A 56,259-nucleotide genomic window follows, 5' to 3' on the forward strand; every position below is an offset into this window, starting at 1 on the left:
GTGTATAAGAGACAGTCCCACAAGTCTGAGGAAAACTGCGTGCGTGCACTAGTGCACATACACACGCTCAGTTATATATATATATATATACACACGCACACGCGTACACAAAGAGCTCAGTAGCGGCAGAGTTTGCTTGGGATTCGCTACAGTGCCTTAGGAAGGGATTTGTCATCTTCACCGCCCTCCTCTTCCCCAGCAGCGCTGGCGGTGCCCGGCTCGGTGACAAGGGCTGATCCCCAAACAAAGGCAGAAGCAGCGCCCCAACTCTTCCCAGACGGCCGGGCGGCAAGTCTCTGAGGCGAGAGAAGGAGTAAAGGGCAGGCCAGGATGATTTTCTGGAGTCATGCCCCCTGACGGTCCCAGGTGCCCTCCTAGTCAGGGTATTGCTAAGCGCTGTACAGAGCCAGGCTCAAAAAATACACCCTTTTACTCCAGTTTCAGCTAGCAGGTTTAGCAGATTGAGAGGACAGCAGTGTGGTTTGGTATGTTTTACTTAATTCATTAGTGGTGGTCCCGTGTTGACAGAACCATTGCCTGGTGAGGAAACAAGGTGGTGACTCTGCAGCTGTTGTGATTTTTCGTCTCTGTGGCCACCCAAAGGCCAGGCTGTGGCAGTGTCCTCTGCCTCATCGGTTTGTGTGAGTAAATGTAGACCAGAAGAGCAGTCAGCCCCCAGACTAGCTGGAGACACCTCCAAGTGGCCTGTCCAGTCGAGCCCTGTGTGTTGCGGGAAGTTGGCTTACTTTCTGCAGTCCTTAGTTCAGAAGTGGGTAAAAGAGCTGTGGACTTTGAAGCCTTCAGGCCGAGGTGATCATCAGCTGCTTTAAGACCATCCTGACTGTGTTCTCTCCATACCTTCACAGCAGAACAGACCGCTTGCTGCATGGCAGGGTCTGGCAAAGGTCTTGCAGGGTCCCCACGGGTTGTGACCTCCAGCGTTATTCCAGCTGGAGGTCAGCAGAGGGCTCTAGCAGTGTGGGCCCAGATTGGCTTTTTTTTTTTTTGCCGCACTCCATTTCAATTTCGGTAACTCTGTTGGTGTGACAGACTGCATGTGCGTTGCCAGAGGGTTGTGGCAGGCTGTATTTGGGATAGATGTCCATCTTGCATGGGCAAAATTTCTGATTTGCTGGTGGGCTGCTGCCTGTTGTGCTTGACCCTTGCTCCTGTCAACAGAAGTCAACAGAAGAAGGTTCAGTAACTCCAGAGGGATCAAGATGGAGCCTGCTGTGAGGCTTATTTTGGTAACCAGTCCTCTGCTATTGGTAGAAAAGAGCTAGTGTCCTCATCTGTGCCATTTGTTGTGTCCGACTGCCTTCCTGGGGAGGGGAAGAATCAAACAGAATTTAATTCCCTGTCACAAGAGGGCTGATGGGATTGCTGGAGAAGTTGGTCTGCCAGCATGAGCAGTGAGACTTTGGTGCTGTTGCCTTGGTGCTATTTCTGGTTCTGTGATGCAGGTAGATCTGTGAGTTAGAAATCAGGACTCTTGTCATTACCTTCCTGGCTCTACTTTTGCCCTGCTGTGTGACCTTGGAGGTACTCTCTCTGTACCTCAGTTTCTCCTCTGTGAAGAGGAGATGATGATGTGCCTCTCTTCCACAAGGACAGTCCTGTAGTTCCTTCCACTGAAGCTCTTGGGGGCTTTGGGGTTGGGGTGAAAGGTGATACTGTGTCTATGGCCATTCTTTGCTTGCTCTGAGATGTCAAGCTGTGACAGGTTTTTATTTGGGGTGGATTTACTCTGGTTGGAGACTGTAATTTTAGCTTCAGCCCCTACCCTTTTGTGCTCAAGAGAGCCTTCCACATGTTTTGTGGCACGGGAAGTTGTAGAGGAGTCAGACAAACACTCTTTGTTTGTTCCACGAGAAAAGATTTTCTGGTATAAATAAAGGAAACCACCAGCATTTGTGGCTGCACTTTTATTTTTAAAAGAACAGTGTGTCTGTATTGCTGCTAAGCCATTGACGGGGAGGGAGGCAGAATGATCATAGACTTGCTCCTTTTCTAGTTTAGCATGTTCCCACTCAGCTGCTCCAAATTTGGACTTAATCCTGCCTGCTGTGGCTATGCCTGCCCTGAAGAGTTAATGTGGGCCCTGACTGAGTTTTAACCTTACTTCCCCTTCCATTCACAAAGAAGAATCTCTGACTCAAATCTGGAGGTGTTTTGCAGGGTAGGGGTGTGGGTTAAATGCGGGATTAGCTTTTAACGTGGGCTGAAGCCCAGATTGCAGGAAGGGAGCAAGCCAAGTGGTGTTAGTCCTTCAGTGACCTTCCTATGTTTCCCCATGAAAGACAGACCTTCTTCTGACCCTGACCCAACCAATGGAAAGGAAGCACAGACTGAATCAGCCCGGCAAAGTGTGGAATATGACTCCTGGTACATAGGAGTAAGTGTAGGTATGGTAGCAGGGGCAGGGCTTTGCTGTGAGGATGACTGTGCCTCAGTCATGCACTCCGGTTTGGGTGCTAACTGTGCAGATGAACTATGGAGCATTGCACGGTCTCCGTGTGAATGCTCTGTGTCCAGCAGAATCAAGGCAATGCGCCTTTCATGGCAGGATCTTCTGACTGGCAGCAGGAGAACGATTCTGAGTTTCCTTTTCAGAGGCTGAATCAGACTTTGGAAAATCATTATATGTTAAAGCAAAGGCAAAATCTCACAGATTCTTTATGGGAAGGATTTGGTCCTGTCAAATCTCCCAGATCTCCAGTATAGTCATTAGGGTGCAGCCGTGAAAGTAAAGGCTCTTCAAAAGAAGTTGAATGTGCTGTTCTGTGGCCAATCTGTAGTCCGGATTCTCTGGTGTAATCCAGTTGCTTGTGCAGTGCATTTAGAAAGCGTGGCAGACATGAATCAGTTTCACTTCAGTTTTCTACTCTGTTTCGGTTTCTCCCTCCTTTGTGCCCCAGATTACTGTGGTGAGCAGCATTTGATCTGCAAAGGTAACTGCCATTTTCCCTACCTCTTTTTTTCCCTCCCTCCCCTTGACGTAGGTTTGTAAGCATTTTTATCCAGAACTGTGCCTTTACTGCTAGAGTTCCCAGATCTTTTCTGCTGGCACAGCGTGAATAATCAACAGTGCGGTTCAGCGACTGTCATTGTATCTGCAGAATTTCCCACATATTAAATTGTTCAACTTGTTGGAACATAGGCAGTGACTAAGGTCACTGTGAAGGGGAACGGGAAGAAGGAGGTAGCTGCAGACAAGATAGGAGAACAGACAGGAGGCATACTGCAGTTAAGAGAGGAGAGAAGAGGAAGGAAAGGGACAAGGAACAGAAACATACTGTCTTCAAGACAAGGAATACCAACAAGCAGTCCATGCCTGCCAGGCTACATTTCCCTTTCACGAGCCACTTTCTCTTTTAATAGCTGCTCACGCTCTCTGACACTTCAGACTCCCTGGATGGAAACTCCTCCCCTCTTGTACCCGCTCTCAGCACTGTGGCACTGTCAGCTCTGCATGACCTAGAATTAACTTTCAACAATTAACTGCGGGCTGTGAGCTCCAAGCCCTGCAGCTTTTGCATTTTTGTGGCAAAGTAACCTTTATGCCAGTTTGTCACAAGTTCAGGGCACTTCAGAAACGCTTACTGGAGACCATTTTTTTCCATGATGCAAGCAGTTTGCTCTTATCACTCAGAGTTATCAACCTTGGTGCTGTAGGACTCTGCATACTGTACAGGTGGATCATTATAGTGCATAACAGCATGGGGCAAGTACTATCTCTTTGTGTGTACTCTTATCCTCTGCTCCATTTGAGACATCCTCCTTTGCCTGTGTGCTGGTAGAGCTAGGAGGCCTGGAGGGCTCTAGGTACTCACTGTTTACAGAACTGTACTAGCAGCTGGGTTTTGTGCGTGTGTACTTATCTATCCTATCTCTCATCTCTTTAAACGTCTCCAACCCTTGACCAAGCAGCAAAATGAAGCTTTGGCAAGAGACTGGGAAACATTGAGAAAGGCTTGTGAAATCAGTGCAGATCGCAAGCAGTTAGTGTTTGCTCCATTTGTAGCAAAGGCAGGGGATAATGACAGATCCACCCTGTTCCCCCTCCCACACTGCCTCGTTGTGGTTCTGTAGCCAAGTATATGGTCTAGTTAATCCTGGGGGTGCTATGGGCTTGCTTTGAGTCTTTCAGTGGGTGGCTTGATTTCTTGGTCTGAGGAAAGTGGTCAGTGTGGAGACACGGAGGCTGTGACTTGTAGCAGGTGCTGTCGTAGTTCAGAGGTGGTCTGTTGAGGTGGATGTTTTGCGTGGGAAAAAGAGGTAGCTGACAGGAAGAGTGAAGATACGTGAATTGTTCAGAACCCTCTGCTTGTTCTCCAAAGTGTCTCTGCATCAAGGTCTGTAGAAGGGATGCTTCTGGCTTATCCCCTTGTTTTCTAAAACCCACTGGGGCAGCCACTGGCTGTTTTGAAAGGGGTAAAAGGCAGACTGGTGAAGGACCTTAATCCAGAGTGCAGATCATCTGCAGCAGCCTCAGGTGCTTTTTGGCTGAGCTAATATGGCAGCATATCCGAGAGTATGGGGGATAGTGAGGATGGGGTTTGGGGAGGAGACACCTGTGGGATGCATCGTGGTGCCAGGGAGGCAAATAGTGAGGCTCTCTTATCTATCTTGCCTCTGGCCTGAAGCAGTGGTAGGAAGAGATTGTCTTTCTCTCAGAGACAAAGGACATAGGCCTGCAAGACTGTAAGTGGAGAGTATAGGGCAGATGTGTTGCAACTGTCTGGCTCGTTTTAAGGGGCGAAGCACTAGGTGTTCTGGAGTTAAGTTTGCATTAACTTATTCCCTCCATTCCTCCTTTTAGTTATCAAATTCCTGGAAGTCTACGAGCGCAGCTTCTGCAGGACAATTGAGACCCTGGTGGACATTTTCCAGGAGTACCCTGATGAGGTGGAGTACATATTCAAGCCATCCTGTGTGCCTCTGATGAGATGTGCGGGTTGCTGCGGCGATGAGGGCCTAGAATGTGTCCCTGTGGATGTGTACAACGTCACGATGGAGGTGAGGGCCCTGCTTGCAAGCTGGCATGCTTGGGTGGAAGGAAGCGAGTCAGCCACCCCAAGTCCCAGCTCCTAGCTAATTCAGAGAAAGGGCAGCCTACCCCAGGGCACTGCAGATGATTGGATCAGGAGGGCTCACCTCTCTCCTGACCCTTGTGCCCAGCATTACACCATGGAGGGTTAAAAGATGAGTTGCCCATGTCTGTTCAAGGCTAAGAGGAGAACCCGTTTTTTGGCTCTGACCTTGCTAGTGCCCAAATACAGTAGGTAGGAGCATGCAGAGGAGCATTTCTGCAAAGGAGAATGTGAAGCAGCATTTCTGATGGAGTTATCTCTGAGGCCCCAAAGACGACATTCCTTGGGCTCTTGCTCTTCGTTTGGTCCACACAGCTGCTGCTCTGAAGGCAACTGAGTAGTGCAAAATGGGAAAGCCTGTCAGTACTCTCCTGGAGGGCATGTGAGGTCAGCCTTTACCAACAGATCGGGGGATTTGGGTCATTAGCTACATTGGCACAGCAGGGGTGGAAAGGGGCTCTAAGAAACACACTGCTTCAGTGTCAAGTGGAAAAGCCTTTCTGCCTCTGGGCATTCTCCTTTGTTTGGAGGCTGCTGAATTCATTCCTTGGAAGACAACAGTGATGGTGGAGATAGCAAAGACTGGAGACATGGGGAAGATGCAAACTCTGCTTTAGAGAGCTTTGTCTGCAAGCCTGGATGCCATCTTGGGTCTGCAACGGTGTTGGTGCCCATTATCCTTAACCCATAGCTCCCTCACCTACTTTTGCCCCTCAGCCTCTTGAATGGCCACTGTAAATATTGCCATCGCTTTTTGATACAGATGAGAGACATGCGGGACTAAGTGGTTGACCAGCAAGCTCTTCTTACTTGTCATTTGAGCTGTATTTGAACTCCGGTGGAGAACCTGTCTGTGCCCTTCCATGGTTCCCCATACTGCCTTTCCACTAGCAGGCTCCAGCCTGGGCCAGAGCATACTAGCACGCTGTAGCTGGGAATGGTTTTCTTTCTACCACTCCTTGCTGAATTACAGATTTTGGCCGGTATGCCCCCATTCCTGTAAAGGATCAGAGGCGCTTGAGCAGATCTCTGGTCCAGACGCTAGAGCTAGTGGTCCAGCCAGGTTCTGGGTTGAGAGACTGTGACAATACATGCTTAGCGTCTAGTACGATTTCCTTGGAGGCGTCTGGGGCTGGGGGAAGGGCTCTGCAGGACTGTTTTAAACACAGATCACCAGATTTACTTCGTGTGTCAACTCACTGAGAAAGTGAGACGTCAGCTGGGAAGGAACGGTGGCTTAGGGAAAAGGAGTTGGATATGGAATTTTTGCTTCGGCCCTTCGCATTAGACTGAAGCATGCTTCTATGTGAAAGCAGGCTGGATGCTCTGTTACTGTCTCTCTAGCATCGACCAGGGACAGCTCAGTGAGAACCTTGCTGTGGTGTTATGCCCTCTCCCATGCCTGTCTCCAAGGCAGTCCACCAGGGCTGGCACCTTGCATGCATGAGCAAACAGAGCCTTGGCACAAGTCTGGTGTTGCCGCTTGCTTGTGATCAAAGGCCTTTGCTGCCTGGGAGAATGAGGTCTCAAAGCCAGCTCAGACTCTGCCGTGCTCTTCCCAGGAGCACCTGGGGTGCAAATGCTTTGCTTCGCAGCAGGCTGATTTGGAGCTGTGAATATAAAGAGTGAATGGGCGGTGACCCTCTCTGTTTCTTTCATTCCAGATCATGAGAATTAAACCCCATCAGAGTCAGCACATAGCGCACATGAGCTTCTTACAGCACAGTAAATGTGACTGCAGGTGAGAATGGAGCAGCACTGGTTCCTCTTGCAATAAACTTTTTCTGAGCCTTTCCTTTTTTTCTGCCATTGGGTTGGGACTGTTGTCCAGAGGCTTCTGCAGTCTCCTCAGTTGGTTTGAAGTGGGATGGCTGAGCCTGGGAAAAGAAGTCCTTTGCTGGCGAGGCTCTTCCATCTCTGGATATCACAGGCGGACAATGCTAGCCTGCAACCTGGGGTCTTTTGGCACTGGCTGCCAGTGAGGTGCACCAGGAGAGCAAACACTTTGAGAAGGACCACTTAACCTGTGCCATGGGTATCCTGCAGTGCTAGCTATACATGTCCTTCCCTGGACTTGATGGGAACTGGGGATAGTACTGGAAACATATGTGGTAAGCTCCCTTCTAATGAAGCCTTTGTTCTCTCTTCCCCACAGACCAAAGAAAGATGTCAAAAACAAACAAGAAAAGTAAGTGACAAGCCTTTCCTCCTTTCTCTTTTGGTGGTTGGTTGGCATTTCTTCTCCCCACTGCCCCTTGTCCTTTTCTTTGGTTGGAGATACTTTGAGAAGGTGTTTTTGGAAATGGCATATGGTAGTGCATGGGGCGACACTCTGAATCCGTTCCAGGTGGGCACAGAAACCCAGATCTGACGGTCCTTCCTTCATACCCCAGACCTGGAGCTTGCATGACCCACAGCCATGGCAGTCATTCCTAATGCTTTATCCCGAGTCAGGGAAGTCCCATCGTGTGTGTCCTACCAGAATGGATTCAAGGTGCATCCCCCATCCTCCCTTCCCTCTTCCTGGGGTGTTTCTGGTTACTGCAGATCGCTGACTTTCTTTATTATTAATTTTTTTCTTGCTGCTTGAGTGAGTACTTGCTGGCTTCTTTCACAGCAGCTTGGGTAGGAACTCTGCTGGCTACAGGGAGAGGTGGTAATAGAGGCCTGGTGGAGGCAGGACTGATGCCATGCAGGATGTGTCGCTGGTTTTGGTTGGGTGGGGGCCCAGGAGGGTGTAAAGGGAGGTGGATGACCTAATTGGGTCTCGGTGGAGGCTTTCATGAGAGGTTTTTTCAGTCTGATGGATTTGCTCTGGTGATCTGAAGGAGGTTAAGGTACAACCTTCCCTTTCCTTCCTCCCCAAAGTTAAAAGGTTGTGGAAAGTAGAGAAATAAGTTCTTGTCCTGCAGTAGTTGCAGGGCCAATCACTAAAGGTGGAACAACATCAAAAAGAAAGAGTGAACTCTCTGGGTGAGAGGGTCAACTGGTCTGGGCATGGCTGGGGTAGTGACTCTGCCGTTTAGAGGTGTGGAGTTGAAGCAGAAGGGGGTCAATATTGGAGATGAGGCTGAAACAGAAACAGAGAGAGCAAGTGGGAGAGTGAGAGAACTTCTTTCACCCCTCTCCTGGTGGTTGTATATTTCTAGCTGCCTTCCAGCCTCTCCTCCTTCCCCTGGAAATATGCTCCTGGCTTCATTGGGCTTTGTGCAGCCAACACTCCTCTCTGTGCGGGGCGGTGTTGGGGACGGTCGGTCTGCGTGGCTCTGTGGTTTGAAGGTGTGCGAGAGTTGGGTCTGTGTGAACTCTGGTGAGGATGGGGTGTGGGTGAAGCAGCCAGCCCGGACTGTGTTGCATTCCCTTTCCTCTTCTAACAGCACCTTGCCTGCTCTTTGCTGGTTCTGCACTCCCTGGGGAAGGAAGGGAAGGGATGGGAGAGATTGCTGTGCTTTGATTTGTGCTGGATTGAAAGTCTGTTTATATTGGTGCCCATCTCCTCCCTTCAGGTCGATTTTCCTTCCCTCACCGCCTCCCTGTGACTCCAGACATGTAGGGCAGAGGCTGGGAGCGAGCTGATGCTCTGACACTCATTCCAGTGAGACGACTTGAACAGGGCCTAAGAAACAGCTATGGTGCTGTCCCTTCTGTCCCCCCATGTCCCCTTGACAGCTTCCTCCCAAGGCCAGGGAACAAGGGAGCCTTTGCTGAACTGCCACAGTGCTGGGGCTCACTTGCCCGACAAGCCCTGGTGCTTTGCCTAGGGCCTTCTCCTTGCATGTCTCTCCCTTGGTTCTGTGCTAATGTGGCTCAAGGAGCAGCGCAGGCTCCAGCCTCCCTCCCTCCCTGTGCTCTCACTGGCCTGTAGGGATCCACTGTTAGTGCCCAGGCCTGCATGCCCTAGCCCCTTCCTGTCTCAGCTCCTGCCCAAGAGTTGGGAGCAACTGGTGAATTTTTCAGAATGGAGTCAGTGCCTTGGCTCTGTCTGCTTGTCTGTCTGGCAGATCCATGTGGAAGGGGAGGGGAGGGGAGGGAGGGAGAGGAGGGAAGATCTGAAAGCTGCTTGCTGGTTATCTCCTGGGTGTATAGCTAGGTCAGGCCTCCCTCTTTCCCCTTCCCTACCTATGATGGAGACTGCCAGAGGGGATGTTAGCAGGCATCCAGGGAGGTCTCCTGGAGTCCTCCAAACCACAGGCAGGATCTGGGGTGGGTGAGCAGAGCCTTCGGGCTAGATAGCTCTCCCACACAGCACTGCTTGTAGACCAGGTCTCTCCCTTTGTCTGCGGGGTGCTGAGGCCAGGCCCCCTTTGCTCCCATCCCAAGGCAGAAGATTACCACCAGCCCTGTAGGAGAGCTGTTGGAGCTCAGCTGCCCCCTCCTAGACCCAGTGCTGGGCAGCGTGTCAGGTCAGAGCAGTTTCCTTTTCCCCAGGGAGAACCCCTCCACTCAGGTTACCTCTTGTCAGTCAGTGTGCGCCTGCGCTTGTCGCCTGGAACGGTTGTCTGCACTCACTGCGGTCGCGTGACGCTTTCACGAAGCTTTCTGTTCCTTCCCCCTCACCCTCTGTTCCTTTCCCGCTGCCCCTCTCTGGACGGGGCAGGTACCTCTCTGAAGCTCCTGCAGAACTGCCTCTGCTGGCAGCAGCCCTGCTGGAGGTGGTCTCTGCTGAGTCCCCTGGCGTTGGCTTGGCTGTGGGCAGGCTGGTTGTGGTGCTGACAGGAGCACACGAGGGCTGGTGAACATGTGTGCAAGGTGGAGATCTGTGCTTCGACCCTGGGACTTGCCCTCCAGTCCTGCCTCATGTGCTTCCCCCCTCCCAGCAAGGCACATGGCTGTGTTTTTTTTTTCTCTTCTTCCTTGCGTTTTCTTCCGTTTTCTCTCTCTCCCCGCCTTTCTTTCCTTCTCTCTCTCTCTCTCTTTCTCTGTTTCTTTTGTTTTTCTTCCAGAAAATCAAAGCGAGGAAAGGGGAAGGGTCAAAAGAGAAAGCGCAAGAAAGGCCGGTACAAACCACCCAGCTTGTACGTTTGTGTCCTCTGCTTGTAGACTCTCTTCCCTCCCGCTCCCCAAACCAATCCGCCTGCTTGCTGCTCACGCAAATCTCACCCTCCCCTCCCAGTCACTGGTGGGCTGCAGATCCTGCAGGGGCAGCACTGGTGGTGGCACTGCTCTGGCACTAAGGGTATCTCAGGGAAGGTGGCTTTAGCTTGCTTGGCTCTCTAATCATCAGTGGCGACCATTTTCCCAAAGTGTGAGAGCGCGGGTGGGTGGGCGAACACCCTGCACCTCTTTTCCACGCCTTATGGTTGCAACTCTGTCATCCGCTTTCCCCCACTCGTCTTGTGCCCTCACTGCTACAGTGACTGGTGACAGGCAGGCTGGCATCTGCCATGCATGTGTGTGTGTGTGCGTGCGTGTGTGCGTGCGTGTCTGGTGGAGTCACAGGTGGAGAGGAGAGGTGGGACGGTGGGAAGTCGGAGAGGGGGTGCTGGGGAACTTCAAGGGGGTTCTCTCTCTTTTTTAATCTCTTTCTGCTGGATTTGGTGGCTTATCTATCCCTGTCTCTGTCCCTTTTGCTCTGTCTCTCTCACGGTGGTTCACAGAATTCTGCATTGTAAATTCATGGCCCCTCTGTAGGAGACATCTAGGTGACAAGGTTGGGGTGGGGTTTACAGAAAGGAGGGCAGTGCTGGCTGCAGGGGTAAGCACGTGATGCTGGAGCCCAGCTGCTTTCCAGAGGAGGAGAGACCATGTGTATTTAACTCCTTTAGCTGCTGGCCTCTTTCTACTCAAATAGCCCACTTCAGAGAATGCCTTTCATTGATATGTCAGTAGCTGGTTGGGACCTCTCACCTTCCCATCCTTGCTTTTCCCCTTCTTCCTCCCTCTGGCCTGTGCCGATGGATCCAATGCAGCATTTGTGAATACTGTGCAGAGAGCCTTTTTTCTTTTTCTTTACGCTAATGCAAGGGGGTGCTGTCCTGGGGCTTCCTGGGTGCTGCTGGAAAATCCATCAGCCCGCGACGCTCCAGTGGGCAGCATGGGGGCTGTGGGAGGGGGCAAGGGGATTGCTTTGATGTGTAGGGTGTTGCATGTGTATTTTCTTTCTGCTGAAGCACTGTAGCTTAGACATCTTTCCTTTTGCCTTTTTGCAGTCACTGTGAGCCTTGCTCAGAGAGGAGAAAGCACTTGTTTGTACAAGATCCCCAGACCTGTAAATGTTCCTGCAAATTCACAGACTCACGTTGCAAGTCGAGGCAGCTTGAGTTAAACGAGCGCACTTGCAGGTTTGTGTCCGGAAGGATGAAAGAGAAACACACAAAGAGAAAGAGAGAGAAAGAGAAAGAGGGGGGAGCTTGCTTCCTGCTGACTTCTGGCACCAGTGCTATATGATTACTTCTTTTCTCTGTCCTGTGTGGGCCAGAGGGGCTAACTGAGATGAGGACAGTTTCCCTGTGTCAGAGGGCGGCTGTGCATTTCAGATGTGCTGTCAGGACTTGGACGGGGGCAGCTCCCAGAGACAGGGCGTTTGTATCTGAGGTATCCTTTCCAGTAGAACAAGATAATGGAGTTTATGTTGCTAAGGTAGCAAGGGGGGGAAGTCTGTAGCCCTCTGTACGTTATCTGTATGCAACTCTGAGGGTACTTTTGGACAAAGAAGAATCCTTATTTGACTGGGATTTGACTACCCCTGTCTTCCAAGCCCTTTTTATGCGGCTTGTGGACACTCTGCTGTGTTCAGAGTGAGGAAAGCCAGGCCAGGAGCCTCCCTCAAGGCTGTCCCCACATTCTCCTTTGCCTCTTCTTCTAAAAGCGGGGAAGAGCACCGTGCCCTCTTCCACTGTGCTCACAGTTCCCTGTCCATGTCTCGGCTGGAGCTGTGGTTTGAGGGACTGCACTCAGGGCTGTGACGTGGGATACAGCAGGATTAAGTGTCTCTGGGTGAAGGCAGGCAGAGGTCTGTATTTCAGGTGTGAGGTGGGAGATGTAAAGACACTGTGTGTTAGTATTTGTTCAGAGATCCATGCTGTGCATGTGTCATCGGAGTGCTACCTGTCACACACCGTCTGTGGCATAGACATGCACAGAAACTGATTCCTGGTTCTCACCTGAGCGCTTTGGTGAGCACAGTGGGGTCTCTTAACTAGCACCAGCTGCGTCTACATCTCTAGTGCGGGGTCATCCTACCTATCCAGAGAGAGACATAGAAATGGGGTTGCTAATGAACCCTTGGCTGTGACTGAACTCAGGTCCCTTTCACAGAGATCTAGGAGATTCCTCTTGTTGAGAGTATTGCAGTGGCACTGACTGGATGGGAGAGAGTAAGGGAGAGAGATCCAGGGTCCTCTGTGGCTACATCCTGAAAGAGGAGACATCCATTTGCCTCCATTTGCCTGCCTGGAACTGGCTAGGTGACTAAGATTGCTACAAGTATTGCAAGTGCTTCCTTTAAGTATGAAAATGCTTTGTGCCCAAACCAGAGAGATGTTGACACTGCCAGCGTGGTGGAAACTACTCTGTATGCAGAGGAATTTTCTGGGGTACTGTAATTTCTGTGGAAAAGTAATTGATGGAGGGACCAAAAGTAGTGCAGCTTCTGGAGTTAAACTTCCCCAGTGAGCATAACCCCTGAAATGTGAGACCAGACCTAACTTTGGCCTTTTACCTCTGCTCCTGTTCCCAAACCTGAGAATAACTGGAAATTACCCTACAGAGTTTGAAGGATGAGAAATAGCAACAAATACCAATTAAAAATGAACAATACCCTAAAGAAGTCATGATGGCAGAAGGGGTTTACTAGTTTCTCCTACTAGTCCCTCTCTGTGGTGGGATAATTGGCACTAAGGGAGGTTTCCAGAGTTGGTGTGTTGGCCAGAATGATAGGAAGCAGTCACAGGAAGTGGGTAGCTTATCTGCTTCCAGATAAAAAGCTGGTTAAGCTGAAGTTCCTCATGCTCTGTCTTGTAGAATTAAAATTGGGCCCTACAGGGGAGGGTAAATCCTCATTTTTCCTGCTGCTTCTTTGGGCTGCTGCTGCTGTTTTTAGTGCTAACCTCTGCTCATGGCAGCTAGTGGAATGAGAGGCACTTTTCACCTTCTTGCCTGCATGCAGCCTTGTAATCTGCACTGCTTCCAACCCAAACAACAGGCTAGGTGGAGAGCTGAAGGAGTGTGTTTTTCTGCATGCGTTGCTTAGCCTTGTCCTTCTGTGTGTTTGTGTGTATCTATGTGTGCATGGTGTGAGAGGGTGCAAACAAGACAGTCTGCTCATCTGTGAGGAAGCCTCTGATTCTGCTCCTAAATTTACCCCTGTACCAGTATCCCCCACCCCATCTACGTGAGCCTGGGGACTAGAATTCATCGACCTATTCCTGGGTCAAGATTCTCAGCTGTTTTGCCCCATCTGCACAGCACTTCACCCCACCAGTGACGTCATGCCATGTCTTAACACCATGTGCTCTTAAACGCATTAGCCACCTCCCTTCCTTCCCTCCCATGTCCTGATTGCACCCCCATCACAAACATTAACCCCTCCTCTTTTTTTTCCTTCCCTCTCCTCTCTGACAGATGTGAAAAACCAAGACGGTGAGCAGCGGAAAAGAAGGGGGAACAGCCCTGTTTCTGGAGCCTGATTTCTCGCCTGGACAGAAAAAAACAAAACAAAACACTAATCCAAATGAACCCTAAAAATGAAGGATCGGTAGAGCACAGCACTTTCAGTACGGACGATGGACTCCGGAAGGAACATTCCCCAAGGCACCCGCCGCACAGAATTCACCTTTGGGTTTTGAACTGGTTTATTTTATTTTTCTTTTCATGCTGCTAAATAACAGAGCCAGGAAGACTATAGGGGTGTATTTGATGGGTTTTCCCGTGCATACATATATATGTGTGTATACATGCATATACATATATATATATGTATATATATTTTAACCACATCTATATATACATATATGTATATCTTAACCACACACACACACACACATATATATATAATATATATATATATATACTGATTATTTTTTTTAACATTGCTAATGTTATTGGTGTCTTCACTGGATAATACTCGACTGCTGTGGACACAAGCGGGCTACTTGGGGCATAAGAAACAAGCTAAGACTGGACTTGAGTAGAAGCGCTGGGTGTAAACTTCTTAACTCTAACTGACTTGTGCGGCCTCCGCTGTTTCTCTAGAGTGTGCTGTACCACAAACCACCTTCTCCTTGCCTGGGACAGGGAGGAGAGGTGATGGAGAGGATGGGCAGGGAGTTCCAAAGAGCGGCATCCTAGGGTGCGATGGGTCAAAGGCCAAGGAAATGGCCGTCTGCGTGATCAAGGATTCCTCCTCCCCTCTCTTTCCCCAACCTTCGCCTTTACTCGTCTCGTAACCTGCCTGCCTTGCTGGGACATGGGATGTCAGTGTACATTTTGCGTTGACTTTATTCACTATAGAAACTTTGCCAGAGAGACATGCTGGCTTCTCTTAAGGATGGTGGGCAGCTGATGCACGCTAACTTTCCATTCAAGGAAGTATCACAGGAGTCTAGATTTCCCGCCCTTGGTGGCTGCAAAAGGACACAAGGCCTTCAGTGTGCTGAAGCAAGAATGGGGACCGGTGCATAGCCACACAGTTGTTCAGCACTGTCTGCTTTCTTCATGCACAGAGCTGCCACTCAAGAGCATCCAAGATGCTTATGGAACATTTCTGGAAAGGGATATTAATCAAAAGTATATACACAGTAGGGGTGTGTGTGTGTGTATGTGAATGTGTGCCTTTGTGTCTGTGTGTATGTGTGTTTGTCTTTTTCTCTTTTTTATATATATATATTTATTTTTATACATATATATATATAAAAAAATAATATATATGTATGCCAAGATTGAAGAGGGGAAAAAGAAAGCAACTTTTGCTGCCTTCAGTTTGCGTGCCCAGTGTGAATGACCCTTAAGAACGTCAAGATTTTTTTTTATGACGTACTGTAAATATCAGGTCCCTTTTCCATGTCTTGGGCTGGGGAATCAAACATGAAGGCAGCTGGAATCCCTAAGCCATGTCTGAGAATCTTGGCTATGTGTGTATCTGCAATATACACTGTGGTGTATGTGAAACCCACCTTACACATGCGCGCACGCACACACCCCCCGAAAGCGTGTTTGTACATCTATGTGGATATATATAATCTAGTTCTGTGATTAAAATTATTAATAATAATAATAATAATAATAATCAAAAAGGTACTCGGTCTGTGTCAGAATGCTGCCAAACATCATCTGCAATTGAATTTTCAACGCCTGATAATGTACAACACGGAAAGCTTCCAAAAAGACAAGACAGTCTAAAAACAGACTCACAACAAGTGACTACTAACCACTAGGAACTCCCCATCCGACTGATGGCTTTCAGAAGGAGAAAAAACACGAGGGTGGGTGCTTGCATCTGCAATGTATAATACTCATGCTGCATCGTGCGCAAGACAGAGGCTTCCGATGGGGGGGAGGGAAGAGAAAGTGTTTTATATACTTATTTAATATCCCTTTTTAAATTAGAAATTAAACAGATAATTTAATTAAAGAGTAGGGATTTTTCAGTATTCTTTGTTAATATTTAATTTCAACTATTTATAAGCCGTACCTCCTTTTTTTTTTTTTTTTTTTTTTTTTTTTTTTTTTTTTTTTTTTTTTATTTGTACTGGTTGTGTATAAATTTAACCTTCCTGTTGTCCCGTCCCATCTCTCCCCAATTGTTGGCAGAGTCAGTAGCATGTTATGGGCAGTTATTTAATTAATTTCTCTAACACCTACCCCTACACATTCCTATTGAGACAAGGGTTAGATATACATCTACATACTATATATATATTTGGCTATGTGTTTGTATATATATATATATGTTTATGTATATGTGTGATTCGGATTAAATAGACACTACGATTTTTTTATATATGTAAAAAGAAGAAACAGGAAAAATAGAAAATTCTACATCTTGAATCTCTCTCCTTTTTAATTTTAATATTTGTTATCATTTTATTTATTGGTGCTACTGTTTATCTGTAATAATTGCGGGGAAAAAAGATATTAACACTACATATTGTGTCTAGTGAATTTTTTCAAGATATTCCTTAGTACATATTTATTTTTAAACAAAGAAATTACAGATATATCTTAAAAAAACCACGACGACGACGACAAACAAACTTTTTTTTGTATTAAAGAATTTAATTCTGAGCTTGATTTCCTTTGCCTTCTCCTTCTGCCTTGCATCCTGGTTTTCTTCCATTGTGTAACAGACCCTCCAGCATTGCCTCTGGAGGCTACAGGGCACCAGCAACCTGCCAGTCAGACTCGGATTTGGGCTCAGAGTCTCTGAAAGCATCTAGGTACCTAAAGCCTGTTGAAATGAATGGGAGGTAGGCACCAAAATACTTGCGTGGAGCTCAACCCGAGTTCCTCGCTCAGTGAGAAGAGGGTGGTCTGATGGGCAGGAAGGGGGGGGCAGGGATCCTGGGTTCCTTCCAAGCCTCTGATGCCAAGTGTGGTGATGGTCCCAACCCTGCCTCTGTCTTATCAGGAGCCAAGCCCCATATGCTGGGCACTATACAGGCATGAGTACATGCAATCCTGGTGGAGCTTAAAATCCAAGATGAAAGTAATGGTCTGAGTCTGCCCTTCACTGGTAATGGACTTAGTGTTTGCAACTGCAGCAGCGTGTATATAATCCACTGCCAGTGATGGCTCAACAAGACCTCACCTGGACAACGCTGAACAAAGAACTGTTCAGCTCTGACCGTGCTCATCACTTTGTGAGGGATCTTGATCTGTTGCATCTTTTGTGATGCACTTTGGGGTCTTTGGGAAGAAAAACCTCTTTGGAAGTTATGTTATTTCCTCATCAGCTGTGGAGGTGAGTGTATCACGTGTCTGGCCACGCTGGAAAGGAGCATACAGGATGTTCCTGGATGCCTGGGAGGTGACTCATCCATGTTAATACAGACCACTGAGTTCATGGCTGCCTCCATCCTGCTCTTGTGAAGGCAAAGGATCTGGTTTTTATTTAGCATGGACTTGGGTAGCTCAACAGGTGGATCTGCAGCCACAGCCTCTGCCAAGAGCAGAGTGGAGGAAAGAGGATGAGTACTTGAGGAGGGCCTGATTTGTCTTGTTCAGTATCATCTCATGGAGTGTAGCAGTGAGGTGAGAAGGCGAGTGGGGGCCATCTGTGGATGCTGCTGTGAGAGGAACCCAAGGAATTGCCTTCCTTGCATGTTCTCCACTGGCTTTTGATTTGTGGAGATCTATGGACTGTTTTGCAGATAGCGGTGGAAGGTGACAAAGACAGCAAACCTATCCTCAGTAGACCTGCATTGTCTCTATGTGACTTGGGAGATGTTTACTTGGTCATCAGATTGAGAAGATTGAAACTGGCAGGTTGGGCTGAGCTGGATGTGAAATCTCGGCATGAGGGAACCCAGATCTCGGATGAGGCAACAGGTCCCTACTATCAGTTGCAACATGTCAAACTCTGCCTGCTGATGGTGAGCTGGGCTGGCTGCTCCCAGCACCTGGAGGAGAAGAGCATATCGCACCTCTCTTTTCCTACCTCTGAGGGCTCAGAAGTGGGACATCTGCAGAGCCAGGTGACCTAGTAGCCACCTACTCCATGAGGCAGTGGCAGTGCCTGGCTGGATGGCACATTCAGCTGGGATGACTGCCTGCCCAAACAATTCACTTTTGTGTGGCTGCAGCAGAGCTGAGGCAGCTGCTTCAAACCACTGCAGCAAGAACCTGCCCAAGCCAGCTCTGAGTGAGATGCCTGGGGTCCTGGAAGTAGTCCAGCTCTTCTTCTTCATCCTCCAGGGTGGATATACCTGGGCTGTCACGTCTCATGAGGAGAATGATCACAGCTTGATGTTGGAGGGGAGCTCAGCCTGGCTGGAGAAGCTGCACATAAGTGAGGATCCTGCTCCTGGAGAGGCTGGGATGCAGGAGTGTGGCTGCCCCTCACCCTGCCCAGGGTTTGCACCTGGCTCACCTAAGCCCCATCCCAAAGTGAGGTGAGAACACGTGGAGTGAGGCCAGGTTTGCAGGCTGGTGCTCTGATTCCAGCATGCAGCCTTTCACCCTGAGCATGAGAACTTTCCCTCAAAGGCTTCTGGTCATGTTCACATTTGGAGGCTGGTTAATTAAAATGCTATCTTCAGGCAGCCAGCTGGTGCTTTCCTCATGCCTGCTTCATTTAGTCTGTGGGATTCAAAGAGTACCATGAAAGGCAGAAAAGGGTGCCATGGGCAGACATGACAGAAAACCTCACTGGCAATGGAAAAAAGGGTGCATTTTGTTGGAAACCCCTCTTATATTTCCCATTTGGCACCTGCTAGCTGGTTTGACCCCTTGTAGCTGATGTTTTATGCTGCTGACTGGGTCTGTAAGTCAGCCAGCCTCTGCTTGGGCTCCACCACCATCTACAGCACCTGTGTAGAAATGCCTGTAAAGCTTCTGTCCTTCAGCGTGGTTCCACAAAGGACCTTGGAAACCCAAAGGAAATCTGTTCCACAGGCCACATCCCCCACTGTCCACCCATGGGAACTTCGGTAGTGAGAAATGGATATTTTTATCCCAGACCATGCAGTGAGCATGTGGGCAGCCTCTCTGTGCTTGGGGTGCCTGAAATTTAAGGCTAATCCCAATCGTCCAGCATGAGGTCTGCAGTCGTAGTCCATGCAAGCACCATGCTTGCTCCCAGTGCCTGGTTTGGACATGGGCCAGCATGGCCCCAGCAGCACTGTGCCACCCCAGAGGCAGTTGCTGGCCCCCGCTGTGCCCTGCAGTGTCCCACCCCTGAGTGACCAGGTGCTTGTGCCTGGACCTCCGGCCAAGTACCTCATATCTCACAGGAGGTGGCGAGTTGTCGATAAGAGTGGGGAGGTGATATCCCCTGCACCAACAGCACAGGAGGGTGTGAAAGGAATGCAAAGTGTGTCTGACCACAGCTTTGCAGAAGGCTTTCCCTTCTGTCTGGGGAGCTAGGAGGACCTTGGTGGCTTTGCACCAATAGAGGGGACAAGGGTCAGGTCCCCCCTCAAATGTCAGTGGTTTGCTGGCTTCCCACATCAGGGAGGGCATCCCAAAGTGTCTCCCAGAGGTGCAGCTCACTGTCTGTGTGAGGAAGTTACAGACTTGTACAGGCAAATGGGCTTGTTGGGCAAGTGCCACCCGTTTACCTGCCCAAGGCTGGCATCCTGAGGCCGAAAAAGCTTTCCTATCAGGACTTTTTTCAATGTGCTGCATGAGCCACATCCATACATCAGGCAGGCGATGCTGCATGTTCACAGATGAGGGACATGTTAGGAAATATCTGCACTTCTGGGCTATATCTGTACATTGTGATACGGGGCTAATCTAGCTGGTTCGCACTCTTTATTTTTACCTCACTCTTTCAGATGCCCCAGACACTTCTTTGGGGGTGAAAAAAAAGCCCAATCCCTCCCTAACCTCAGAGTGCCCAAGCATCTCCTTAGGCATTGGGGCTGCCCACTGCAACCTGCAGCTGTAGGCTTCTACGTGCCTTTAGCACCCAGGTACCTCTCTCTGCTGCCCACCCTGCACTGCCCATTTCCTGGCCAAGCCTGGTGCACACAGGAGGGAGAAGGCATGCTGCAAGCCTGATGCCAGCACAGCAGGGGTTTAGCTAGGGGGTTACTTTGACACCTCCTTTGCCAGCTATTCTGGGAGCTGTTGGTGTGCTCCATACTTGGAGCATGTTGCGTGATGGGACCCTGTCTGGGAAAGGTGTTTGGCTCTGCTGAGTGCCCTGCCAGGACCACTGACGAGTGACAACTCCTGCTGAGCACTCCAGGCTTGTGTAATGCTGAAATAATCTGGGATGTCTTGCTCCCAACCTGTGTGGTACCTTGGAGGTGAGAAACTTTGGCTCTGGATGACAGTACCTCTTACTCTTGGTTGAATGGGTCTGTGGCAAAGGAAGGGCATGTCTTACACAAGCCCTTGGGCCTTTCATCTGCAACCCTGTTCAATGGGAGCGTTACCTAAGCAAAAAGGGGAGAGACCTAACCCCTTAGCTGCAACTCCTATGCACAGCTTGGGAGCAGTGGCATGAGTACAATGAACAGCTTAAGCAAATAACTCAGTTCCATCAAGGCCAAAAGCCTGACCTGCCTGAGCCAACCAAAGCCCTTCACCTTTGTCTTGCCCATAACACCTGTCTGAGCCATGGTGTACACTTTGGAAAGGCATCCAAGCTGCCGTTTCACTGCCTGTCCTTCTAACCTACAGAGAACCTGCTGGCACGGGAGGCATCCTGTGCCATGAGCATGTTGATACCTGAGGAGTATGTGTTTGTGTCATTGGCCCCTTCTCCAGAAGCTGCGCTCCCACCAGCACCCCTCCCCACCCTTCCTGCCTGTGCTCTGACTGTATGAGTACAGAAGCAAAAGCCCCAACAGAGCTTTATGATGGACTTTCAAATAAACCCCTCACCTGGCTGCTCAGATGCCAGTGCAGCTACTAACTTTTGGAAATGCAACTTGTTGTCAATCATCTCCACTTTTTATTTTCCAGCTTGAATTGGCTCAGTCCTCTTCCAAGCCCCTTCCTTATCTTGGGCAGTTTGCTGGAATGTTCAACCCTTCTTTTTTTTTTTTTGCATTGCAAGGACCTCACATCTGGGAGAAGCAGTCTGGAGACTCCTGAGCAGATCATGTTTCTTCTAAGGTGGTGTTGCTCCTGGGGAATAAGGAGCCAACTCCTACTTATTTTGATTTATCTCACCACTGGAAGTGTGGCAAATGGGGGGTCAACAGCACTGGATCTGATTGTTTCCAGTCTCCATAGGCACCATAAATTATGAGTCATAGAATCATCCTGAGTTACTCGGTGACTAATCTGAGGTTTAGGGCCAATTTCTTGCTTGCAGTGCTGGCTTGCCAGAGCTCTGTGTTGTGAATGTGAAGTGTAGACCTACTCAATTCACAGCACCTAGGAGAACTGGCTCAGCTGCCAGAGGAGATGTTGATGAGTCAGGGAGTGGCACTGCCCTCTGTACCAGTACCCCACTGGGGTGGCTGGATGTACAGTGCAAGAGGCTATGACATTTGTGAGTCACTTTGTGGGACTGAGTGTGATCCACACCCCTGCTGAATTGTTGGGACCAGTCACGGACTCAGGGACATCCCAAGAGGAACAATTTCTGGGTTTAGGTTGTCCTGTCAACCAGTTGCAAATGTGCTGCTGTTCTGAACGTGTCTAACTTTGTGCAGGTCATATGCCACAGCCTAACCTGCTGCACTGCCTGGACTCTGTCCTGCTCTTTAGTCTCTGTTTTCTCTGTCTTGATTTCATACTGTAGTTTGCATATGTGTTAGTAGATGGGTTTCCTTCCTCTCTGACATAGATGCTTGAGGAGTCTCATCATGTCTCCCCTGTGGATGTCTCTTGGCCAGTGATGTAAAATGGTTCTTCAAAGCCCCTGGCATCATCTCATCAAGCTCTGCCCTTGATCATTCCTGTTTCTTGTCTCCTGACACCTCTCATATATAACAATAATGCGCCTTTTCCCTCAGAAGATGTCTACTGCTGAACACACTCCAGAACCACAGAAGAAGAAATGCGCAGCTGGGTCTGAACATATCCCCTTGTGTCTCTCTCTGGATGCATCTCTCCATGGTTGCTCTTTCTCAAGATCTTCTGGCAGTTCTGCTTTCCAGGCTGTCCCCTCCCTCCACAAAGCAGCTTTGCCCCAGATACATTAGCTTATCTTTTCCCAAGTTAAATCTCATTTTGTTTCCTGCTCATTTCCAATCTCTCTAAATCCTTTTGGAGGATTTCTCAGTTTGCATTGGAATTCACAATCATTTCTGCTGGAGGTGCCAGCTCGGGGAGTTCATGAGGGAACCTTCTCCTCGGTGCTGCTGAGTCAGGAGGGTGCTGTGGCTCCCAGTACCGGGGTGGTGGTGGTGGAGCCCCACAGTGGAGGTGCAGGTGTGGCCCTGCACGTAGCTGTGTTCAATCATCTGGTGAGCTGTATTTCTCCCTCACCATCAGATAGGAATTGCCTAGCGCAGCTGGAGGAACTGTGGGAGTCAGTGGGTCTTAGTCTGTAGAACAGAGCAGAGGTGTGGGAAGAGTTCCCAGCTGGCCCACCAATGCTCTGCTTTCCTTCCCTGCCTTAGACAAATCCCATCCTGCTCTTTTGGGACTCTTGACAGACAATTAAGTGCTATTCACTGCGTATTATTGCCAGTTAGTAGAAGACTTCCTATCTTGCTGAAATTGTTAGTGATCTCTGTGTACTTTCTCCTAAAGCAGGTAAGTCATTGTCCCCTCACCACCCAGTCCCAGCTGCACTCACGACTCTTTGTTCCTCTCCATCATTTGAGAGAGAAACTCATCAGGTATTTTGGTACCTCCTTCCATCTGCTCTTTGAGAAAGGGAAAGGAGCATATGGGGGGTGGAGGGAAGGGGAAACAGCAGGGGACAGCTCAGGAGGGGCTTTGCTGGCTGGGAGAGGTAGGGGACAGTGCAAGAGTGATGAGGGCAGAAGGTAAGGGATGTCCTGTGAGGTGGGAGGATGAGGAGGAATAGGCTGACTGTGTCTCAGGAGTGGGGTGGGGTTGGGCAGGCCTGAGATTATCTGGCAGCCCCGGGCACAGGGAACCCTCCCAGTTACGAAACCTGTGCTCCCATGGACACATCTCTGGCTAGTGTGAATTACTTTGAGTGCTGGAAATTGCAGGAGTGCCTGAGCTGCCAGCTCCATCAGCACCTGGGGAACCTTCCCTGGTCAGCCCCTTGGCCTCCCTGTGCCACAAAGAGCCCTGCTGCAGAAAGGGAGATGAGATGCTGTATGGCTGCCTCCATGGCTGTTGACTCCCTGGAGTGTCCCCTTTCTGTGGGATGACCATGCAGGTGAAGACGAGCTGCTAGAGCCCAAGGTGGCCAACGCTGAGAATCTTGTGCTACTTACATCAGCACAAGAACTGTATGGTGTGAAAGACTACCTGCTTTTAGTCAAACCAAAAAGCTTTCAATCCTTCATACTCGTGAAAGATTAAAATCCAGCACAACCCAAGTATACTTCAAAATCTTGGAAGGCAAACATCCCCAGATTGCGTTAGTTTCAAACTACTGTGAGGTTCAGCTGAGTGGGTGATTTGCCATCAATGACTTTTCTTTCTAGCCTTAAATCTTGCCAGTGAATCCCTTTAGGCATGCTTCAGACTCTGCTCTCCGGGCTCTTGCCATATCCTTTTACATTCTGGTTCCACCCTATTTTAATCTACTCCCCATCTTCTGGTGTTGTCAATCTCAGACCTTTCCTAAGCCTGGAGGAGGATTGTATATAAGTCTGTGTCTCACTGTGAATATTTTTACTGTTTCTCTCCTGGTTTTAAGTCACTTGAGCCCTGTTTGCCTTTTGGGTTGTAGATATGCACAAAACCCAGGCATCCAATCAGAGGTATCCACAGCAACTGCTAAATATTTTTTTTCCAGAGGGGATCTTCAAGGACCGTTGGTGAAGAGGTGAAGTTTTGGCTGTTCTGTGCCAGGCTACGTCACCTTGCACGTATCCAGGGGCTGTTTCAGTGGGCTGTTGTGCTGCTTCACTCCAAAGTATCTTTACATCCCTTTCAGGCTCCTCAGACATCTGAGGACCATGAGCCAAATCCATTAGCTCCTCATCCTCAGTGTCCTGGGATCATTCAGCAGCAGCCAGAGCACCAGCACCCTGCAGCTTCCTCATCGGAGGCTCTGCTCTGAGCAGTGAGTTTTCACTTTTTCTTCAATCACATCACCAAGTTTCAATGCCCAGCAAGAACTTTGACCCTTATCCAGGGATTAGTTGTTATCCTTAAGAGCATTCTGCAGCAAGCCTTATAAAAGAACTCCAGCTTTGGAGAATGTGGGCAAATTGCGTCCACTGGGTTAATTTTCTTTATGAGCTGACTACCTCGTTTTTTCCATCCACAGCCCTTGGATATTGTCTCCTTGCTCCAGCAGAAGGGCCTTTCCCATTAGTTCACAGGAAATTCACTGCCAGGATTCTTGTTACAACCAAGCTACCCTCAGCAAGAAAGGGAAATCTTGGCCTTGGTGAAATGAAGGGAAAAATGTTATGTTCCCTCATTGGGCTGTTTCACATCCCACCCAGGCAAAATTAGGCAGTGAGGGAGGGCTGCCAGACAGACCCTGTAAAGAGGCAAAGTATTTTAAATAGGGGGCAGCTGGGGCTAAGCAGCGGTAGCAAAATCCACTCAGCTGTTTAGCAAGTTGTCTTCATGAAAAGAAAAGTGGGCATCTGTCTGTCTTTCCTTGTATCTCTATCACAGCCTATTTCAAGCATAATCCTGTTTACTGAGCAGGAGTTTAGGAAAGCATAAAAGGGGATTTTTGTTCCGGTTATTGACTGTTATTTTTCATGTGTGTACAAGGTACTCAGATATGGGAAAACCGGGAGCACAGTGTGTTTTACTCTAAGTAATTAGAGGCAGGATTCACAGGTATATTCTGGCTGCTTTCAGCCTTTCCCGTGACAGAAAGCAGCTGCACACCCAGCATTAGCCAATCTGCTAATAGGCTGTGTCACAAGACACAGCATCACCATGTCTCACAAAGCAACTGCATTGTCCTCTCTAAGCTTATTGTGTGAAATATCACGGGAACACCACCAAATCGTGTCCTGCAGACCGTTCCAGACTAAACATCCCCAGCCCAGCTCCCTGACCCGGAGTGGGGTCCTTGAGGGAGGAGAGGAGGTACCTCACTTTTGCTATGCTGGGAGCACAGGAGGTCCGTGTGCTTTCTTGGCATCTTCATGCAGACCTGCCTGTATGCACAAACTTCGATGCATCCAGAGGCTCCTCTTTTTCTTGTTCAGACAATAAGTGTGTGGAACATGTTAGTGTCAAAAATTGGTCTGTGGGTACCTCTGAACCAGGTCCTTGACTCTCCCATCCCAGGTGGCCAGGTAGACGGAGCCCTGCAGCAGAAAACAGTGGATCCTTTGAGTCTGGGGTGCCAGCTAGCACTGGATGACTGGTCTCTAACTCGCTGAGGGTGAGCGGATGTGGGTAAAGATGTAAGGCAGAGTAATGGCAGGAAACCTGCTTGGAGGGTACTATGGAGAATGAAGGGAGTTTTGTATAGGATATTCTAGCCAAGACAAACCAAAGCTGTGGCCTCTGTGGAAGAGTTTTTGCCAAACCTTGTGTTTTGGCTTGGTATAAAAGAAAATGGCCAAAAGTTACAGGGTCGTGCAGTACAGGACATCCTGTACCTTGGTGCTGTGCCAGATCTGGGAGTCCTGGCTCTTCTTCTCAGCCCTGTACCTTGCTTGCTAATTAGGATAGTGTCAATCACTGCTCTAGTCTGTGCCTCAGTTTCCTCATCTGTTAGTGGTGATAACAGTACAGTGGTGATAACAGTACTGAGCTACCCTGGGGGATGATCTGTAAGTGCATTAATGGTGAGGAGTTAAAGAAGAATTAATTGGTAGCCTCTGTTGAGTGCTCAGAGATTCCATGATAGCAGGTAGTGAGTGGTGATCTGAAGTTTCATGTGCTGTGCAAAGCACAGCTTTTGCTTACATTGCAGTCTATCTTTGCTCTTCTTTGTGTGGCTCCAAAGTCACGCCTTGATTAAGACAAGCTCTCATCAGCCACGTAATGTTATTTCCAGGTGTGCAGCAGACTGTGTGGGCAGGATGGAGTAGCTTCCCAGCTGCAACTGTTTTCCCTTGAAGCAATATGTAAATAGATAATCCAGGGGTAACTTTCTCTCGGAGACCCCCACATGGTGCATGTGATGACAGAGAAAAGGGAAAAAAATAGGAGAAACAGAGCAAAGTGGGATGTTGCTTGTAGCATACTAGTGCTGTACTGTTTTAACCATAAACTTGTGAAAGCTAGGGAGGATGGCCCTGGAGGAGAGAAACCTGGAGAGTGCAAAGCATCACACAAAGTCTGCTGGGAGGGTAAGATCAAGGACAGGAAATAAATGTCTGTTAAGAGCTGGATTTGGCCTCCACCTCTATAGTATGGACTGTGAATCTGGGGTATGACAACTGCTTGTTAGTTTTCAAGTTTTTCCAGTCCCCAAACCCCTGCCCCTCTTCCAGTGTTATTTCAGAGCTCTTCAGAGACGTCAGATGTGTAGATCTCTGCAGAACACCCAGCAAAGTGCCATACTTCATCACTTCTGGATTACTAGAAGTTAGTCACCTGATCTGTGGAGATCTCTGGAACACAGGCAGAAGATCACCCTAGGTGGATCGTTTCAGTTCTCTGCACCTCCATTTCCTTTTCTGTGAAACAGGGATGTTAAAACCAACATCCTCCTAAACAGCGGCTTGGTGCCCAGAGACTGGCAGGGACCATGGGGCAGGAGAAAGGGGCTGGGGCAGAGCTGGGGAGCCACGTCTAGGTCTGACTGAGACCCGAGAAAACCAGGACTCTTCATGGACAGGGGATGGTGCCTCCAGCACAGCCGAGTGCAGACGATGGGAAGAAAGCGGATGCTCAGCACTGACACGTCTGCTTTACACCCGTTGCACAAGCTGCCCTGTGTTATGCAGGTCACCCTGGGGGCTGGGCTCCCCCACTCCATGGGCATGCCCTGTGCCTCAGGTCAGGATGCTTTGCTTGTAACCCCCTCCTCTGCACAGCAGGTCCCCAAGGCAGCTGGGCACCCACCTCACCCCCCATCCCTGTGGCTTCTGCCTCTCTCCCCTGAGAATGAAGCAATGTGGCAGCAGTCTCAGACCTTGGCTTGTAACAGCAGTAACCTCCGAGCTGCTGACTGTTGCTCAGCAATAAACACCACTCGTGCTATTAATAAACACTATCTGTCAGCCTTGGTATTTTTAATGCCGGGACACTGTGCCCTGGCATGTGAAGCCACTCAGAGACTGAAGGCCGGATTCAGAGAAGAGTTGAAACTGGTGCAAGGTGCTGCATCGTGCAGCCCTGCAGCCTATGCCTGTTGCAAGGTGGAAGGTCGCAGCTCTCCTTGGTGTGTTAGGATCCAAGCTCCTCTCCCTAAGGGATTTCCTCTCCCACCCGTTGCAGTCCCAAGGCACTGAGACTTAGAGACAAGCTCTACCCACTCTCATAGCCTGAGATAGATCTAACAGGATCTATGGACCCATATGAGTCAGTGAAAATACTTCAGCTTTTTCCCTGTGATATGCCAGTACGTTTAGCTGAATCAGCAAGGGAATGCTGCCTACTTACACAGTGTCTTTGGACACACAGTCCTTGTATAGGAGGTTTCAAGTACCAGTTTGAGATGTTCTCCCCTGTGCACAGAGGTCGTGAAAAAAGTCCTAATGGCATCGATATCTCTGAATGGGGTGCCTGGATCCTTCCTGGTACATGCGACTCCTCTGCTGGCAGCCTGGAAGAAAAATAGGAAAGAAAATGAAAATGAAGCACGTGTGAGGGCCAGTCATGTTGTAATGAAGTTCCCAACTGCTTCCGCCTGGCTGGGGTGAGAGCCGTCCTTGCATGGAGCTGGTGTGTTCTGTGCTGGGGTTTGTCTGCATCTGGGTGGGTTGAAGGGGGCTGGTGTGATGCCATGACGGGGTCTGCATGGGAGAGGGTCCAGGGCAGTGGGAAAGAGCCGGTTTCACCTGCAGCCTCAGCGTTTGGCCCTGGAAGTGCATCTCGGGTGGCGGGTGGGTGGCTCCTTCTGTGCTCAGGGGCAGGGAGTGGGGCTGCGAGCGCTGGCGAGCTGGGGTGGGGTGCGGGTGATGTCAGAGGGGAGTAGCGTGGCCCTGGCGCTGGCTGCTGCTGGAGTGCACGCCAGGCTGGCTGGGGCTGCACCCTTGGGCTGCTTTGCCCTTCGCTGCTGTGAGTGAGGCAAGGGAGGCTTGCAGAGGTTTTGGAGGGGCAGGGGGGAGGAAGGGCCGAGCAAACAGTGAGCTGGCCGAGCAAACAGCCGCCACAGTGAAACAATCGGGTCCCGTTCTGGTAAAGCTCAGCAAATACTGTGTAAAACCTGCTGCTGGCAGTGGTGCTTGCCCTAGTCATCAGGTCTAGCACTATCAGAGGGCAGATACAGAGCAACCTAGGGAGGAAGGGAGAGGTTGTGCAAGAGAAAGCCCTGGCCAGAATGACTCAACACTCATTAGCAGTGGCACTCCTATGAGAAGCCCATTAAAACTGAAAGGAAGAAGCTCAAGCACCTTATTTCTTCTCTTTGCTGTAAACCATCTCTTTTGCCATGTGCACATCTCAGTGTCTGCAGTGATGGCAGCAGAGAGAAGCACTGTGTATCGTAATCCCTGGTTCTTGGAGCTACACAGCACTTCTGGAGAATTAGTCCTTGGCCTGAAGAGCTTCCAGCATCACTGGAAGCAAGTCATTATAATGGAGTGCACATGGCCAGGGGAAAGGAAGGTGGGAGAACAGAGATAACCTCTTCACTTTAATCTCCTTTAAATTCCCCCAAAGCCTTATCCCAAGCCCCCTGTCTCTGCCTCTGCCTCTCTCTCCTGCCCCATGGCCCCCACCAGCCCAGCCCCAGGCCTCCAGTAGCTCCTTCCAGCCTGATGGGCTCATCAGTCATGTGATTCAAAACTCATTTTTCAGCCACTGCCTTGGACTCTGGTTTCTTCAGAGCCATCTGCCTGGTGTCTGCAACCTCTGTAAAGGCTGAAGTAGCCAAAGGACAGCACTGCCCCTGTGCAGTGTGTACAGGCCTGCACTGGTCTGGCAGTGTCCGTAGCACAGTTGTAGATCTGCACCTGGGAGATGCCTTCAGCTTTTAGGGTGAAGTTGTGCTCTCTGAACACTAGTCCACCTGCCAACTTTCCCTTGCCTGCTGTCTGGTCTCTTGGACAGTCCCTTGAAGAAAGCATCAAACTAGAGAGAGGAGACTTCTGTGCGTCTAGGTATAAATACCCTGACCTGGGGTGTGTAGAGTGGAGACACCAGCAGAAAGCATGTCTGCAGCACACCCCCCTGACACCGGTGTCCCTTGCTAGTAGATCACTGGGAAAATGGCTTCATTTTTCTGCTCCCATTAAAGGCACCAAAACGTAGGTTTACCCTGAAGTGATTAGTATACAGTTCTAGGACTGGCCTTGGAATAAAACTCCCTTAAGTCACTTCTCCATTAGTATTTCACGAGGAGATAGCTGAATCCAGTCATCCCTTGGGTATGTCTGCATTGCATTCCAGAGGTGGGATTGCAGTTTGGTAAACACACCCTAACGAGTTTAGGTTTTAATCTGAAGTTTTAACCTGGGTTTCTGCCTGTTAGTGTGGGTACTAGTAGTGGTGTGTCACTGAGATGTCTGGATTGCAGACCCTTATTAGTCCAAACTTGTCTGTCTGCTGCTGCTCATACTCTCCCATCAGTCCACAGCTAGCTTAAGCTGGCCCAAGGATGTCTCCTCAAGTCATCCTCATGAATTTGGACTGCTGTTTTGGCACTTTATATCACTGTCAAACTACTGCCACATCCTCCAGTCCAGAGCCACTGCAAGTGCTTCCCTTCTGCCCTAATACATCTCTGAGCTCTTAAGTTTGCTGGTTTAGACCAAGGTGTGCAGCCCTTTTGCAGTTTGGAAGAAGAGATCATCTCTCTGCAAAGGCAGGGACTCTGGAAGGTGTGGTGCATGCTGCAGTGGGGACGGATGGTCCCAGACCTCTGTGCTGAGGGTGGCTTTGCTGTTCTAGATAATTATATACCACAAAGGAGACAAATCATCCTGTCTCATCCTTCCTCTTTGTGCCTCACTCTCCTGCCCTCATGGTGCCCACAGCAAGTATTTAGGAGGTGTCTTCTCTCTTCATCTAGGAAACACCATCCTAGGTCCACTGTCTTTTATCTGATTTGCATTAGGTTACTTTCTGCTTTTCTTTTCCGTCCGTTGACGCACAGAAGAGTGATACCCCCACAGGGAAGGGTCCGGATGTGTTCAAAATGATGTCAGCTTTGATTTATTATTGTTTAATATCATGTTGCTTACTGTTGCCATTGCATGGCATTAGCTCAGTTTGGGAAAGACTGCTCTTCTTTGGACAGGACAGATGGTCTGAAAATTAGTTTTTTCTCTTGTCTACCTAAATATCCAAAGCAGCTGTTCTGTCATCAGAGCTTTGCTTAGGCAAGATCTTTCCTCAGCAGAACTGGTGGGGGAGAAGGTGGGGATAAGGGGGAGAGCAAGAGGGGAATGAGTGCACTCTACCACAGTTGAGGTTTCTCAGTTTGTCTCCCTGACTCCCCTCTGCAGAGCCTCCTTCCACTCCTGCCAGTTTCCCAGTGGTCTAATTCTGAGCTACATCTGGGACGGGGCCAGTGCCAGACATTGCAGGGAAGAGGAGTAGGAAATGCGACTTGATGTGTCATTTTGTCTTAATCCCTGTCAGTCAGGGCTGGCTTGTATCCTGGAGCAAGGGGGCTTAGATCTCTTACATTTTTATTCTATCTCATGTAGCTCTGGATGTTCTTTTTTATCCATTGAAACATCTGATCCTTTCGTGCTTCCTGCAAAGCTCTTGGCCTCCCTGATGACAATGATTTCCATCTGTGCTCCCCCTCAGATCATTTCCAGGCTCCTTTTGGTGAGCGTGTGGGTTCGCAGGGATATGAGCTCCTGTTTTGTGAATGAGCTCAAGAGCTTGCTGGGAAGACTGCTTGAGCTCTTACTGCCTTGCAAACTCTACACAGCCTGACTCACTGTCCTGCAATCAGCAGGACTGTGTAGATCCTGGTCAGTGTAGATGGGTCCTGTTGTGCTTCTTGCCAGGGTTACAAGCCGAGCTGTTAGGCTGTTCAGAGTGGGGAGGAGACTGCAGGCAGGAGGAGAGGAAGGGAATATGCCCAGAACTCATATGCTAAGCCATCTCCAGCTTCAGTCATAGCTGGGATGCTACCTGACACATGCTTTACTCCTTGTATGTCCACTGGACAGATGAAGAACACTACATTTGTTGCCACTACAACTTCTAGTATGCAGCTCTCAAATGCATAGACCTATATCGTCTCAAAATGTTCACTTATTTTGTTTGGCTTGAATCCTGGAGGACATAACTGTGGGTTTCCGAATATTTAAGGCCAATGTGTTATTTATAAGCCATGTCGGAAACATCCTGAGCATGTGGATTTTTAGTGAGGAGAGTCTGGGTTTGGTATGTCTACACACCTCGGGTTTGCCATTCTGCAACGCTGTCTCTGGTGATTACATTTGAGGTTAGCAATGTCTGTAGCTGCACTAGTTTCATGACATTCTCATCTTAATGTCTTCAAGTCTACTGGTAAACACAAATGAAATAATAAAGCCAGTAGTGAGGGACTGAGGGAGACCTTGTGTGCTTTTGGATCCCTTGCAGAACGCCTGTTTAGACTACTAGCAGCTGTCATACCCCTCCTCTCTACTCTCCTTTGGCCCCCAACATAGTTCTCACCCTTTTCTTCTGAGATGGTGACTGCCATCCTTGGTATAGCACCCCAACATGCAACCACCTCCCCAGGGAGGAGCAGGATGCAATTGAGCCTCCTGCTCTGAGTGTTGCTCCATCCACCCATCCTTCATGGCGTTTAAATGGAGCTCATCTCTGTGCTGACTGCCCACAGCATCCCTCCTCAGCAACCTTTCCTCCAGGATACACAGTCCCTGCAGTGCAACTGCCCGGCAATTAGCCAAGAGCCAGAGTGGTTCCTGGGGCCCACATTTTCCTTCTCCTGCAGGAGCAATTAGGCTGCTCCAAGGCTGTCTTCCGTAGGCTGATGTTATCTCTATCATGACGCAGACAAGTAGCCCTAAGCCCTTCTAATAACCATGCCAGGGTCACTCTCTCCCCGCTGCCTGTGTGCCTCTACCTGTGAGATAGGCTGAGCTCCAGGACTCTTCCAGCTGTTTTCAGCCAGCGGGCAAAGCTTTTCCTTTAGCAGCACCAAAGCTTGAGAAAGCCTCTCTGCTCTGTGCTTGAGGAGAGCCTGCAAGGCATTTTGGAGGGAGACACATCTCGCAGTTCCTGTGAAAGCCACTCTGCTTGGTGTGTTGAGGCCAGGAATCTACTTCCCAGCTGGGGACTGATTCTCAAGGGGAGAGCCTTGGTTTTCCAACCAAACCACAGAAGGTCTGAGATTTTGCTGCCCGCTAATTGAGACAAGATAAAGGTTTGCGTCAGGGACGCCTGCTTCTGCTGACACTGTCATATACAGCAGCCCTGCTCTGCTCGGGTGTTAATTGTGTCTAGCAGCATTTCCAGCTGCCCCATGTCACTGCCCAGGGAGAGGCAATCTCTTCCCTGGAAAGCTTTTACCTAATTAGACAAGACAGATAGGGAGGGAGACAGAAAGAAGGAAGTGGCAAGGTGGCTTGCCCAGGGCCACATGTTGGGTGAGTCGTAGCAGCAGAACGTGAACCCAGGTCTTGTGGTGCTTGCACTATGGGTACACGTTGCCTCCATGGCAGCGCTCTCACACGGTGTGGTACTGAACCCATCCTAGGGCCAGGCACCCCCCAGCCCACCCTTCCCCTTAGCCTGTGGGCTGCAGGAAGGCACTTTCCTCTCCTGGCACAGACAACAGCTCAGCAGGGAAAGCCTGACATGACTGGGGGCATGGGTGGAAGGACAGGGAAGAGACCACTGGCTGGCCAGCAGCCTCGGAGAGCAGATGGAGCATTTGGGGTGCTGTCTGCAGTGGGTGGTGGCACCTGGGCAAATAAGGGACCTGGACCCAGGGACAGAAAGGCCTTGTGTCTGATGCTCATGATAAATGCACAGCCATGGGAGTGATGTGTTGAGCTATTCCCATGTACCTGTGGATGGGTTCCCCTTGCCCAGAGAGACTGCAGCATTGATTACTAAGACTCAGGACAGCTCTCTGAGGCTGTGGTGTCTGATCTTGCATCGGTCACTGGAGAGAGAAGACCATTGGTCAGGCTCCACACAGAGCACCGGTCCCATCGTACTCTGTCTCTGACGAATGTGGAATTGATCATGAGGCAAAGGGGCTGGACTGGCACCAAAATCATCATTCTGGTACATGCTTTGCCTTGAATGTGGCTCTAAAGTATGTGGGATGCATTCTTGTAGATCAGCAAGACCCCTGATCTCACACTGACCAAGGGTCTACTCTGTATTGTCCACTTTTGCTGCAGAATTGAGGGATTTGAGTGACAGAACATGCAGAGACCAGTCCAGGCTAGGGCCCTTCTTGCAGAGCTGTTTTATTCTGCTACCCACAATTATTTGGGGTACATCAAGATCTTTACATCCTGGCAGAACACTTTATATCTTATGATGATTGCAAGTTCTTTAAACAGCAACCCAAGGTCTTGCAAAGGAGGGGAAGGGCAGCGGTGAAAGAAAATGGTCCTGAACTGTGAGACACTAAGTGAAAGGAAGCTCCTTATTTCAGCTGTTTCAGCAGACAGTTTCCTCTAGATACCAACAACCACTTGGGAGTTGCTTTCTGCTCCCCAGAACCCTAAAGCATGAGTAGGAGAGGAGGTAAGTTAGGAACGATGTGCTTCCAGTGAGCTGGGAGGGCCATGGCAACGGGGCTTCAGGTTCAGCCTGGTCTGCAAGCCATTTCAGTGCATGCATGCTCACACATTATTGCCCACAGGATTACATTAGTGGGACTCTTTTTGCCCCATTAAGCTATTTCTGATGTTGGGGATCACCTGGCATTTTGGGCATAGGCTTCATTTGTTAAGGAAAGTCAGGTTGTACAAGCAACGAGGTGTTTCACCTTTCTCCCTGATTAGATGAGCCAGTCCCATGCAATTAGGCAGCTTAGCTCAAGGCAACAGAAGCCATTATCGCTGGGGCTCCTCTGCTCTGCTTGAACTCTGTTATCCATGCTAAAAATGTCAGAGAAAGAAAACATTTCCTTCTCTCCTGGCGTCTCCCTGGCGCTGGCTGAGTGGCAGGTGCATATCTGAGATACCTCTATGAGCATCTATCTGATCACCCTCTCTCCCCACTTCAGGCTGTCTCATTTCAAGTGGGGTAGGAGTTGGTCTCATGAGAGAGGAAGAACACCTGGCCAGGTGTGACTCTTAGCCCTCCTTGGGGAAAAGTCGTTGGTTTGGCAACCTTCCCACCTCTCAGGGAGACAGCTCAACTTGGCTGCTGAAGGCACCATGCAAAAATCTCCACCTGCCCCTTAGGAAACAGCAAGGGTGGAGAAGAAGCCCTCCACTGAGTTTCTCTGTGCGGCTCCATCCTTATTCTCCATTGTGCCTGCACTGGACCTGCACCAGAGGAGAGGTGATGCCTGGGGAAGGCATGTAAGACACCCCACTTTTGGGGTAATCCTGTGAATTTTTGTCTGAGCCTGATCTTGACATGTACCGCAGGGCAGGGAGGGGTTTTGCAGATAGGCATAAATACTGAAAGGAATGTTTTCTTCTGGTTACGAACATTCATGCTGCAGTCCTGCACCCCCTTATGTGGGCAAAAATATATAATGTTCAAAGCAAAACACACGCACGCACAAGTGTACATGTATGTACATATATACATATATGTGCAGTGCACAGAACCAATCCCTATACCTAGCCCCAAACACAACTGTTGCTTGAGGGCACGATGTATTCACTCCTGTCTGAAACCACAGACCGCCTTTTCCTTCACAGCTGGTTCCTGCTGATTTCCTGCCTCTTTACCTGGATGTCACTAAGCATTGCTCTGTTACTCAGACATGTTTCTTGGTCATATCTCATTGTGGGTTTTCACATTCAGGTGCTATTATCACCCATTCATGTGTATTAATAAAGACAATTTAAGGTCTGTTTTTAGGAAGGAACCTCTTTCCAGTGAGAATGCCTCTAGTCCATCTTGCTGGTTAGAAAGTCCTTAGTATCTGTTGGCACAACAATAGCCATGCCACAGTCCAGTGGTTGCTTTCAGCCAAATAGCCTGAAAAGGTGTTCCAAGCTCTCTGGGTAGCTCTGAAAGGGATGTGGGCACTTCCACAGCACTTCAAACACCACTTTTGTTACTGGCTGTGAAGTGGCCCTGCAGGAGATGGTGAATATCATAGCAGCTGGAACATGTGCTGCTTAGGAGGATAGGACAGCAGAGCACAGGAGTCAAAGCAAGGAGGGCAGAGTCTGAAACCAGGTGGGAAAGAGTAGGGAGATCTGTGGAGGTAAAGTAATCCAGCTTGTACTGGATGCTGAAGCACATAACCAACAACACAGAATATTGTCAACATAATTGAACTGTGCGGAGATACCTTTCTCTTTCTTTTAGGGGGAGCAAGTCTCATACCGTCACCCTGGCTGGGAGGAGATCAGAATGAACTGGTTTGGCTTGAAGATAAGCAGCCATGCAGGGTTAGTTAGGAATATGAGCTTTTATCCTTATGAAAGAGGTCTGATTGGAATTGAAGATCTCAGCCCCTTTCCTTGAAGAGATTGCATGGGATTTAAGAGTGAAGATGCCGAAATGAGCAATAGAATTTGCTGCCAAATGAGGAAAGCTCCTCTGTCCAGGAAGAAGAGCTTTCTGGTGGGCTAGTCTGCAGGAGCAAAGGATTATCACAAGCCTTTCCACCTTCTGTTTTACACATTAGGGCACTTCTTCAAAGCTGCTTTATCTGACTATGATACCTGGTGAGCAAAGCAAACCACTTGCATTACCTGTGTACTTTTGTCCATGGGACAGGAATGAGGAAAGGGGTCCCATAGGGCAGATGTTAGTCAGACTGCCTTAGGTGCTACTAGGAGGTCTTCAGATACCACCTCCTTATGTTTGTGTAAGGAAGGGAGCAACTCCAAGTTTGAGTTGCTGTGGGCTGGGGGCTACAGCTGCTGGAAGGGAGTCTGACATTTGGGTAATAGTCAGCAAAGCATCAGAAATGGGAGAAATGTCTGGTCCTATAAAAATTACATATGGTCAGGAGTAGAGGAAGGACGGCCTCTTCTTGTGAAGTGGTGTCAGGAGAGGGCTTCGTTTTTCACTTTAGCAGGTGGTACATCACCTTGGGACAGGCAATGATGGAGTCATTTTTGAAGCTGCTCGTCTCCATGTTCCTGCAAACACAAATATTCCCCCCCAATGCTTTTACAACACAGAGAGGAAAGTGACTTCATAGCATTCCTTTTCTGACTGTTTCTCTGGCATGTGCTTTCTAAACATAGATCTAAAAATCAGAAAGCACCAGGAGAATTACGGGTTTCTACACCCTATTGTGCTTTATAATAATTATAATTATTGTAAATACGGCCCAGACACTGTAATTTTCTGCCTTCCATTGGGTCTTTCTTTTTCATTTTCTTCTTCTTTTTATGACTGTTTTCTAAGAAAGTTTTCATATGTCACCTTATAGATGGGAAATGGCAGAGTCAGCTCTTAAAATAAAAGGAGTGGTTTGGGGGGGGGGGATGGAGAGAGGGATGAGAAGGGAGCAAGGAGAAAAAAATGTCATATAGTCTGTGGTGAGGGCACTAGTGGGGACAATCAGGAGACCTGGTGCTGTACCTGATCTAATGCCGACCTGACATGTGATTATAGGCTCCATCTTTGTACCTATTTTTGGTTGTGGAGGCTTTCTCTTATCTCATTGCTTGGCTCAGCAACAATCTGATCTTAAGTTTAGAGGTGCTGAGCACTTCTCACATGCAATGTCTGGTTGAAGTTATTGTAGGAAGATATGGTATAGATATTTGAACAGGTGAAGTTTTTGCGGCATTGTTCAGGTACAGTCAGGACAACCTGTTATACGCTATGGATAAAGGTATGCTATGGTATAGGCTGAACCTATGCCCTATGAGTGTCCAGAGCAGAGATGCGGCTAAGCTATGTCTTCCTGCCCAGACAACTTGGTCTTGTTCCTGTGGACATTAAGGCATGGGGTAGAGTGGAGAGAGACTGAGAATCAAGTATATCGAGGTTTTGTCCCACCAGGCAATCAGGATGGGGCCAGGATATGGGCTTAGACAGGTGAAGTGGAAAATACTCCTACACCTCAGAGAATAGACACAACAACTAATGCCATCTGGAGCTTTGCACCGACTGAAGTGGTGAGGAAAGGAAAGATGCAGTAAACAGCATCAGGGGAAACAAAAGACAAAATACCCAGATACTCTGAAGTCAGGCAAGAGATATTACATTGAATTCAGACTGACCTTAAAGAAAGAATTAGAAAGAAAACAGTAAAAGGTATGATAAGGGTGGATAAGACCTGCTAAAAGATGTGGGGGATATAGTGTGCTGGATAGTAGAAAACCAGCAAATATATCTATGTGATGTAGAGCATAGCAGAGTGGGCAGCAGACAAAGGAGAAGTCACCTGGAATGAAAATCACTGTTTTTAGATAAGGAGTTGAGTTGAAGAATCATCACCAGAAACCCGGCAGAGATTCAGATTGAACTGCAATAAATTTATCCAACTTCTGCCCAAACAGCATAGTTGAGTAGTCTCTCACTGAGAACTTGGGCTTCTTCATCTCCTCAGGAGTCTCCCCGGGAGACTTGCAAAGCAAACCAAAGAGCAGAAAGCTGCTCTCCACCACATGACCAGGGGAACCTTGGTTTTATATTATTTTAAGGCAAAGGTGACATTCTACAAAGAGTGTAGGGTTTACAGTGTGGACTAGGGGCTTGAGAGATGTAGGTATTATTTGGCCAATGAAAAGAGAAGTAGTTTAGAGATTGCAGCTGGTGATGGGACTCAGGACTTTGGTTTCTAGTTCCAGGCTTGGGAAGTGACTGATTGTAGCCTGGAAGTGGAAAGTGGGTTAGTGGGGTTTAATTCCTGCCTTTCCCACTGTCCTGCAGGTCCCTGCTGAATCACTCTCTTAGTACAGCAACACCAATTCATTGTCTCACAGACGGTTTCCCTGATGATGAAGTTGCTGTTTGCAAAGTGCCCAGAAATCTGCTGGTGAAAGGTGATTTGGAGGAACAATGATTATCCCTTTACCTTATGGAGCAAGAACTTCTTACAAGAAGGTTTGTGTGTTTGCTTCTGGGCATCCATAAATGCACTGCTATTGCAGACAGTGCAATAGGCTGAGCAGAGCCCTGTGCATTAAAAGGAACAGTTGCTGTAGTATTTGGAAATAAGTAAAATCCTCTACTATCTACATTTCTTACAAATACCATGGATTCCTTACGTTTGTGCCTCCACCATTCCAAGATGTTGCTTTGACTTGCTAATAGGTCTCTGTTGTAAAAAAAACATGTGTGCTGGTTTTTGGATTTTTTTTTTTTTTTTTAATGGGGCTAACACTCAGATGTTACTTTGTGCCCAGCAAGACAGCAAGAACGTGAGGTCTGCTGGATTCCAGAAGGAAAGGTCTGCAGGGATCCTGGAGGGAAAACTGCCAGACAGGTATTTATGAAAAGGAGGCGATCTGGTTGAATTCAAGAATGTACTACAATCTAGATGCTTATCTGGTGTCAATTGACAGTTTCATTGAATTAATTTGAGCTATGCTGATTTATAACTACTGAGGATTTGGCCAAGTTTATATAAACAACTCTAATTAAACCCCTTTCAAGGCAGCAAGAATTAGTACCAAGAGATAAATCTTGGTGAGCTATAGGTCCTTGCTAATTGTCTTCCAAACTCTGCTCTTGTCACTGTAAAGAATGTATGGAGCTTTCGTGATCCAGGTTCAGCCAACTCTCTTTCCACTCCTCTCAGCTTTGCTGATGCAAGTCCTCCAGCCTGTCCTGAGTCACTGATCACAATAAAAAAAAACAGCAAACCTAAAGAGCAGCCCCACAAGCGACTGCATCAGGTGGGAACAGGTATGGAGCTAGGTCCATGTGCCACATTCTAGCTTGACCCATGGAGAAATACATAGCAATGGAGTGGGATCACCAAGCCTTGCGCTCCCAAGTTGAGCTTGGCTGACTTTCCAAGGGACAGGTTTTATCTTGTTCAGCGATTGCCAAGACCTGCAGAAGAGAGGGGTGGCAGAAATGTTATGTCTGGTATTGAGTTGGACTAAAAGTGCCTGAGGATTCCTGTGGGTATGCAGAGGTAAGGATTTAGCCACTCAGACAGCAACCATTCTTTGCGGGCTCACATCACCTTCCCTGCAGACCTGTTCGTGGTGTAGCAGTAACGCTTGGCGGCTGTTTCCCCAGTAGTGTGTGGAGGATGGCCAATACATTACCCACCACACTTCATTGCAAGATTGCCAGAGGGCTGTGTGGTACCTGCTGCTCTTCTCCAGGCCCTGCATATTGGTTTTACAAGTCTCAACATGGAACCCAGGTCCAGCGATATGTATGTTGCTGAGAGAACTCAAAAAGGGGAGAGCGTGAGGGTCTCCAGAGTAAGCAGCTGGCAGTTTAGTTGCAGCTTGGGTAGGCACAAGGTAATACAACATGAAAGATCAATTTAAACTACTTATGTAACATGACAGTCCCTAAACTAATTATTTCTTACTCAGGAAAACATCAAGGTCCTTTTCAAGCTCCTTAAGCAACAGTGATCTCAATAGCTAGCTAGCACCGAAAAGGTTGTATTATAATACCTTCCTATGAACTGAAATGACGTCTACATTTGAAATGATGTGCTCAGATTTTGTCACTTTTCTGAAAGACATATCAGAAATAGAAGGTATCTAAAGATAGATGATGGAAATTATTAGAAGACCTAGAAGGATTTCACAAAGAAAAGATAAGGACAATTAATTTAGTGAGAGGGATGTGACATGGGAATGAAAAGAACAATAACAGGGAAAAGGCATGTAAGACCCTGCTTTTTATCCTTTGTTAAACACCAGAATGAGAAAGAAAAAGCTCATGACTTAAAATACTGCACCTGAAATACTAATAAAGGAACACACTGCATTACACAGTATGTAACCTGTGGAATTCACTGTTTGAAAGTACGACTGGGGCCAAGAGCTTGGGAAGACATTACTCTCACATTTTCCATACAGGAGCAATAAAAATATCATCCACCCCTACACCAGCTGGGATAAAAACCTACATGGGATATAAATCTTCATCTTGCACGACAATAATTGCCGTGAGCTAGACGAGGGAGCTTATTGCATAACTGTCCACTATGAGGCTTTTACTACCTCCCATGAAGTGTGTGGTGCTGGCTGCTAGCAGAGATGGGCTGCTGGGAGGGATACTGTCATTCTCCCTTGCCATCCCTCCCCTCTCCACACACACCCTTTCATCTGGAGCAGGTCCTTTAGCTGTGGCGGGGACCTCTGCAGCAGTGACTGGGACAGACCACCCTGCTCGGTGCTCTGAGCGGTGAGGGCTGTATTTGGTGTGAATGGTGTTCTGGTGAGCTGGCTGAAATGAGATGTGCCTCTGGCCTTGGGAGATGTGAAAGCTGGCAGTCATTCATCCCACTCCTTGCAGGACAAAACTCCAGGGGTAGGAGTCAGCAGCAGAAAAGATGCCCATCTGCTGCAGACATCAGTGTTCCCCTCAAGACAGAGACTTTTTGGGTGAATCACTGCTGCTGTGAGCAGCCACTATCAGAAAGCATGAAACAGTTCCCTTAGGCAGCCATCACCCAGACCATGAACAGGTTTGGAGAAGAGGGCTGAGAGTCTGGATTTGACCCAAAAGTTGGTACAGAGTTGATGCGGAGAACTAAAGGGTCTGGTGTTTGAAGTTGGTGTCCAACCTGGAGTCAGGGGGAATAAATTTGGGGGCAGTTGTCTCTGGGAAGGCTGCATCAAAATATTAACCCGATGGGAAAAAGGTGCTGTCTCCTTGCCAAAAGATGCTTTATTACTATTCCTCTGCATTATGGTTAGGTGCCAGCCAAGAATGGGACTCTGCTGCTCGAGGCATTGTTCATACAGAGCAGTAGATACGAATCTAACAGATGTGGCTATTTCAGTGTCTAGAAATGCTGAGGAGCTGGGGGAACACCAAGGCCATGGGTTGTCTGAACATGCCAAAAAATTGGGCCAGTGATATAAACTCTTCTTAGCCCTTTCCTGCTGATTTTTAGGGTGAGACCCTCAGCTTTTCCATGGGAAGAGAAATTATGAAAGGTTTTTGCAAGCCAAATCAATTATTTTGGGAATTTTCTTACAAAATCAATTCTCTTAGTTTCCAGCTTGGGATTCTGGGTTTTGCATTTTGTATTTCATTCACATTCTGGAATTTCAAAGCATCAGTTAGAAATCCTAATTCATGTCCTTTTTGTGGTTTTTTGAAATGATTATTGACTGTTTTAGGATAAAGTTTTAGTGCATAATATGGCAAGAGATTTGAAGCCTTCCATTCTTCCATTTTTAAACACAATTAAGCGCAGCTGTTATATAGTACTAATTAAAAAATCTTATCTGACTCTACAGATCAAAGTGACTTCTGTTTGTTTTGAAATGAAACAGTCTGACAAAAAGTCAAACACAAAAAGTGTCAAACTGCTTCATTACAAAACAAACAGGAGACACTTTGATCTGTGAAAAAAGATAAGGTGTTTTAATTAGTACTAAATAACAGCTGTCCATCATGATTTAAGAAAGGAAATAAAACTCCAATATTTCAAGTCTTTCATATGGTGATGAGCAGGCTGAGGAGCTCTCATAAAGTTAAAAGGTAGAAAGTTGGGATAAAACTTTGTATTTTATAATTTTATGAAAATATATTTCTCAACCCAGAACAAAGATGCTCATACTGACCTATTTTGCCAGGGGAAATTTTCATTGACATCAATGTCTGGTTATTAAAAACAATGCAATTAATCAAAGTGTCTTTTAGGATAAAGCTGTGTTTGAAAACATTCCAGCCCGTTCAGCCTGTAGACACTGGTTACAGCTGTGGTCCTGCTGGGATGGGTGGGGTATGGAGGTAGATAACAACATAATGTGGAAGCAGCTTCACCAACACGTTGCTGGCATGTCTGCAGGTGGGTGCAATGCAGAGGCAGCACTCCAAGCACATATTGCCTGGCTCAGTCATTCTGGACTTATGGCTGGGCCCTTGACACCTCTCTTCACTGCACCATGAACCCACATGCATTCATGGAGGTGTTGGGGGAAAGGCAGGTGAGCTCGATTCTTGCGGATAGCACTGGCTGTTGGGAGGCAGTGACTGACTCCAGCCTTCTCTGCAAGGAATGAGGCACCCTCTCAGTGCGGTTCTGCTGAGCTTTTCCATGTTCCCGGGCTAGCGCAAGTGTTTTGAAGCTGTCTGTGTCAAATATTGCCAAGAGCAAGTCTGCTCTTAGAAAACACAATTGTTATCTATTAGTAAGTATTTCTACTGATTCTCCCCAGGTCTGCATGTTGTGCAAACCCGGTGAAGGGAAACTCCTGTCCCAGGGAGCTATGCTAGTGAAGGGAGCATAAACCAGAGGAGAACCCCATTCCTGCTAATGAGGCCATGATGGATGACCAGGCGGTGGGCAAGCCTGTCAGAGGGTCAGTTAATGTTCTGAGCTGTGGAGTTCATTTTGCTCTTCCCTTACACCTTGCTGTAAACAGCCTGTGAAAGTCCTACAGGAACCCCATGGAAAGGGTCCTCAAAACAGAGTCCTGTGATCTCAGGGGCAAGCAAACATGAGTCTCAGTCCAATTCTTGGACGTCAACTCTGCCCCTTGTTCCCGGATCACTGAGAGCTGCTGGGCTATGCTACTTGCTTTTCACGGCCTGCTGTTTATCTCACCTTTGGTCCTGCTCTGTGTTTACAGTTAAGCTGTTCACTCAAGTGCCATATAGTTTGTCAGGATTTGCTGAGGGAGCAAAGGTCTTCAAGCAGAAGGCGAGAGCAGAGGAAAAACAGTCTCTGGCTGCCACACTTGTCCACGGCTTGCTTCAGAGAGGTTGCTCAAGATGAACTGGCAGCTAATATGTACAAAAAAAGATAGCAGTATGTCGGCAAAAACTGGAGGCCTCCAAGACTCCCCTCTTTGGTTGTTTTTGGTTGACTTCTTGTTGCCTCTATGATGATGATGATGCAGTCATTGATGATTTTACTTCTAGTATTTTATCAGGAATGGTTTTTATGGTTGCACTAAATTCTCAAATGTAGATGGGGTGACTGCTTCTGCTGCCTCACCCTAGCCCTTCACATTTACAGTCTCCCATATGCTTGTTATAGCTGAGGTAGATAAAAGAATATAAGTAAATAAAGTGTCATGGGGAGAAAGTATGCCTTTTACTTGGATGAAATCACCCAGTTAGGAAAAAGGACAAGCTTTCAGGAACCTAAAGGCAGGTTTTCCCTCACTCACTCATATCTACAGTAATACAAGACATCAAGATTTAGCATTTTAGTTCTTCAAATAAGAAAACCTTGGCAGGCTCAGCCTTTTTGATAGGATCCTTGGTATCTATGCAAGGTAGGCACAGGCCTCCAGAACTCTAAGAATTCCTCAGTCATTGCTGTGGCTGAAACACCATGATATTATTTAGAATGCAAGAAATTCAAGGCTGTGAGTGAAAGGCAATAATGAGTTGCTTAAGAGGTAAACAGGAGTGGGAGCCACTGGAGGAGAATGCTAACCTAGGCAGGGAGTAGAACAACCCATCTGCATATTAAAAGACAGCAAAAATATTGTGTGAAGGTGGAAAATAGGTGATTGTTTATACACATCAAAGGAACTCTTGAAATAATGTTTATGAAGGGTCAGGAGAGGAAAATCCAGCTATTTATCCAGGAAACTATTCTGAATAAAACAGGAAATAGCAACAATGCCAGGGGTCAGGACCAGGCATGGGCATCGCATTCCAACCACTTGCCTCAGGCTGGTAGTGACGTTAGGGAAGGGTGGCTGTGCAGATGGCTGTGACCTTGGGTTGTGACTCCTGTGAGCAGGTCTGAAGAAGAAAGCTCCTATATAGGTTAAGAGCTAGTCACCTTGATAGGCAGTGTGATGTAAATGTGGAAGCTTAGAGCTAAGAGGCTGAGGTGAGGAGGTGATTGGAGGAATTGACTGAATAAACATGCTGGAGGTGGAATTACACTTTTTGCTGTATTTTCCAGCTTGGAGTCTGAGGAATCACAGTTGGGGTTGCAGGACTGGCTGTAAGTTGAAAGCTATTCATGTCCAGAAGGACCATCTCCATCCCATGTATACCCAAGGAGTACCTAACACATGGATTGTTGTGCCCTGCATCCCTTCTGGCTGGGTCTGTCATTTTGGTGACCCAAGGATTTCCTTATTTGTCATAGACCATATTTACATCCCAAAATCACAGCCCCTTTCCCCACTAACCACTCCCTCCCCAGGCTCACCAGGAAGATCAATCACCTCTCTAGGCATTATTCAGCTTTCTTGGCAGCCTTCCCCAGGGAGGGGACCCAGTATCCTTACACAGCCCATGTGCTTCATGGCCATACCAGACATGCGTAGGCAGCGAGTGGCACCTCCTGAGGCCATCCTTGAGTCAACCCTTCAGTAGCAAACTGCATGACATTTCCGCAAAGACCCTTCCTTGATTTCCCCCCAAGACTATCCTAAAGAAGAAATAATCCAACACACATAACACTGTGTTGTGGTGGAGTAGGTACTGCTGGGGTTGGGAGGAGGGAGTGTCATTTCTCTCACAAGGGTCACTTTGGCCAGTTTTTCTATCTGTTTACTACAGGTAGAAGCCCTTCCTTTTCCAAGTACGTGCTGAGAGGTGAGCCAGGCCTGGTGAGACAGCCATCACCAGTATCTGTGAGAGGTCCGTGACATTGTGCCATGTAGCTCAGGTTGGCAGTATGATTACATGCATGTGCAAGCCCTGCCCTCAAATCCTGAAGAAACCCTTTGGCCCCATGCTCTGGAAACAGCATGGCACTAGGCATGCCCTACACCTTATGCCTTTCCTCCAGGATGCTAAGCTGCCTGTCCCTGTGGAGGCATGTCCTCATTCTCCATGCTGCAGTCAAGAGCAAGGAGACCAGAGTCATCTCTGCTCTGAGTTCAACCTTGGCTCATGACTTGTGACCTTGGAGAGTGCACACATATCACATAATCACACAAGGACCTGGTCCTATGCTCCAACATGGAAGGCTTCATCCTGTATCACTCTGTTTTATATGTCTGGTGGGGATTTGCACATGTTCTGGTAGCTGGGTCTCCAAATGGGTGCATCAGCCCTCAGTGGGAAAGGAGCATGAATTTTCAGGGGTCATGACCTCCTCCAGGGAACACCAGGAAATTTGGGGACAGGACATCTCACATCCTTTTCTTTTTTAACACAAGGTCACCTCTAGACGAGATTATAGGCCTTTGGCCTGAGTGGAACTTCCCACCTACTGGTTCCCCAACTTAATTGAGAATTAGTTTTCAGTCACTTCCCCTCAGCAGCCACTCTGACAAGCTCTGGTCCATGAAAACAAAGCGCTTGCCTTGGCCTCATGCTAGAGCGGAACATGCCAAGCAGATATCCAGTCAGCCGTTTCTTCCCATCACTCCGGTGGGGGATTGCAGGATGCTTTGATCATGTCCTCTGAGTGAGGACAGCTGGGCTGTAAATCAGGGTCCCTGCTGCTCTGAACTATTTCCTCCACCATAGAGAGAAGGGACATGTTTTTCCTCTCCATGCAGGGGTGAGCCAGGGTGAAACCTAGACCTGTCAAGTGGGCCCATAGACCTCTGTTCCATCTACTTGTTGCTTTTGCAGGAATTTTCCACCTTAAAAACCCATCTCTTTTCTCCTCTTCCAGGCAAATAATATAGGCAAGAGGTCAGCTTCTTTCCTGTGTAAAGAACAACCACATCACACTCTAGACGATAAGCTGAAAAAGTGCCAAATTTCTTTTTATAGCTTCTTTATTGCTCCTTGTCTGTGTATATAAAATGAGGAGAGCTGTGATATACATGGTGACTTAAGGCTGCCCTGTGAAGGAGTCTGGGAATTGCAGAATAGACTGAGATCATTTTAAGGCAAACAGGTAATAAAAAAATAAACAAACAATGGGTAGCTACGGAAGCATGCATGCTGCCTCTTCCATCTTAAAAGTCATGAAGGCAATGCACTTGAGGGCAAGGACAGAAAATTAGGAGGGAAATTCAAAGGAGGCTCAATACTGCTTCTGATGGTTACATGACCTCTAGCCAAAACTCCACTTCTGCAATCACTTTTTCAGTGAGCTCATGACCTCTGTTAAACATGCCATGACCCTGTAGGGGTTGTGCTCAGTAACTGGGCTCTGAAACAGCCTTTTACTCCAGGCAAATACCCATCTTTTTTTACAGTGGAATTCAATATATTTGTGAAATGTAGAGCCTGCAAGAACTGAGGACCAGACTGGGTGAGCCAGGGAGCCCATACAATCTCACATTCCTTGGCTGGAGACAAGTAGGGGATGTGTACAGTTCTTGTACAAATCAGGACTACAGTCTACCTTACGCTGGAGTTTTCTCTTCCCCTCTTTGGCTGTTACCCTGTATCACCCTTCTCATTTGAAGCTCCCAGGTCTTTCTTTGCAGTTCCAGAGGGGTTTTGTCCAGCAGACAAAACATTAATTAGAGGCTGTATTGATACTATCACTCTCATTTTGTGTCCTTGCAGATGCCAAGCGAGTGAAACAACCTCCCTGGCTGTGCAGTCCCCAGAGGGCTGCCGATCCCCTCTCCACATTCCATCTGGTGCAGGAAAACACCGGGGCATTAGAAAGACACCCATAACCTTTGTATATTTGTGTGTCCTTGCTTCTACAAAAGCACCATGCTCCACAACTTCTCTACAGGTTATGCATTTGTATCCAGGCCGAGAAGCTCAGGATCCAGGCTAGGAAGATAAGGCTTTCCTGGGGGCTGTGGGGGGACTTTTCATCTCTTGTACCATGCTTTCCAGCATCAGCATTAAATACTGATGGTAGCCCTCAAGTAAATGCGGCTGGCTTTTGGACTGGTGTAATTTAATTCACAGCTGTATATTTGACAGTGTGCTGACTGGCTTGTTGCTTTGTTCATGGTACTGCCCCTGCAGTGTGTTCACCTGCTGACCCTCATGAGTGTAGGCTAAAGCTGGCACAAAACCTACTTACCTTTCTATAGGCCTCACTCCCAAGTTCAGTAACAGACAAGTGATGGATCAGGTCTGGTGAGCCCTTGGCACTGAGGTTTGCTTGACCCTCTATATCTCCAAGGGCTGCACATATATATTAGGGGTCCTTCTTCTTGGGACCTGCCTTACTGAAAGTTGGGTGAAGGGAACAATTCTTTGTGTCCTTCCTGCTGCAAACACTGGCTTTTCTGGTCACTGCTGTCAGATGTCATCCCCGTTCAGGATGCTCTGAAGAATGCTTTGGAGCAACAAAGCATGTTTGAAGCACCGAAGAGCATTTTCGCTTGCTGTTCTTGCATGAAGGTGCTGGTGATGTGAATTTCAAAGCCTTTTGGGCAATTTGAAAATCTCAATCCTGAGATTTAGAATGAAGATAGAATGAAAAGGTAACATGCAGGACATACAAGGAGGTCACCACTTCCTCCCAGGCAGCAGTTTCCCACAGACAAACAGGACATGTCTGCCATGCAGAAAAATGACAACAGTAAACTGGCCATGCCCGTTGGCCAGCGCTGAGTTTTGAAGAGGCAGGAAAACCGGTCACGCTGGTGCAGCTGCCCGATGAGAGCGGATGATTACAGAATAACAGGCAGCCCTGCAAAACCACCAGGATGATGCCAGAATCCTACAGCTGTTGTGGACCATATCTGAGTCATGTGCAGGGTCCAGAGACTTCCCTTGTGGTACAGAAAATGAGCAAGGCTTTCCTCTGAGTGCTTCATTCTTCCTGATGCAAATTGCTGTTGTGACCTCCAGGTGCAGGCACATCAATTATAAAACCTCACAAATGAATGCCTGACCCTTCTAACAAAGTACCAGCAGAGGGAACACACAGGAAACATCCTGAGCCATGAAAGAAACTCAAAGTCACTCAAGAAATCAAACCCCAGGCACAGTAGATAGACCTAACAGCATACACTGGAGATGGCAACTGCGCTGCACCCTGCCCCAAGGTGAGCATGTCCAAAACTGAGTGCAGTTCCTAGGCCATCTGCAGGGCTTGAAGATTGTGTATATCTCTTTCTGCTGCTACTCAAGGGGTTGCTAATGAGCTTTGGGCATGCTCTGTTTCTGAAAAGGCCCAGTGGGACATCGCAACTACAACATGTGCTGCTTAGGCCAGAGGCAAGGGAATAAAGCTCAGAACCAGAACTCAGGGTGCAAGTGCAGCACCGAATGCACCAACAGACTTGCCAGTTCGCAGCACTGGTGACATGCAGCCACATAAGTACGACATAGCTCAGTGAAAAGCTGCCTTCCTCTCTGATGACATGAAACTCATGTCTATTCCAGAATTTTACAGGAGTGACTCCTGGTCTTGCCTAAAAAAAAATAATTAGAGTTAGTTTTGTTCTGAAAGGTGTTCATAGTTACGACTAAGCTGCACTCAGGACTCATCTCTGGAGATTTTTAATCCTACCCATAACAACACCACTTTGAGGTCATTAGGCAATGTGGATTTGTCTGAAGGCTGCAGGACAAGGGTCCCACTGCAGATGGGACCATTCCCCTGCAGGAATGTCCCACTGAAGATGGGACATTTGTGTAACAAATTAAAAATGCTATGATATGTAGAGGGAATCCTCAAAAACTGTGTATGTCCCAAACCCAACCCAGGAGTTTGGATTTCCCTGAGAATTATTTGCACCAGCTTATGTCAGTCTTACAGCTTTCAGGATCTCATGCTGATCCACCTACTTGCAGAACATAGACACAGGAAGCAGAGATCCCCGTGCTTGACCAGACACTGCCTGCAAGCGGCAGGAGATCTTCACTGTGGGGATGGCAGAGACCCGAGTACGTTTCTCAGAGTATCTGCATGCCCCTTTGCTGGCTGATGCCATACATGTTAGGCAGCCAGTTGCTGCTTGCTGATACAGGGCACCCACGTCACCTCCATCACTGACTCAGGCCCGCTGCAAGTGATAAACGAGGAAGATGGTGTGTCTTTGTAACCTTATGTGATTCGTTCTGGCAGGCAATACAACAGAGGGATGGCTCCCAGTGACAGATATTTACTCCCCAGGTGTGGCTCTCTGAATGCCACCTCTGCCAAGGCAGGCAGATCACGGGACTGCGCAGGGTGTCCCGACAGAGTCCATAGGGCATGGGTGCACAGACGCAGGGCTCCTCGCACGTTCTCAATGGTGTCGATGGCATGCTGGGGAAAGGTGGGGGGTATGCTGGTCTGCTTGGTTGCTGGTGACATGCCAGAGGGAGCCACGGTCCCTCAGTGGTGGTGGCACTTGTGGGGTGTCCTGGACATTTTTTATACCCTAACACTTGGGGATATTCTCGACGATGAAGTCATAGGGCCACGTGTGGTCTCGACAAACACAATCATTCAGGGGACAGGCTGTGCAAGCATTCAGTGCAGAAGGCATTTTGTCTTGGGAGATCTGTCATCACTTGATAAGTGAGACGTATTTGAGTTTCTGGTGAACTTATGTTCACATAAAAGAATTAAAAAATACCTATTGGATCATACACAGCACATAAGAACATAGTGATGACCTTGCTGGCTTGGACCTAAATGTTCACCTAGGGCTAGGTGTGAGGACCCAGGTGGTCAGGCAGGTTGAGGTAGAGGGGGATGAGGTGTGGGAAAGGCTGAGGTAGAGGCACCAGGGGAGATGTGCCTTGAATGCCGAGCACGAGGACACCTGAGCTGCTCAGCCTGAGTGTGCCGTGCACTGGTGGAGCATGGATGAGGAGCCTGCATGTGACCAGATGTCTTCTTCAGTTTGCAGCCTCTGTGAACACGCACTTGTTTCAAAGCACTGCCCAGCCACAGGCACAGGTATGAATGAGTAATAGCTGCCAGGAGGCCGGAGGACCTAGGGTAACTCAGGAGCATGCACGTTTTCATTATTGCAGGGTTGGCTTGGCACAGGGAAGAAATTTATAACTGACAAAAGGTTTGCCAGAGCAGTTAAACAGAGTGGTGTAACAATAGGAATAAGCATTTCAAATATTTGATTTTGACTTGTAATTCCTTGCAGGCTGCTCCCAATTAACAAGGGGAATTTTGTCAAGCCTAAAGTAACTTTGATATGGTAGATAAACTCTCAGCTCTTGATGTTTAAATGTTCACCCCCCTGCCTCCCTCAGCAAAAAACCTTTTTTTTTTTTTTTTTTTTTTTTAAAGTGGCATGTGTGGTCAGTAGAAAGCTTGAGCAAGGGAGTGGTTCTTGTCTCTTCTGAAAGTAGCTAGATCATGAAAAGTTAACAAGGGTAGAAGTTCCTCATGTTTTTAAAGCTACAATTTTATAACAGCAATTTATCAACAGTAAAATCAGTCCCAACATGATGCTTCCGATATCTTAACCAGACACTTATCAAGAGCAGTGCTGATATCCTGATCTCACAAATCCATCTTGGTTGCTGAAGCTGACTGCAGTCTTACTTGCCCTGCCGCCATACTTATTGCTGTTGGCTACATGGCCTGCAGAGTTGCCACTCCAGTAGGGTATTTCGATAGACTGCACCTGTCAGCCTGATTTACAAAGGTGCTTTTGAGCACATTTATGTGTTGTGGTTGTTTGCCATAACAAGAGGACTGGATGCAAAAGGGTCTTTCCACTGCTCTGTTCTGTTCTCTGATATCCAGACTTACAGATGAATTTGTCATTGCTGATTTAATGCCCACCAAGGAGTTTGGCATCCCAGCTCGTCTGGATTTGTTTTACCTTGTAGTGCAAACTTCTGGGAAGGTCTTTTTCTTCATGTGGATAGATACCTTTACAGCAGTGCCTGGGGCCTTTCTCTGTAGAGCTCAGAAAGTCTCTAATCCCTAGCTACAAAAAGACAACTGTTGTAGCATCTTCTACAGGCGTAGAGCCTAAATAGGAATTCAGACATGATTTCAGTCCTGCAGAAGTTCAGTCCTCCCTGGGCCACATGGCTGAGATGGTGAAAGGCAAAAGGCTGTTTTTCTCACTGTTGCTGGAAAATTATGGCCTTATTATGCTCTTACTGTTGTCATTTATATACCAGTGTGACTCTCCTAACTTCAGTGACACCCTGGATAGGAATAGTATTCTTGTTAGCAAGGTGAAAACCATTTAGCTTGTGAAAACACCAGTGGGAATGTGTTGTGGTTTTACCAGCAAAATGGTCTGGAATGGTTTCTCCATGTTATGGATGGTTTCCAGACACTGTGTGATCACAGTGGCCCCAGGCCTGTTTGTTGAGTGGAAGGATGTCCCCACCCCTCCTTTATTCCCATTCTCTGTGGGATTTTCCCAGCTCATCTTCCATGATTGGGATTCTGACCTTGCTTTTATTGAGTTGCACAAAAGCACAACAGATCACCCACATGGTGTCTCAAGGAAGGAGCGGAACAAAGAAGTTTTCACAGATGCTGTGATGCCAGTTGGGTTTCCTCAGGCTGCAACGTAGTGAACACCAGTGCAATGTCTGAAGTGTGAGATGTCACAGTCCACCTTGCACCCAGCCTGTCATCCTGGATGGAGGGATGGGAAATAGCAGGATGCGCTCAGCTCTCAGCCGTGTTGTTGACAGGCTGGAATAACCCTTGGGCAGAAACTCTAAATCTCTACCAGTGACTAAGAATTCGGATCAGCACAGCAGAAGGGGCAAACAGAGACACAGATTGCTGGTATAAGGGATTTAATATGTGACAGGAGCAACAAGTCCACACATCAAAACCTATCTTGGTCCTCTTAGTGAATATTTCTAAAGAAAGGACTCACAGAGAGGTAGATGGTCTAGAAAAGTTTCCCCCAGGCAATGCACTGCCTGGGTGCCCATGGAAGCCTGTTTTAAGTGAGACTTACAGTACTAATGCAGACAATGTACTCTAACAGCTGTCAGGTGACAGTGGGTAAGACATAGGAGGGGGAGATTCAGAGTTACAGGCTTGCCACAAGCATTGGTGAACAGTGTCACTTTTCCAGGCTTTGTAGGTTTAGTATTTGCTTTTGTGAGGGGTATATACAACTGAAGATACATGGCATGACAGGCATATGAACGTCTCCCTGCCAGTTATTATCAATAGCAGGTTGAGCTATATACTGCCACCGCTCTTGTCTCTTCATTCTGTGCTACAGGTTTCCGTGGAAGGATTTCAAAACCTGAGAGAGAAGAGGCTGCCCTGGTTAGTCTTCCATCGTGGACATATTAGGAAACACCTTTCAGGAGGATGATGGTCATGACTTTTTATCAACAGAAACAGCACTGGGCATGATTTATTTGAGGGTCCCAGCAAATTCCCTGTTTCCTTTGCCACTCCAAAAAACATCCTCACTTAACTCAAGCCCTGCTTTCCAGCTCTGCTTGGTTTTATTCTGCTGCTTCCAATACCGCCTTCCTCCTGGAAGTCAAGACAGTTGAAGGAGTTAAAGCAAAGAGCTGGCCAGGAGAATTCCGACATTAAAAAGCTGCCTAAACACACATAGAGAGGCAGTTGGCTGGCACATGACCCACTGAACAGATCAAACAATACTGCTAGGAGCCAAAACCAATTTCCAGTACCTGCTGAAGTGTCCACATCTTCCCTGGGTCCACCCCTCCTCTGTCCCCCCTCCTTCTTTTTATAGCCAAGTCAGAGTAATATACTCCCGTGTTACTGAAGTGACACACACCTGGTTCTGAGCACATGTGCCTCACAAGGTGACAGCTGTTTGTGATTAGGCAATGTTTATGCTGCTTATGTCCACGATGGCATTTGAGTCCACAGATCACTTGGTGTGAGCTCATGTGCATCCACTGAAATCAAAGTGCCAGAGCCACAAGGATGAAAAATGGTGCTTCATCTTGCATTGGTTATAGATTTCCCTTCCCTTCCCTTCCCTTCCCTTCCCTTCCCTTCCCTTCCCGACTCACACTAAACATTGACAAAGCAGACGAACACTTAGGGCAGCTGGTTTGCAGAGGCAGCAAAGTTGCCATAAGCTATTTCCTACCTTGCCACAGCACAAAACCTCCCAAGACGTTCATTGTTGCTGAGGGTAGATTTGGGATGCTGGGGTGGGCAGATAAGTGTTGGAGAACATGTTCTTCCCCCAGCCCAGATGCAGAAAGAGCAGCAAGGTGGACTCCTCTCACCTGTTTGTTCCAGCAGTTTGTTCTAGGGAAACAAAATTATTTTTTCCCTATCATGCTACCACTTTGAGCTAGTTCTGCGCAGGGATCCTTACTATTCCTCATCACCCAGTTTCTGAACACCTGAGCAGCATGAGGACATATATGGTTGTTTTAAGAGGAAAGGTGGAATGCCTTGCTGTGCTGAAGTTTGGGGGGTATGTATGTGTTATTTTTCCTTTCAGTTTTGGTTTGTATTTTTGAACGATGATAAAGGTCCGTTGAAGAAATGCCCTTACACTTGGAATAGAAAGACACATGGTGTCTTCTTGTAGAAGCTCATTCCAGGCATGAGCCTGTATCTGTTCCAGCCAGCTGGAGGAAGATTCATCTTGCAATTGAGATTTCCCAAATGCTGCAGAAGTCGAGCTGTCAGCCACGATGTTCATCTCAAGTGGTAGCTGGTCCTTCAGTTATCCTGGCCTTTGCAGTGTGACACCTTGAAGTTAATGACTCTGACCTTGGACTTAGCGGGCTATAGTGTGGGAAGCCAGGCAAGAAAGGCAGAGATCTCAGCTGTTCTGGGAACAGCCTGTCCTGTGATGGCTCTGCACTGCAAGGAGTTCTTAACGCTTTGAAGGTTTTATGTGCTGCCACATTGCATATATTTGATCACTACGTAATCAAATCACAGCAAAAAATAAGACAGACCAAACTGTTGCAGTCCACCCTGTTGTGAGAGCTGGCTCTACTTCCTGCAATGCATCTGCCACTCTACATCAGTCCAATGTCACTGCACACTTGGCTCTCCAAAGGTAGTGGAAATCTTTTCAGTGATTTTGGATAAAGCTCAGAGATAACTGAAACCTTATAGCTACCCTTTGTAGTAATTAGGAGTTGCTCCTTTTCCTTATGCAGAGACAAGGTACAGTGACATTGAGAAGGAAATTCTGCTGGGGCTGAAGACCATTCTGAAAGGTGATGGGCTGCAGGGGCTAAATTCTGCCCTTAGCTTCCTGCTTTACTTGTCACCATGCACGGAAAATAGGAAAACCACAAATTGGCCATTTGTGCATCGCTATGCCTGTCTTGCCCCTTTGGGTCTGGTTCTGGCAGTGTGATGGGTGAAACTTGGAGAAGCAGGATGAGGTTGTAGGAGGTATTTTGATAGGGGCTAGAGCTGGCTGCTGGGAGACACAGAGCAGCTCCAATTGTCTTGGCATTACTGGAGTCAATGGGATTTTGGCCATAGTCTTCAACAAGGCTAGGATTTCACTGAGCATGCCCAAGAAAGCACTGTATCATACAGTTGTGTTGTCTGCCATGACATTTACTGCTAGTGAAACCATGGTGCCCCCTGTTCCACTTGTCACCTTGTCTGTCTTCATAGATTTTCACCTGTAGTTTTACCCCTCACATACTGTCTTCTCCCTCCTCTGTCCCAATCTTTTCTTCTGTTTCTTTCTGACTGCTGCTTGCTGCTCTCCCTCGCTCTCTTCTCAGCTCACTCTCTCATGTACTCTGCAAGGAATGTGCCCACAAGAGGTATTTTTACTTGGCAGTGTGAGTAAGCTTTCTGTTTTGGCCGCAGGTACTGAGATAAGCAGCCAATGGAGCTGAGATCTCCTGTGTCACGTTTTAGCTCTTTCCATCTGATAGAGAAGATGACCTCACTGGCTGACTGTGTTGGGGAGGTCTGTTTGCAAGGGCAAAGAAATTAGAGTTAACCTTGAAAGAAGCAGCACACAATGCCTCACATATGTTTTTAGGCTGATTTGCTGTAATATAGGGGTGTCACAGGGGATTCAGGCATTACTTCAACATGGAAGGTGTGCAAAGACAAAGATGAATCCAGATACTGAGACAGCAAAAGATTTTCCCCTAGGACTTTAGCAATAGGAAGAGGCTTCCAAAGGTGCTTCATCTGCTCCTGGGGAATATCCTCCTTGGAGGAAGTTGTTCTCTGACCAACTTTGAGGTGATATAAGGTGCTATATGGCTTTGCTCTCTTCTGTTAAAGAAAGTGGAGCTGTCATGTGTAGGGGTAGAGCTGACATGCTGTTTTGTGGCATCGTATCAGCCCACAATGCAACCCAGTATAAATCAGGATAACTCAGATTGAGATTGCCATGGGGGGGTTGAGCCCTCAGCACAGTGGGCCATTAGCAAGACACATTTGTCATCTTTCTGTATAGAAACGTAGGGAAACACTCCAGGTGCAGATTTTAAAGCCTCTTCCCTGCACTGAGATTTGAAAGGGCAACACTGGCAACCGGAGAGAACATTTTCAAGACTTATTTATTGCTGCAAAACCAGTGAAGAACCAAGAGGAACTTGTGGTCTGAACTGTCATGAAACCAGGATTCAGGCAGGCCTGGAGAAAGGATTGGTCTGGATTGCTTCAGTAGATGAAGTCTCTGAAAGTCTACCCTCTTATCACACAGCACCAGATAGTATCAAAATTCTGGCTGCAAGTATGAAAAACCACCTGATATTCTGGAGACTTTGTTTTGCATATTGTCCTACCACCTTTCCCAACTTTTCAGCATGTGATGCTGGGAAGGACCTGCCCTCCTCTTCTGAGCAGAACTGTGGTGGCCAATCTATTATAGTGGCACAACAGGGGAGTGATTTGTGTGTGTGTGTCAGGTAATGAAAGTCCACCTCGCTTTTTGTTAACTTGTCCGTCATGCCTTGCGCACACCCATCTGGAGACATTAGCTCACTTTTCCCTCTCGGTGTGACACGAAGGAAACCGTGACGCTTTTCCAATAAGATGTGTGCGTGTGCATACACAAACCAGGCTAATTCTGGTCTACGCGGGTGCTAGCTCAGGTTGCTCATCTTTGCACGTAGTAGCACTGGGGCGGATGGGGGTGTGTGCTGAGACAGCCAAACTGCTACGCTCTGACAGCTCCACTGCATGTGTTAAAATAACATCACACTGGCTTGTTGTCTCTCTTCTTCCACTCTCTCCCCTCACTCAACGAAGTCTAAAGGGAACAAGCTCCAGGTATTAAAATAGCTCCCGTCTAGCTTGTTCAGTCTATTTCAGGAGGCTGGTTCCATCTTGACACAGATAGAATACAGAGACATTGTGGAAACCACAGCCACAAGAGGCCATCAGCCAAAACTAAATGATTTCCCAGTGTATGTCAAGCAGTTCATTCCCCTCACTCCCTCCCTCCCTCCC

The 56,259-nt window shown here is 47.9% G+C and overlaps 1 protein-coding gene across 1 annotated transcript; it reads left to right on the forward strand.

Annotated features, from left to right (window-relative positions):
* Positions 1-4,536: 4,536 nt before the first annotated feature.
* On the forward strand, positions 4,537-15,313 carry VEGFA (vascular endothelial growth factor A). Its single transcript, XM_026844606.1, has 7 exons — positions 4,537-4,546; positions 4,823-5,019; positions 6,758-6,834; positions 7,249-7,281; positions 10,037-10,108; positions 11,243-11,374; positions 13,656-15,313. The coding sequence occupies exons 1-7, from the start codon at positions 4,537-4,539 to the stop codon at positions 13,675-13,677; spliced, it is 543 nt and encodes a 180-aa protein (XP_026700407.1). The 3' UTR covers positions 13,678-15,313.
* Positions 15,314-56,259: the final 40,946 nt, after the last annotated feature.

The sequence above is a fragment of the Athene cunicularia genome (assembly GCF_003259725.1).
Source record: "Athene cunicularia isolate RWA chromosome 3 unlocalized genomic scaffold, athCun1 chr3_part1, whole genome shotgun sequence".
Taxonomy (NCBI): Eukaryota; Metazoa; Chordata; class Aves; order Strigiformes; family Strigidae; genus Athene; species Athene cunicularia.

Coding starts and splice junctions, on each gene's coding strand:
- VEGFA (XM_026844606.1), top strand. Junction 5,020..6,757: donor TGTACAACGTCACGATGGAG/GTGAGGGCCCTG, acceptor CTTTCATTCCAG/ATCATGAGAATTAAACCCCA. Junction 10,109..11,242: donor CGGTACAAACCACCCAGCTT/GTACGTTTGTGT, acceptor GCCTTTTTGCAG/TCACTGTGAGCCTTGCTCAG.